Source organism: Oryzias latipes, chromosome 18 (assembly GCF_053564925.1).
Source record: "Oryzias latipes strain Hd-rR chromosome 18, Olatipes_Hd-rR_3.1".
Classification (NCBI taxonomy): Eukaryota; Metazoa; Chordata; class Actinopteri; order Beloniformes; family Adrianichthyidae; genus Oryzias; species Oryzias latipes.
In genome coordinates this window covers 16647808-16719204 of record NC_136254.1, presented here as the reverse complement: position 1 = coordinate 16719204, position 71397 = coordinate 16647808, and the positions used below count along the sequence as shown (strand labels likewise).

The following is a 71397-nucleotide window of genomic DNA, read 5'->3' as shown; positions in this document are numbered from 1 at the left end:
CCATCACAGCGGACAACACAAGTGATGGCAGCAAAAAATGATCAAGCCATCATTATAGTCCAACGTGTGGAAATACTTATAATTTTGCACAGATAATGTTCCATTTGTATTATTTTGATTTGGAAAAACAACAGTTGGCTGCACTTTAGGAAACTAAAATGTGAATGGATTTGCCATTAATTCTTGTTTACTTGTTTGTTTGTACACATTTTTAATTTACACTTGATTATCTTGTAAGAAATACAGAAATCTGGAAAACTTCACCAGCACTGTTCAGTATCCACTGTACAGTACTGCTCACTGTACTGTACTGTACAGTGGATACTCAGTACCCTCCGTTTAGTACCTGTTCAGTACTCAGTATCTCTGAGTCACACTGGTTGACTTTTTAACTAAAGATGTCCTGGATCCATTTTAGGACAGTAAATTGGATAAAAACAGATCGTACAAAATGAACCAATACCGAGTCTGAATCATATTGTCAACTACAAATTATGATATGAATCGAATTGTGGTTAAAATGAATCGTTACACCCCTATTAATTGTCCTTGTGGGCTATAAGTTGATCTAACATTAATTTTAAGCCTTCGCTGGGATCATTCACACATGCATGACTTGACCCTCTGCATCCCTGGGGTCACAGTGGGTTGCCCTCATTAGTAACAGGGGGTCTCGACCCAGTCCATCACCATTCGTGGTCTCCCCATTAAAGCCAGCACGACCACACATGGACCAATTTGCCACGCAGATTGCAACCTATAACCTCAGGAACTTCACTTCGTTCTTTGACTCTATTCACACCTCATTGGCTTGAGCTGCAGAAATCCAGTTAGTCAGTCAAAAGGGAGGAGCCACACACAGACACAAGAGATCATTTCCTAGTCCTGCTCTCAGCACAAACTCAGAACACCCACACACAAAAACACACACAGAAACTTGCAGATGTTCTCATCCAGTGCTCTTTTTCACATTGCCTGCAAACAGAGGGAGTTCTGCAGAGAGGAAGCAGACTGGTATTGCATGGAAGGAGGAGAGGAGGAGGGGGAGGTTGGGGTAAGGTTGGAGGCCGGTGGTGGGTGATGGGGGGTCTCTTCTTTTCAACGGATGTGAGAACAAAAGCTTAGCCAAACTGTCGGTCTCACAGCCCAGGGTGTTTACTGCTCTTGTATCTATCACCAACAAATCAAGGGCGGCCCCCTCTCCACCACTGCCACCACAGCTCAGCTCCCCCTGCTGCCCCTTTTTCTCTTGAGCTGCCCGCTTGGCTTTATTGGGAACAGCATATTAGGGAACCATCCATCTGGGTGTGATCACCAATTACGGAGCAAAACTGTCAGCATGCATTAAGGCCTGCAGGGAAGGCGGGCGTGTTGGGCGGCTTTTTTTCTGCGAGGAAAGAGGCAATAAAGGGGAAAGCCAAGTTCACTGAATCTAATTAAAATCAGATTGAAAAGTAAAATCGATCATATTCAGTTAGATCTCCTTGCAATCCTGCGGGCAAGTTTTAACTGTACTCTTTCAAACTGTCAAACTTTGGCTATTTTGACATTCCAATTAACTTTTAATGGTATTTAAGCTAAAAAATAAGCGTTTTCTCAAAGAAAAATATGGCAAATGCAATATCTTACAATAAAACCCAGAGATTAGTGGGACACTTCTTCCCTAGCCAGGTTTCACATAGAACAAAAGGCCAGTCATTAACTTTTTGCTCCACTGGAATGCTGCAAGAGCAAGCATACACCCCTCTCCCTCAACTCTCTCAACTCCCTCCTGTCCGTGCATCTACCCTCACTGATTTACCAGGGCCCTAATTTGTGAAGACCAGGTGTGCGCATGGGGGGGAAAGGGTAGGGGGAGTTGTGTGGGTGTCACACAAAGAGGATCTGCAAATAAAGGGGCATTTGTGCCAATGTCCATTTTGGTGTGTTTGTTATAAATTCCTACACTAAATTAATGTTTCCATAACTGAGAGTTTTGTAAGAGTTACTAGCAACACCACCAGCAAAAAGAATTTAAAAGCTTTTTTATGGCATTAGGGTTAGCATTTACAAGTTAAGACTGCTCATGAACACACAAAGAAACCCCAAATATTTTTGATGTACCGGCATATCACCTCCTAGGTCCTTTGTGTTAAATAAATAGCATTATTCAACAAGAACGTAATCATTAAGGAGGCATGTGAATTTACACTAAGGAAGTGTGTGTGACGCTGTGTATATGGGGGAGAGGGCAGGCCTTGATTGCTAAAGGCACTGCTTTAAAAAGCAACTGATAGAACCTATCCTATAATGATCTTAATGAATAATTCAAAAAAATACAAAAAAAAAGAATATTCTAGATTGCCAGATGATTAGTACTTTTTAAAATTTACAGTTGGGTGTGTTTTCACTTTAAAATGCACAGTCCTCATGTCATTTACGCTGGTTTAGTTCTATGTTTTGGAAGCTGTGTACATTAGTTTAACCTGCATTTGGATTGGTCAGTTTATCGACTTGTCTCTTCTGTGAGTGTAGGAAACGAGTAGCGTTTCCCCTGGCCTTCAGATGCTTTGATGTATTTTCTCTGGTTGTTTTGGGGATTTATCGTTGGTTTGTGGGGGGTTTGTCATGGGCTCTTCCCAGAACCCCATTTTTTCTGTTTTGAGTCGGCCTTAAGGTGGCCACTAGGACATTCAGGTTTGATGCGATTGTGTGGGAACTGTCAGCGCCTCGGTTCCTCCATTTTAAATTTTGCATCAGCAGCTTTTCCTCGTGATCCTTCTGGTTTTCGTTTGCGCTTAGCTGCCTATGCCATCTCTATAATTTGTTCCACCGGACGCTGTGCATGGCTGGGAGAGGCTGGTTCTGTTGATGCTCTCTCTGTTCTGCCTCTCCATTCCTCCCGGTGGCGTCTTTGGTTTAGGTGGGGTTTGAAGTGTTATGTGTCAGTTCCTTCGGCTGCCGTATCTGTCATGTTTTTGACGATTTTCCTCCGAACGCGAGATGTGGCTGGGGATGACTGTTATCACTGTTCTCACTGTCCTGCCTCTCTATGCCTCCCAGAGGCGTCTCTTGGCATTCAGCTGGCGCGAAGTGTTTATCGGTTTACCTTTCAGCTGTTGTGGCAGTCCTTATAATTTCGACTGTATTATCAGAGGCCCTGTACTGGACTTGGTGTAGGCTATGGGCTCCCCTCATTTTTGCGTGTTATTGATGATTTCTCGGTGGTCAATTTCCCTCTGTATCCTTTGGTCTTTTGCATCTCTGTGGCTAAAATTCCTTTTCGAATCTGGGTTTCCACGTTGTCTATGATGTATGGTCCTCCACCCGTCCGGATTTATTTTCTTCCACAGATCTGGACGGTCCATTGATTTATGCCGCTCCCCATTATGTAATATCTCGCTTTAGTGCAGCGTGTCGTTTATTCATTCTTAGGTTGAATGACTGATTCATCAATGTTTGGGCCACCTGAAATTTGCTGTGGCCTTGGTCCCACGGTCATCCATTCATCTTGTGTTCTGTTCCAGGTAGTTCGATCCTGGGCCCCAGGTTCCTGTTCTGGATATTCATGTCTTGTGTTTGGTTTCCTTCTCAATGCTTGGAGTGGTTTTGTTATAATGTTGACTGTCGTGTCTTCAGTCTCCCTCAGTTGTTCTTCTGAGGCTGCGCCCTCTGGTTTTGGGGAGAAAGATTTATGAAGAGTGGTTTGTGTATGTCCGGCTGCCAGGATCCACAGCTCTAATGGTTTTATGGGATCGTGTGGTTATTAGAGAATTCAGCCATGGAGATTATATTAAGGCTGTTTCAATAGTGAGATGATAGTCTTATGTGTCAATGGTTGACTTGGTTGGTGTTTAAATAACACCATGAGCAATTTTTACCCTGACCGTAGAAACTATATCACTTACGCTCTCAAGCTTAGTTCAAGAGTTAAATCTTGTGTCCACAAGCCAGTCTTCTATCTGCCCTGCTTAAGCAGATGACACTCGGCTAGATGTTTCTCCATTTAAAGGCTTGTTATACTCCGCCTCTAAATGCATAAGGTTCAGCCTAGCTAAAACACTATCAAAATCGTACGATTCATCGTGGATCTCAAGTTCTTCTTTTGCAGTATCCAGACGCCCTTGGCTAATAAAAATTTCAGTAGTCTGTGCTTTGTTGTCCACTTATTTGAGGACCACTAATATCAAATACAAGAATCAAATCCAGCCGAGCTGCAGTCCATTGCTACGTGGGATGTTGACCTTTCTCATGTACAAATCTCCTTGGTCATTGGTTACCCTTCCCATTGCCTGCTCCTCGATGATCTTCTGAAGGTGCGTCCCTCTGAAACTGTCAAAGGTTACTTCTCTTACCATTGGTGTATATAAAATTGGGTGTTAAGAGTTCGTGCCGGTCTATAATTCACTATCAATTCACTGTTGGAATTTGTGATTCTGGTGGTTTCTATGGTGCGATGAATCCACAATGGGACTTTTCCTTAACTCTCTACTAAATTTCACTTTTTCAGATTTGTTCTTTAAAAGCACTGTTATTCCATTTATCTCAAGCATTTTGAAACTGATTATTTTCTGGATTATTTATATATTCTTTGCCGAGACTAATACTGCTTTTTCTTTATCCATGCATCGCATCCGAAGCCTGCAAACCCCTGTATTATAGTATGAGATGGAGCTCGAATTTGGTTTCTTAAGCTTTTATGTATGTAGTATGCCAATGAAGCATAGTAATTATGGCCTTTGAGCTCGTTCTTAATATTTAGATGGAACTTTGACTAAATTAATGTTTCTTGAGCGCATATAATTGGTATGCCAAATGGAAGAAAACTTCATGGCCGTTAAGCTCGTAGTACTGTCGTTGGAAGCTTCGAAATAAGCGACCTGTCGCTATTTCAGGCAGGGACACTCGGCAGTGTTTTACAGGTTACTCCCCTAGGGCGGATCAGTCAATTAACGCACTTGCTCAGCGTCCTATTTAAGCCCAGGTGCGCAGTTGTTCATTCTCTTTCTTACCTTCAGCGCTCATTCTTCGCCCCTCCCTCCTCCCCGGCTTCCACCTGTGGGCTCTGTTAAGGGGGGTTTTGTTACCCCGAAAGTTTTATGGAAATTATCTCATGGAATTGAACAGAGCCTTATGCCAAATGAAAAAGATGTGAATGCCAACTTAAAGAATGTGAAATAAATATTTCTTACTGCAAGAGTTGTCTGACTGAAATGGGAACAAAACAAACTGATATGGAACAAACAATGGAACGTTAGTCTGTTAACTGTAGATTTCTTTTGTAAAAATGTAACAAATGTTAAAGTTCAATAAGTGACAATCAAACATGTTTGAAACATGTTTTTGAGGCAACACATTTTAAACATTACTCAAGAAATTTCTCAACTAATGAATTTAACTTAGATTTTTTAACATGTGGGAGAAGCCGGAGTACCTGGAAACCTACACAAACCTACACAAAGAAAATGAAGAAAAACAGATCTTACTTGAATGACAGCAAGGAAACATTCAGTTTTTGTATGTGTTTGCAGGGGATTTTTCTAAGCACTCCAGCTTTCTCCCACAGTCCAAAAATTTGCTTTATTAGTTAACTGATGACTCCTTATTGTCCCTAGGTGTGACTGTGAGTGTGTATGGTTGTGTGGCACTGCAACAGAATGCTGTCCTGTCCTGGCTGTACCCTGCCTTTGTAGCTGAGGCAGGCTCCGGCAACCCTGTGACCCCAAAAAGGATTCAGCAGGTTAAGAAGATAGATGGATGGACACTTTATATCAATTAAACTAGAAAAACTTGAATAAGACTAAATAAAACAAAGTTTAAATATTTCAACAGAAGTTCAGTCAAATGTTAAAGTAATTGAAAATAAAATACATTTTTAAATGAAAAAAAGTTTGTAAAAGTAGGAATTACATAAATACAAGTAGGTAAAATGTATTTTTTTAAGTATAAAAATGGGTTTAAATAGTTTTTACAAGAAGATATTTCATGAAAGGTAAAAACAATTCATCTGAAAGTTTTTCCAGAGATTAGGCCAGTTAATTCCATAATCACCCAGGAAGAGGGGATGGGGGGTTGTAATACTAACTAGACATCAACTTACATTTTAACCACGGCTTTTTGTTTTACGAGTAAACAGCCCTTGCTGTATCTAATGTACATATGTTTTTTGTTGGTTTATATTATGTTTTATTATTAGGTAGTGTTACCTCTGTTAAAGTCACAACATGTTCAAACTGTTAATTATACACAAATGTCTTCATTAAAGTTAATCATCCATTTTTTGGGTCTTACAGTACGGTTACAAGGATCTTTCAGAATGACATGACAAACCTGCAGTAGCAGGTCTCTTACCATTGCTAGAAGAAGGTTTTCATACAACCCTATTTAAGTCATGCCATGCCATGTCAAGCCATGCTTCTGCATTACTGTTCCTGAGGGGTAATGCCAGGGCCAAACCTCGTCATGTTTCCTGTCTCTGACATAGGTCACCGATCCGCCCTTCTATTCACTTTGTAAGCCTCTGGGGAGGATTGCCCCCCTTTATGTTTCCCATCCTTTGGGAGGGTCGCCGAGATTGCTCTGCTTCACCTTGGGAAGGGTCGCTGAGATTGCTCCCCTTCATGTTTCCTGTCACTGGGAAGGGTCGCTGAGATTGCTCCCCTTCATGTTTCCTATGCTTTGGGAGGGTCGCCGGGATTGCTGTGCTTCACATGGGAAGGGTCACTGGGATTGCTCCTCTTCATGTTTCCTATGCTTTGGGAGGTCGCTGCGAATGCTCCACTTCACCTTGAAAGGGTCACTGGGATTGGTCCACTTCATGTTTCCTGTCACTGGGAAGAATCTTCAAGACTGCTCCTCTTCTTCCTGCTCTGTTCCTGTGGAGAGGTTCACCATTGTATTCCCTATTGCTGTTTGGGTGCTTGAACCTGGATTGTTCTATGGTTTTCTTTTATTTCTGGCCCTCCCCCAGGTCTCCTCCAACCACCCTGTGTTGTGCTGTCAGATCATCTTTTCTACCATTTTAAAAATGTATATTGTGAGGATTGTGTTGGTTTTGCTTTGTTTTAGTAATGTTGGTTTGTAATATGTTCTGAAGTTTTGTACTGTCTCTCACAGTCACACCAGGTATCAGTTAGTAATTACCCACAGCTATCTTCATTACAGGTAATCGACTTCAAGGAATTTTACTCTCTATTTTTTCAGTACATCCTTTTTTGGTCACCTGCTTTGTGAACTTTTTTTTGCTTGTTTGTTTGTTCCCTTTTTGGAACCTACAGCACTGGCTTCAGACAATACCTCCCTAACATTTACTTAAATTGCCTAATTGACCTGCCAGTTTTGGGGCGTTGTGAATCCACCCTACTTCAATTTGACAAATGCAGACGAGCTAACTTATAGCATGCAGACAGAGTCAAAACTTTGTCCACAACTGCTGTATGAATGACTGAAAACACAAATTGTACATGGGCTCAGTCAAAACAAAGATCAGAAACAACATGAAATGCTTTAAAGTTCTGATTCACAGCAGCTACTTATTTGTTAAACTGTTAATATTTCAAACCTATTTTTTATGATTTTGGTTTTACCTTTGGTTTTATATTTGGGTGTGTGCAAGCTGGACGCCCGTGCATTTGACCGTGTGTTGCTTTTAAGCAGAAGCTGTGGATTTTTGTGCGCTGAAGTCTGTGCAGACACAGGCAGTTTCTGTGTGAAGTGTCACTTTGAATATGTGCCCTCATGGTGCATTTGAGTATGAATGTGTGAATCAGTCACTGTGTGAATGTGTGTGTGAGAAGATAATTGGAGGGTGAACTGGGGGTGGTGTGGTGACGGGGGGAACAGAGGCTACAAGTCGACCCAAAGTTGTTCTCCAGCTAGTTTGCCAGATTGAGTGAGTTGCTGAAAGCTTGGCAGCTTTTTTGGAGAATCACAGCAGGAGGTGGGAGGTGAAAGCTGAGGGAGTGAAGAGGAGGAGGTGAAGTAAAGGGTTGGGTTTGAGTTGCAAGAGGGGTGGGGGCAAGACTAATTGCTACTAATTGAACTGGATGTGCTGATCAGATTGGGGGCTGTGGAAGTAATCAGAGTTGTCACAGCAGATAACGCAGGGCTGTCCCAGAGTGTCCGCCTCATGTGACAGCCTGTAACATAGCCTGCGAGAGGGCACCGGCCCCCTTTGTCACCCCAACAAAAGAAGAGAGAAGCAAAGTTGCCTGGTACAGTGAACAGCAACAGGCCCTGAACAGCAGGAGGGAGTTAGGGAGGGGAGGTGAAGAAGGAGAAAAGAGGGACAGAAGAAGGAAGTAAAGAGTAAAAAAAAGGCGGAGTTGACTGATATAAAAGAATAAAGCAAATTAAGTTGAGATGCTCTTTTAAAATTAAAAGTAAGATGAAGAAGAATGCTGGAGAAATAAAGTCAAATTTAAATTCTAATTAATTTTTATTTCTGTAGCACCTTTCATGTAAAAAGAACAGCTCAAGGTGCTGTTCATAAAAACAAACAAGAACCCAAAAAACACCAATCCCCACACATGCAATGAAATAATAAAATAAGCCCCTCATAATAAAATACACAAAAACAAACACAAATAAAAGAGAAATTATTATAAAAAGCTAAAGAAGAGAGAACCCAGAAGGCACTTCTACCCCATTCCAAGTAACAAATATGGAATGGGGTAGAGGAGGGGGGGCTAAGATTGAGCTTTCTTTAAGTCAGTCTCATGGAGAATTTAGGTTCCATTTACAAACAGTAGTGCTAGTTTAATAGCACTACTTCCAATGGTCATGGTCTGTCTAAGCCTCAAAATGTTTGATTTACTGGTCAACATAGAAACCACTGTACTTTTCCTTAACCCAAGTTTAATGATGACAAATGCTAGAGCAGATAGGAGGTAAAAGGTGTGAAATCATTTGGTTCAAATCATATAACAATAATGGAAGAACAGAAGAATATATTGAACAAGATAGAATAGAAAAAAAACCTCCACCATCTTCGGAAAAGAAACAAATTCTATTCTATTTTATTCTTTATTTTATTAAGTTTGGTTTAATTTAACCCCCCAGCAGCATTAAAAGCTAATTGTACTATAACAAAGAAAACATTAAATATTGCTGCTACAATTGCATCAATACATTTACATTTGTTTTAAGTGTCTGATAAGAAAGTTATTACGATCGATATTTTATTAGATTATTTCTGCACAATGTTAAAGTTTACGTTAACCCTTGTGCTATCTTTTGGGGTCCAGATGACCCCACCCTTACATTGAAGTGTTATTCCTACCATGACAAAGGTGGATACATTTGGATAGGATTTCATGTAATCCATGGACACCAGTGAAGATCACAAATCATTGAAGAAAAAAGGTCTTGTGGGGTCCAGACTGGGGAAACATTCCTCAGAGAGTTTGGTCCATATTGACACAATATCATCATGCATTTGCTGCACAACCATGATGTAAATCTCTGTCTGGCTATTCTCCTATGACCTCTGGCATCAACAAGGTCATTCCGCCCACACAACTGCCACTCACTGGATTTTTTCTCTTTTTTGGACCATTCTCTGTAAACCTTAGAAGTGGTTGTGCACGAAAATCCTTAGATCAGCACTTTCTGAAATACTCAGACCAACTCGTCTGGCACCAACAACCATGCCATTCAAAGTCACTTAAATCACCTTTATTCCCCATTCTGACGCTCTGTTTGAACTGTAGCAGATCATCCTGACCCTTGCTATGTCCAAATTCCTTCACTACTCACTATATAGTCAACTATATAGTGCGTTTGCTATTTTTTAGTACTGCCCGAATCTACAATTTCAAAATCCAGTGCCCTGGAAATTTCCAAGAAGTCTCTGCGAAAAACCAGTATGCATCAATGCTCACTAAATTGGCGAATGCAGACCACAATGGATTACACACATTTTTTGCATTTAAATGTATTTTTTTTTAAAAAACAACATTTTAATCTTCAGAACACAGTGGATTAATAAATAGTCTGTGTAAATTGCTTGTATTAATAAGATTTTCACTTTGTGAAATATTTGCTGTTTATAAAGAAAAGTAGTTAGGATGGTGTCCAAATTGCTAAAATCCAGGTAATTAGATAGTTCTGCACTAATAAATGTATTGAGGATCTGCCATGTGACTGGGTGATTAGAAAATTGCATTTATGAGCATTTTGACAGATGTGCCTAAGAAATTGGCCAGTGAGCGTATATGTAGCGAATGTAAAATGTGTCGCTCTAAATGAAGAGAAGCCACAGAGTCAGTAAAATATCTGTATTGTTTTTATCTTAAATACATTTTCAGTCTCTTGCCTCACTGTTTTATGCCGCTGAACAGCTAGCTACAGGTGTGAATCAAAATTGTTGGTAGCCCTCTGTCACTGATGGAAAAACTTACAATGGTCACTCAAATACATTGAAGTAGAAAAAAGAAACAAATATATTTTAAAAGTCAAAGAGAAAAAGTGCCTTTTATTAAATTGTTGCTTAAAGACCCCCTCTGATCATCTTTTGAGTTTTTGTTAAAGCGTTCCCAGTGGTCTTTTAATTAGAATTGTGCAGTTTTGGCCTAAATCAAAAAACCTGTTTGGCCTAGGACAGAGTTTCTAGAGAGTGCCAGTAGTTCATTAGTAGTTCAGCTCTAAGTTGTTTTGGACTGCAGGGAGGTTGTGGCCCTCCTAGTGTATTTTCAAAGTAACAAATATGCAGCATGATTTGAGCATAATTTTCTTTACCTATGTCTGCCATCTTCAGAAAAACAACAAAAACAAGAACATGTTAAAAATACCCAACATTTTCATGAGATGGTCTTTAACAGAACAACACTGCAACAGGCCCGGACAAAAACGATATCACCTTTAGTGTTTTGTTGTAAAACTTTTTGAGGCAATCACTGTAATCAAATGATTTTTAGTGACTGTCCATGAGACTCCTGCACCTGTCTGCAGGTTTTATGCCCATTTTCTGGAGAGGAAGATGCAACTGCCTCAGTTTTAACAGCACCTTAGATTTAATTCAACTTTCATGGGTGTCATTACCCTGCGGAGAGACCTGGGACTGAGGCAATGTCTTTTTCACACTATCCATATATCCAATACCCAACACATTTCAATCTAGAATACCTTGATAGTCTTGAGATAGAATGTAGCTGAACAGATTTAAGACACATTGAGTCAAATGCACCAAAGCAGTCATAATACAGTTGCCTCCACTTTCTACATTAGGAACCATCTTCTTTTGCGTTTTTGTGGTGTCCGTGAACATAGAGCGGATGTGGCTTTTCAAAAAGCTTTTATTTTGAAGAAAATTTGGTTTTAGCTTTTGTTTTCATTTGTTTCTTACAGTGGTGTATTCGTTGGTTCATTCCCTTGAATCTTTTTTTTTTTTTTTTTTTTTATTCCCTTGAATCTTTGACTAAAACTGCAGTTTAGGTGTAATAAGATGTATACTAGTGTACATTGATCTCTGAGTTCACCCAATGTTTTCGGCGGTTGTGCTATCCATATTCGACATCAGTTCCTATGTCCAGATATGTCCAGAGGGGTTAAATGCAGTCCAGAGGATGTCAAAATTCTGAATACCATTTAGAACAAGATATTATCCTCTATAACCTTTAAATTTAACATGCTTGGTTATGGTTTTCTTTTAAATTTCTTAAAACAACCCTCTTTTTTTAATGTGTTTCACACAGATTACTGTAGCCTTCACAATAGACAGTCTGACTGATCACAAGTTAAAGATATCTGTGATGCTAATAAGAGGGCATGCTTTAGATTAACAAGTGTCTATGGTCATATTAATTTTAAAACTTTTAAGCATATCAAAAACTTTGTTCAGTCATTTGTTTTTTAAATGACTTAACCAAAAATTCAAAAGCAGTGTCTGGTTTTATAGCTTAATTTTTATTGATCTTTTTTAATTTTCCATTTTGTCAGTTTCAAATGATCATTGTTAGATTTTCTTCCACTAAAATACATTTTACAACAAAATTGTTGCGTTTGTGCTAACTGCAGCAGTTTCACTATAGTTTTTTTGGCTATCACTGATATTTCTTTAATTTCTATAAATAATTAAAGCAGCCGTGTTGTTGGTTTAGAGACTTTGAGGAAGAGATACAAGGCAGAGTTGCAAGCAGATGCTGAGGTTCTCATTGGGAGGGATGAACATGGACAGAATCAGGAATGAATCTATCACTGGAACAGCTTGCTTTAGATGTTTTGGAGATAAATGACGGGAAGCAGATTGAGATGATTTGGACACATTGAAAGGAGAGACAGTGAATATAGTGGTAAAAGGATGCTGAGGTTGGAGATACAAGGAAGAAGACCAAAGAGGAGGTTAATGGATGTAGTTAAGGAGGACATGCGATGGGTTGGAGTGTGAAGGAAGCAAATGATTTGCTATGGTGACACCTAAAGGATGCAGCAAAAAGATAAAGAAGATTACCAATTATTTTGTCCAAGTGTGTAAATGCCTGTAATTAACCCTGTCTTTAACACATGTTGCTAACAGTCTGGACAATTCTTTTATCTTAAGTCAGCAGCAGATTTGAGTTATTGTTTGGTCTGACATAGAATAAATTCACACGTCTCTGATTTGGTTTGGTCCATCCCAGATCCCTCTGAGCTAAAAGTCAATTATCCTGTTAGAGAATGTTCTGAGGAGTCTTCAAAGCAAACTTGTCGGAGGAATTGATGAGGCATTTACTAATGCTCACCATGTCGGCAAATTCTGTTCTTTGGGTCATCTGATGTAGTTATGAACTTCAAACAAAAAGATATGAAAATTACGTAAACTGATTGTTTCATGTTATAAAACATAAAGCTTTTTTACTCACACATTTTTGGAGAAGCTGCAACACCCTGTTCGAATTAATAATTTCATGACCTTACTTTTTTTTAAAACCTTTTTAAATCTGCTTTCGATAATTAATAATGTTGAATGAAAACAATAATTAGAGGCTTTTCCTGAAAAAACACATTTACAGTGAAAAGAACATAAAAAAATACAAAAAATATATAATGTAGGAAAGAATACTTAAAGCATGTGTTTATTGAAGTATTTTTTCTTTTCATGTTCCATTTCACTCATTTTAAGTTGATTGCATGGTAAAAGTGAACATAAAAAAAATCCCAAAATTATATTTTTGTTTGCCTTTTTGAGTGATGAGGTTTTACACATGACTAACCTTTATTAATGAATTGCAAACAAATTCTTGGTTAAATCTTGTTAAAATTATGTATTTTGTTACTAAAATTAAAGTTGAAATGTTAGTTCAGTGATTTTGATATTTAATTTTTCACAGAAACAGAGATGCGTGTTTCCAGACTTCTGCACTTCAACGGTTAAAGTCTCTGTGTTAAAATTTCTTAATCCTTTGTCGTAAGACTTCATTTAAAAGAGGACAGTGCAATTTAAAAAAAAAACATGATCAAACTATAAAAGCCAGAATTAGCCAAATGCTAGTTTTCCATCCCCTGATGTATAAAAGAGGCTGGCATGAAAGTTTGAATTTATGTAAGATTTTACTTCCTACAACTGAATAAAAAACACATTCTTATTTGATTATATATACTGTAATTTATAGCAAGATGGTTTTATTTCCATTTACATGGAATACACAAACTAAACTTAGAAGCAACCAGTATTTTAGCCGAAAGTGTTGAAAATGTTACCTTTTTTTACTTCATATTTGAAAAATAAGTTGAAAAGGGGATTTTTCTTTACCTAATGGAGGGCACAACTAAAAAGTTTCTTGAAGTCTGTTTTTGATTAAAGAACAAAAAGGGGAAAAAATTAGAGTGCCAATACGGAAGGCGTGGGAGAGTGTAAGATAGAAAGTGGCTGTGGGTCTTTCTTAAGCCTGCAGCAGTCCAATTAAGCAGGATTTCTCCTACTGCACCTCTCACACAGACGCATGCTCACACAAACAGCCTCGACAGCTGTGCAGGCGGTTGGTGCTGCCAAGGGAGGGGTTAAGTCTTGTCCACATGATGAAAGCAGACCAGAGTTTGTGTGTGTGTGTAAATTTGAGCATGTGTCAAAGTGTGTATACATGTATGTTTGTGTCACTGTGGATGTGAGCATTTGCAGCTCTGTCTTGTGGAGGGTGAGCTGTGCATGCAGAGGGTATTCTGGGGTACACAGATATGTGATTTTTTTAGCAAAATCCTGGCAAAGCCCACTGCAAAGGGTCAAGGCATTAACAGAATCAGTGCCTCTGCATGTCGGGACTAATGGAAGGGCCCCACCAGCTGCACAGAGAGGAGGGGTTAGGAGGGAAATTGTGAGGAAAGGTAAGTAAACTCATGTGATAGAATAAAATTTGGACAGGATAGGAAGTTTTGGGAGAGGTGGTGGGAGGAGAAACAGGATAAAAAGTTTGAGAACTTAAAGGGAGGAAGGAGCTGCAAAGACATGGGAACATTTTAAGAGGAAAGTGTCAGGGAGATTTGATAATAAATGCTTATGCGTACAAGTTAGAGGAAAACAAAATTAGCCAAAAAAAAGGATACTGAACCGTTTGAAAACAAACAAAAGGAAATGACAAGAAAGTAAATTATAAGGTAAGAATTAAAGAAGCTACACACACAAAACACATACTGTCTACAGAGAGGTTTGGGAAAACTGAACAGAGGGAGGAGTGAGTGTGATGGAAGGATGAAGAGATGGAGAGAAAAAGAGGGCGGGGGGCATAGGTGTGTTCATGGACGTTCGTAGAATCTGCTCTTTAAGAAGTAAAAGTGTATATCGTGATTGGCATTAAGTTGAGGAGAGTTGTAAAGTTGTGTTTTTTATTTTATGCGATTTATGAATTTACAAAGTTTTTAGTCTTAAAGAAAGTCTGTTTTGGTTAAGCTGTGAAGTAGGGGGGGTGGATCAAAATCATTGTATTAGAGGTAAAATAACTAAAGAAGTATTAAAGATTGGTAATTATTAAAATCACATATATTACACTTCACCTTGAACACACATTGAATTGACGCGGGACATAGGATTACCCGAAGTGCGCATACAAGAATCTTATTGTGGTAACCACACAAGACTTGCTCTAATCTTTACGCATACTCTTCCTGTGCCATTACAGGCATGGATAGGGATTGAGCCCAAGATTTTTGGTTTACGAGACCATCGCCAGTCCTCTTTGCTGCCATGCCATTCAACACATAAAACAAAAGAAATAGCTTTAGTGGCATTGCCTGTAACACAGTACTCAAGATCTGAGACTACCGCAAAATTTTCTTTACATAAACAGAGTGGGGGCCGTAGACTTTTACCAGAATTGTGTTGGGATGAAAATGGTTGCATGAAATAATGCTCCATGACAGAGTTAAACAATGTGCCTGGTTAACATTCTACCACTTTGTGCAGTTTGGCTAAGTGCTCAATGAATGTGTGGTTAGCATGAATAAAGACGCTAAATGGCTGAAGCTGGTGTTTACAGGGAGAGAAATCTATAATGTTTGCTAGATTCTTTTAGAGAACGGAAATGCAAAATTATTTGTTCTGCTGGGTTTCAGCATTCCCCAGTAACAATCAATAAGATATCAACAAACAGAGATCAGACTAGGCAAATAAAAGAGCTTGTTTTCAGTCGGTTGCAGGTGACAGACCAGTCTAAGGCCATATGGATTTTTGCTCTGTGTACTTTTCTTGCAGAAGGAAATCTTAGCTAGTAGAGGATGGTTCTGATGCATTGACCTCCGAGTTATGGGCCAAGTTCGCTGCCCATGTGCCACTCTGTTTGGAAAATAGTTATGAATCTGTAACAATCAGAGCCTTCTTCAAGGAATAGATTATATAGTTAGAATCCACTTTAATCAGCTATTAAACCATAATTATCGAATAAAAAATCTAAAATTTGATTGTAAAAAATGAACACAGTACAGCATTGGCAGCATCATTAAAATGTTGGTTAAAAAAAAGGAGAAATTGTTTTACTTTTATTTCAGGTTGTATGCCGTCTGTACATTTTTAGTTTTTATATTTTCTAAAAAAAGACGTAGATAGAGAGCTTCACAAACAAACCTTGTCAGAAAAAATGCAGAATGAATAGAATGTTCACATATTGGAGCAAAATAGCAAAAATGAAAAGTGAGCAGGTGAGCGCTCTTTTATTTTACTGTTGTTCCATAAATTTCAGCTTGTTTTAATTTTTTTGTTATTTTGTATTTACCATTCCCCCTTTGCTCATTTTTAATTGAGAATGAAGGTTAAAATATATATATATATATATATAAAAAGTGGAAAAACTCTTAAAAATTCACATCGTCACAAAAAAAATAAAAGCGTGGGTTCCTCAAATTTTTTGCCTCTGTGCTCAAAAAGCAATTGGTTTTCAGGGTTACAGAGTTATTAAAAACTCAGTCTAAAGGTGTTTTTAATTTTATTTTTTCTTTACCCTCTGAACTCCCTATTCATTATGGCTTGCATTCAAATCATTTAATCTTTTTGCATACAAGTCAAAAGTATAACACCTAAGATAAATTTGTGTGAGCCAATGTCTCCCATCTCCCCTGCCTATATTAATGTCATGCTCTCTCCATCAATAGCTTCATCTAAATTAGTTTACATTTTAATAAACTGAAAGTCAGGGTGTTTAACTGGATAATTTACTTAACTGTGAAACAAAACACATTTTTCTGCAGAATAAAAGGCTAAATACTTTATTGACATTTTAAAATAATTTTCAAAATTAAACATTAAACATTAAAACACAAAAAAACATTAAAAAACTGAATTGAGCACAAGTTTAAATCATGCAGAAAAATCTGAATTTATTCACTAAATGTTTCCTCTATTTGTTTCCAATCTCTTCTTTTATACTGGAAATGAGAGGTAATTTCCAAAGACTGTTTTAAAAAATGATAATCCAAATGACAGGAACAAATTAACTCTGACACGTGTCAAAGACAAAATGAACAAAAATGAAGCCGAGCTAACACACAGCAAGTTGTGAGACCACGTCATTGAATATTAAAATTGAATTTATTTTCATGCAAATGACTGCCGCTTGCCCCTTTTTGAAATAGTTCCCCTTAGACATCCATCTGCTGGCTGTGTTCAGTGTTCAGCAGCAGACAGTGTCACTGTGGGCCCAGTGTGAGCAGACATCCAGCTTCCTACTCTGTCATGATCCAGAGACGGTGACCGGCCGTCTGTGCCATTTTGTGCCAGTTTGACCAGACAGCTTTCTTCCTGACATCATCACTGCGAGACAGTGGTGTAGCTCAGGGACAATGTGGTCAAAAACAATGACGGTGATGCCACGTCTGGAACACACAGCACCCTCAGTGTTTTCAGTGGAGCTACTTCAAGACAATCACACACAGCTTCCTGTTCCAACGACGACCAGTAAAGAAGGAGAGATGCTCAACAAATAAGTTCTACAACACATAGCATACTTCTTTTGTAGTTTTGAGCTCAAGACACATGAAGAACCTGTTGAAGAAGAGAAGCAGAGCAACAAGTGGCTGTTCACAGAGTTAGAGCGACATCTACAGAGCTGAGAATGTAAAAGCAAGGAGGAACGCAACACAATGTAAGTGTGTTTTTGTGCTCAGCTTTTAGACTAGTGGTATAAAAAAACACGTGAAGATACACAAGTTGACAAATAAAAGAATTTACTTTGCGGCATATTTCTAAATCTAGAATTATGAAAAAGTACAGAAAACAAATAAAAAATAAGTTTAAGACAAGACAAATAAAACAAGTTTTCAGAAATGCTAAATACATGTAATAAAGTAATATAATAATATTACAATTACAAATATAAATTAAAACAAAACTGGTTACAAACGCTGCCTGTAAATTAAAACTCTCATATTTAAGGAAATAAAAAAGTAAAACTTGACAATAGAACTAAAATATTAAAGATTTGGACACACTGCTTATAAATCTAAATGTCTTCATGAATAAGTGTAATTTTAAATATAATCATTTAAACTATATCTTAATGTTTTTTCACATTTTAATTAACTAAAATTATGACTAAAAAAATCATTTTTATGTTTTTTCATTTACATGAAAAAATTTCACATTACAAGATTATTTCATAATTTCTGAGAACACAAACGTAGTAAGTAAGAATTTTTTTTAGAATTTAGTGGAAAATTATGTGTTAGTATGGTGTAAACTTTAAAAAGCTTATAAAAGCTTATAACAGTCAAAAGTTTGCATATTTATCAATGATAGAAAAAAACAGGCATAAAAGTAAATTAAGTATCAGTGCTTGATTATAATTTGAACAATATTCTACTAATGTAATATGAAATATTCTGCATATGTAACAATTAAAAGATTCAAGAGTCTGACATTAAGAGAGAACAGACTTGCTATACACCATCCCTGTCCTTAAAAAGTGGTGCTTTTGGTCAATGGTGGAAAGATCCTCCTTGTATTATGTTCTCTCATGTGCGTGTAGATCTGCTTGTGTTGCTGCACTCAGACCAATCACAAGCGTAAATGCCACACATATTCCATCAGACTTGGTCCTCATCTACTGATCTAAACTAACACAGAGACAAATCACTCTGAAGCCGAATGAATCATCAAATTCACATTTGAACCTCTTAAATATCTTTAAAGGGTTTTTAAAGGGAATTTAAAGTTGTATCTATATGGTTTATTACAAAGTGGTTGTCAAATATAAATACTTAATTATACACATGTGTAAAACGTTTTTAAATGCAGACTTAAAAAAAGCTGTGATGCTCAATTAGATTAAGCAAAGTGGCACCAGAGCAGCTTTTGTGACAGAAAAATGTGGATTTATGAGCCAAGAAAAATAAAAAGTTGGAGAGTTTCGTACTAAAGTGGATGAAGCAGCAGCTTTGTTTGTTTCCAGCGTACAGTGGAGTCAACAGGAGGCCAGCAGTGTCTGCAAGGCTCTTCTGTCACAACACATTCCATCTCGCTTCCCAAACACACTCCATCTTTCCTGCTTCCCCTTAATTCAAGCATCGTCCTCACTGTATTTCCAGAAACTGAACCTGTCACCATTGAGCTAAAAAAAAAAACACAACGCTCCCTCCCCTCCTGAGTTGTTTCTTTAAAATCTCTTATTCCCTTCCATTTTTTTGCTGTTCTGCCGAAAGGCTTGTTTTTTGGAAAGGTCACGGCCTCGCTGGCCTCTTGTTGACCCCAGGTTGACCTGAGATGGTTAGCTTCTCTGTCTGCTGCAACTGTGGTGCTGCTAAAAGCCAGGATAATCCAATCACACAGTCATTAGTGCTGAGTAGGCCAGAGCAGGAACAGGTGAGTGAGCTTTTGTGAGTGTTTATGTATGCTCCCTGTCTAGTAATCATTCTCTTGCCTGGATTTTGCTAATTTCCCACACTGTAAATGCACATAAACAGAGCCCTCCCTTTGCATAAAACAAAATTATATCAGTGGTGATAAAATCCAAATGATCTGCTCCCTTTCATGGCCGTATGAAGCAAAACCGAGCTGCAGGAAAATCCATCCTCTTGTCTTTTTAACACCTAGGCTCTTTAAAGGAATCGCACAAATGGGTGCAGATGACGGAGATGTTGCTAGGACAGAGACTTCAGGCTATCAGGCATGTTTGATGCAAAACTAATCACAGTGAATTATCAAGTAGGGAGGGATCTGTCATGAAAAAGTGCTTTTAATTAAACATTCAATGAAGATGCTCCTGTAAGTCTGAATCTTTTCTAATTGACTGTGTCACAGTTTGAAACTTGAAAGATTATATGTATATTTTTTGGCTTCAGTAGAACTCAGTTTTTGAGATTTGTCACTGATTTAAATTGTGTCCAAACAGGGTATATTCAAGTGTGAAAGCAACCTTGTAAAAAAGCTTTACTGAGATTTAAAGTAAACTTGCAAAAACCTACAGTAAATGTCAGGACTTTTTCTCCCTAAATCAAATCCAATCATGTTTTTTTTTGCCCTAAAGTTCAGTGGAAAAAGTGGAGGCACCAGTTATCCTTCACTACTGTGAAAGATAACTTACTGTTTTCCAGCTTGTACTTTTTAAAATTGTGTCAGTAGTTTATTTTTAAAACTGTCTTATGTTCTGTTTTCATATTTAGTGTAAAAACAAACAAAAGCATGTTGGCATGTGCTGTTAGAGGTTTTCATTTATGTATAATCCAATAAACATGTTTACACTGGCCAGATAATCTATAAATAAATCATAGGATTATGGCTACTGAAAAGGAAACCTGATGTGGGATGGCCACATTGACTCCCCTCTCCCCCAAAGAAACAAAAAAGTGAGAAAATTAAAATGAAATAAAATAAATAAAAAACAAATTAAAAAAAGACACACTCTTGTCACAAATAGAAAATAAATGTTTCATTAAAAAAGTAACTTCCTCAAATAATTTTCAACCCAGATTTTTAAACATAGAAGTTAATGGGAAGTTAACTCCTGAAGGCAGGAGTTTGTGGTCTGTAGAGAGGAACTGCAACATTTGACTGTTTCGCCCACACGTCACATTCAGGAAGGGAGGTGGTGGTTGATTTTGTCTCACGTGTGTCAGTTCACAAACCCAGCTCGGCCTTTAATGTTGATCATTTTGTTTTATCTCCCCGCCCTTAGTCACTTACGATTACACTTAAAACGAAAAACACGGTTTGACAATCAAACAACTGAAATCTCCTACATCGAAAGACATGGCTGTGATTGAGAGCTATATATAAATTGTTGTCTCGTCGACCTCTCATGTGTCAGGATGGCCGAGCGGTCTAAGGCGCTGCGTTCAGGTCGCAGTCTCCCCTGGAGGCGTGGGTTCGAATCCCACTTCTGACATTAATTTTTGGACGACATGGATCATTCCGTGGGATTCCGTGGGATCAAAGGGACCTTTATTTTTTATACATCTACTTATTGAACAATAAAACTTTATTCACAATAGCGTCCAAATAAATCGACGATGCTTTACTCAAAGTCTTCTAAGTTGACTATAACAGTGGCAAAACAGCAAATAATTGCAATCATTTCGAATATGTAATTTGTAAAATCTGTCACAATTTAATGGGTAAAAATAAAGAATGGCGAGGATGACCATGCCTGACAATATTTTTTTGCTCATTTTCTTCAGATAACGCATTTTGTTTTCTCAAGCTGAGATAAAGGAAAGCACTTTCTCGTATGGAGAGCAGTAGAAAAACATGGCTAACAAGTGATCTCCTTTTTTTCTGTTGCCTCCACTTAACTTAAAAGGATTTTTTGAGACCCTTGTGCTATATCCTATGACCCCACCCTTACATTGACGTGTTCTCCCTACCATGACAAAGGTGGATAAAGGTGGAAAGATTTCATGTAATCCATAGACACCAGTGAAGATCACAAATCATTGAAGAAAAAAGGTTCAGCGCACTGTCTAGTGGGTCTAGATGACCCAACTCCAAACGTTAAAGTGCCTAGGATAGCACAAGGGTTAAAAGCTCACCCTCACTACCCCTTCCAACCTTCTTCGTTTATTGGTTGTATATTGTCAAGTATTAATTTTTTTGTGGTCAAATTTTGAAGTGGAAGTCATTTTATTGGTTAAATGTTGGTGCTACATGGTTCTTATTCCCTGCAGATAATTTTTTATTTGGCGTTAGGTCACAGTCTTATCTGGAGGTTTGGGTTTGAATCTGATGTCTGACAAAATACTTTCCCTGTATAAAACTGAAAACGCGAGTTTTGGGGCCTTCAGGTATCAAATATAATAACAACATCACTTAGATCTTTTACCTCAATTTTAATAGCTGACCGTCAATATACCTAAGTTAGTCATGTACCTTCTTTCCTCTAAACTATATTTTGTGCACTTGTGATTTGTTTATTTTCTAAAAGAATTCCGCCCAGTTCTCTATAAAAGCTATTTTGATGAAAATACTTCTGATTAGAAATTCAAACTAACCTACCAAAGTTGGTTGGTAGGTTTTCTAGACATGCCTAAAAACTGGTGTGCCTAAGTGGCAAAAACATGGAGTTTTAATGCATTTTAACACAAGTTGTTCCTCATGTAGATAACAAAAGGAGAAGATAATAAAAGAAATCTACATATTCTTGTTTTAATTTCAGACTTAGAGTTTATAATTTTTAATAGATAAAATAGGTCAAAACAAATACTATCTTACAATTGTTCATCCTCTACCAAACACACAATGCAACTTTTTGTAAAAGCCTTAGATCACAATTTAGCCCTTTTATTTTAATTTTAAAACTCCCTCTGTGTTCTCTCTGTATACGTTTAGATTAAAAAAAAGGTTTTAGTTCATTGGCCAGCCTTTTCTTCTCAGTTTAGAAAATCCTTTTGATGGATAACACAACTATATCTGTATTCTGCAAACCCCAGAAATGCCCAGAAACGCATCAAAACACACTTTAGGTTGGTTTGTTGGCTTTCTTCCCCTAATAGATCAGGAAAAGTGTTAATTAAGTGGTATTTGCCCAAGGCCCTGTTAGAAATTATTTCAGTCATTTAGAGAGAAAAAAACATTAATTACTCAGACAAGTGGACAGAAAATGATAGTTTTATTTATTTATCCTGTTTTTAATATTATTATTATTATTATTATTATTATTCTTTTGAGGGGCCTCACTTGACTCTGCATTTCTAAGTAATTAAGCCTTTTGTGTCCTTTTATTTTCCTGTACCACAGAAAATATCTTTTCATATGTACATTTGTTATTATATTAGCAAATGTCAACAACTAAAGTCAATAAATTAAAACAAAAATATGTTCATTAACAAATTAAACATTTTAATTTGCACAAGTACCATAATTATACACATACGTATTTACATAAAAAAGCAGTTATACAATAAATTAATAACTGCATATTGGACAACACAAACCTATTAACATTTTTTTCTGATCAGATTTGTTCCACTTTTACATGTTTTTCTTCATTTATTTCACCATGATTGTCAAAATTTAAATTATTGAATTAAACAGTCCCAATAATTTGCTGAATATTGATAATTTTGTCTTTAGTGCTTCTGACATACCACCTATTAAATAAAAATAACCTCAGAAAAAATAAAAAACCTTAGTCCAGATTTACATTTCTAGTCATGATGATGATGATGAAGAATAATTAGGAGGAGACAAAACGGTGGGCGGTGGGAGGTTTTAGCACTCAGGCCAATCCAGTAAAGAGAGCAGCACACATGAGGAGAAAAGACTCTGTAACTCACAGCTGTCCTGAATCTCAGCTGCTCTTTATTATTCTTAAGCTGTGCAGGAAGTCCACATGTACAATGGAGATGATTGAAATCTGAATGTGGCCTCGTGATTATTTTAGATCGCCTTTATCTGTGGATAATACCACTCTCCTGAGGCAATCATTTGACCTTGTTTTCTCAACGATAATTGCATTATCTGTGACACAAATGTTAAACTGATGAAGTAAAATGTGAAGACTGTGGTCAAATGATTTGTTTTGTTAGAGCTTCTTTTACTCGTGTCACATCTACTGGCACAAAGACTTAAAAAAAATAATAATAATTTGCCTCTTTCTACCTCACTTGGAAAAATATATTAGGCCATAAGAAAAAGTAAACAAAAGACAAAAAGGACTCAGTGCAGGCTTTTAATGTTGATTATTAAACTATGACAGAGTCATAGTTTATAAAAGGCACTTTTTGGTCCCTCCACATCATTCCATTCATTTATTAATCCATTTTCCTAACCTGCGTCAATCCTTTTGGGGTCACAGGTTTGGTGACTATTCCATCAATTGTTGGGCAAAGGCAGGGTATAAGTCTGGACATTGAGAGGGAATTTAAAAAAAATCTTCATCCTCTTCTTTGCAAATATTTAATGGTGGTTTTGCTTGGTATCACTGTTTTGTTACACCATTTTGAAGAATCATCTGTAATTCTACAGTTAGATGTTTGGTCCACCTTCCTTAAATAGTTTAAGGATTGTACCCTTTGCTTTTGTTTGCTAGTTTTAGTTCATTGGCTCTTGTGTTTTCTTTTCAAATCACCCCCAGTCCCCCCCAGTCACAGCCGCTGACAGTATGTATGTGAGAACCCAACTGAGTGACTCCTCCCCTATTTTTCATCAGGAAGTACCTGCTGGCTCCAAGAATCCCATATTCCATAGACTTCTTTTGAGAAATAAACAGCTATTACTCAGTCAGAATAATTTTCATAATAACCACTCCTGCCAACATAATTATTGTACATAAAAATCACGTATACTTTTTTCATGATATGTTTTCTGTAGTGCAAGTTATTTAAGTTATAAACTGACCAATCGTATGCCTCAATAAAAGTATGTGGTCTCAACATTCAAAAAGTTTGATTGACAGATTCTCCTGAACCCGCTTTAAAGTGGAAGGGGTGTGGACTTCCAACAAGCTCACTCCTGATTGGTGAGAGAGGTTACCATTGAAATGTTGGCTGAGACCAACCCGAACCAATCACTGTTTCCTTTCCATTTTAACAAAATGCATCCAATTCTTTTGATCGAATGATGATTCTGTTTTAAGTGTTCACATTTTTAGTTATATTTAAGCAAAATATTAAAAAGTATAAACTGACAACAGTAAAATCTTTGCTAATAAATCATTCAACCCAACCATCTGGAATGCTGCCAAAGGGAAATCAAAGACAAAGAATAACGTGGGTACTACTTCACTCTCTACTACTGAAAATCTGCTTCTGGAAGGCAGATAAATAAATAAAACAGCCATAAAGGATCAGGAATTTGAAGCTCTTAAAATATTAACACTAGAGAAGTGTGTGTCATCAGCATCATCGCTGCCTCCTATCTTCGTCATCTACGGAATTGTCACCTGAAATATGGTTCCTGTGGCAAGTGGCTGATGTTTTATAGGTCGTGAACTTTAGCACAGATGCTAATAGAGGAGCGTAAGCAGTCTTTTGCTGTTCCACGGCTGCTTGAGTGACGCTGACCTTACAGCAGAGAGACAGCGCCTTCCCTGAGAGACTGCATCATGAAGGGGGAAGGGGTGGTAAAGTCTGCATCTTAATGTTTGTGATCCCACCGCGATCATCAATGGATCTATTGAAAAAGCGTTCCCAGTCGTCTTTTAATTATGATTGTGCATGATTTTATGCCAAAATCAAAAAACCTGTCTAATTTTATACGCCATAGTTTATGTAGAGTGGCAGGAGTTCATTAGAAGTTCCCCTCTGAGTTGTGGGCAGAACTGTCGCGGTGCATTAAGCCCACCCCAAGTTCCTATCATCCACCAGTTTACACTCTCTCCCGCTAGCTTACAGCCCTCACAACCCCAACCTAACCTTAGTAGTGCAACATAAATAGCGAGCAATTTTGGAGCTATCCAGTCACACAGTTTTGAGCCAGATGCCAGCCTGGATGAGGAAAATAAGGATCTACATGGATCTATTTGTCTACAAAAGGAGAATGGAGCAGCAGAAAACTTGTAAAGCTTGTAGCTTCTACGTCACTGCTACAAGCTTTTACCAACAGCACTTTTTTGTCTGCTACTGATTCACAACAATTTAAATAAATAAATACTCCGAAAAACAATTTTTAAGCTTAATTGTCTTTATATATATATATCCTCCACCATCAGAAAAATGCCACAAAAACATGTAAAAAACACCCCAAACACATTTTTTATTGGAATTTGTCTTTGAGGAAATGCACAAAGGAAAGTTTTCAAACCAGTCCTTTTAAAATGTTCTTGTGAGGAATGAGTCATTTCTTTTTGCACAATGAGGGAACAAGTTCCTTATTTTGTTACTTAACAGGTGGAAGGTTCAAGCTGAAACTCGCACTTTCCTTTTTCTTTATCAGCTGTCAGTTGCTCTGAGAGAAAGCTCTATTTAAGCAGGAATGTGAATTTTTTTTCAGTGAACATCTTGATATTTAAGGACTTTCAGAGCAGGATGATGTGGGTGCAGGATGAGAATAACACAGATGCTGGTAAGGCTTTGATCATGACATCAGATGCTTCATTTGGTTAAAGAAAACTGGAGATTTTCAAGAGAGAGATTTTACTGAGATTTTTCTTTTTATAAATATTCATTAGAGGTTCATCAAAGTTTTGCTTGGTTTGTAAATGCAAGGGGAAGGGTTTTTCATTTGTTTAGCACAATTTGAGGAGTACATTTTTAGACTGTTAGCATTGAAAGGGTTTTCCGATGCCACATTATTTAGACTTGAGTATTTTTTACTGTGTGGTAATTTATCTTTTTCAATTTCTGTTGAAGTATCATGTTTAGTTTTGAAAAGAGACAGTAGTACAAACTCAAATGAAACTATCAGAAAAGTATCTTGAAAATGTCTAAGTACCACTAATTTTCTTGCCATAAGAGTCTGATGAGAATAAAGATGATGTGATCTACCAAAATAATCTTTTTTTTTTATATTCTAGTTTCATTTTACATTCTTTTCTTTGTCAGTAGACATGAAAGACAATGGTAGTTTCAGGATTAGCAGAAGCTTTTGCAGATGTTTCTCCTGTGGCCAGACACTTGTGAGTCAGTTGCCAAGGAAACCCAGAACAGATCCTCTTGGGAATTTCACTTCCTTCATTTCTTTAGCTAAAAACCAACATGGACTTCCTCTTCTCATGCTGCCATCTGCCTTGTTTCCCTGCAGATGGAAATGATTTGCTCTCCCCTACAAGTTCCGATGGAGAGACTGACTTGTCCTCTGACGATGGGGGAGATATTGAGGTACTGCTTTAGCATGTGTTAGCAGTGATCATCTGTGATCAAACTGTACTTCCCCTGTTTTGTTTTCCCAAATAAGGAGAACTTTGACTGAACAGCTGAATCGGAATATTCATAGAAATGCATCATATGCCTGTTTTTAATAAAAAATATGACAAAAAATTAACTGCATTTGTTTGTTTTTATGGTGAATATTTTTTCACTGCTTTGATTGTTAGTGTAAGATCTTGGAAAAGCAGAGGAATGTGGCCTATCAGAAGCTGTCTGAGCTGGAAGAAGGTGAGAATTAATTTCCCTCAATCATGATTTTTACACTTTTGTCTGTACTTATGCTGATACTTGTGGTACAAAGCACAGTGAAAGCTAAAAGGAAAGCATTATAAGTACAGCAAAAAGCCCACAGACAAGAGAAAAGCTTCACGACATGTTAAAAATAGAGAAAACACACCACTTTCAGAGCCAAAAAAAACAAACAAAATAGTCAAACAATAAAAACCAGAGCAACCAAAAAACACTGTGTTTGGCTGTGAACTGTTCAATCAATTTTCAGCCATCTTTCATGTAAAGAAAAAAGAAACAGAATCTGAGTTCCAAGTTTGCAGAATATCTTCAATGACATGATGTTTTTAGAATAGTTAACATTTTTTTTGTTTCAGGTTCACAACAACTATAATATATGTCTAATGCTTAATGAATACACTGTCCCATTTGTATGTTCAAACAATGTCACACACAGTTTCCAACCAACTTCTGAAGGAGATTAATGTGCTGGAGATCCAGTTCCAGACTGAGCGCTGCTGCAGGGAGAATGCAGAGTCACTAGCTGTCAAAGTAAGTCATTCAGTTCCTTTTCTTTTTAATTTTCTTTCCGTTTTAAACATCATCTCCTGTGTGCCTACAGGTAAGCAATGAGAACAAAGTCTTGAAAAGGAGGAGCATGATGCCATTGATCAGTGAGCTGCCAGAAAACCTGTTTGATCTGAGTCTTGATGCAGATGATCACTTAATTTGTGGCGATGTGGTTGATCTCGGACATGAGGACAACAATGAAGAGAATCTGCTGCTGGAGAGTCAAGCCAAAATCACAGGTTAGCCTCTCACAACAGGAATTTCCTTCAATAACGAATCAAAATGAAACATATTTGATCTTCTTCTAAGCTGCAGATGTCAAAAAGCAATTCAGTCATGTCAAAAAGTTGTTTTATGAGTACAAGTGTTGCAGCAGAAACTAACATTAGTTGAATAAAACTGAGTATTTGTAGTGTTATTCCCATTAAACAGATAACTCCAACTCGAAATGAGCTGAATTGTTCCTGTGTTTTTCTAACTATTGTCAAATACATGAGAAAAAAAAGAGAAACATGTCTGCCTTAACATATATTACTACGACCTCCTCACTGATATGATTCAGCAGAACATTACATTTCTATTAAATAAATGGCACAGCTCAGAATGTCACACAACTGTTGAATGAATGCTGTTTCCCAATAAAGGGATAAAAATAATGTGACTTTTGAAGCGGCAATCTGTTTCAACTAAACTTACACCCCAAAACTGCTTAAAATCTCTCTTTGAAAACATCAAATGCCCTGGTTTGCAAAGATTTTTCATTCTTATATGAAGCTGCAGTAATTACTTACACAGAAAACTAAAACCAGGCAAAAAAATCATTTAATGAAGTAATAGATGCATTTAGAAATCAAGAAAAACAATGATGCAATGGTCAGATAACTTCAGTGACACGGGGTGAACCTCTGGATCTGTGTGCGTCAGCGTTACAGGCATCAGTGGATGGACTGCTGGCTGAGAAACTGCAACTCGAGCAGCAAGTTGAGGACTTGACCACAGAGCAGAACCACCTCAGAGAGCAGGTATTGACACCACACACATGTGCTGGGTCTTGTTTGCATGAATGAGCATTACTGCACATTCTGTACACTCACCAAAGGATCAGGGCTTTAACAGATCAAATGATAAAAGTACAATTTTGGAGTGCTGCTCAGGTGTGCTGAAGTGACATTGTAAAGCAATATGTCAGAATGTGTGTGTGGGTGGTGTGTGTGTGTGTGTGTGTGTGTGGGGGGGGTCATCTGCAGAAGATATGTGCTTTTGCAGCATAGATCACATATGATTCCTTTTGCCCTCAGCTTGCTTTGGAGATTGCAGAGAAGGAGGCCCTTTTGAGGAAGATTAACAAACAAAACAAGACCATAAATAAGATCAAACGAGGTAAATAAAAGTTTATTCTTTGACGCTGTTTTTCTTAAGATACCTCACTATAGCATACATCTATGTATTACTTTTTTCATTTGTTTTAAAGACCCACTCAGATGTCTGCTGTTTTTAAAATGTTTTTGTGTTTTTTTATGATGATGGAGGACAAGCATAGAAAAATGTACGTTTGAAATTGCATTTCTGAGTATTTCAGGAGCAGATGAAAAAACGTGTTTGATGGTGTGAATAGATGGATGATGGGAAGAGGCTTAATCTATGCCAACAGTCCCGTCCACAACTCGGAGACAATGAATTCCTGCCGCTCTGCAGAAACTATGTCCTACAAAAAAAACAGTTTTCTTCTTTTAATTTTGGCTGAAAAACAGCATAATCATAATAAAAAGACCACTGGGAACACTTTTAAAATATATCAAAAGATATTCAGAGTGGGACTTTAACAAGACCTTCCGTGTTAAAGTCCTTTCTTTAACAAGAAAAAAATATCTTTAAGATTCAGTTTTGCCTAATTTGTTGTGGTAAAAGTCAACAGAGAAACAGAAAAGGTTTTTCATTCTCAATATAATCTGTATTCCCAGTTTCCCAGATGGTCACTGAGGAGTTCACTGAAATGTCTCAGAAACTGGAGCTGGAGCAGGACCTCCGGCAACAGGCTGAAGTCGTTGCCCATCAGGTGTGTGTGTATTTTTTTTTAGCACCATAAAAGTAATTTTGTCACATATTCACACCTATAGATGCTGAGAGTGACAGTTTGTGCAATGGGAAGACACCAACTGAGGAGTGTTAGTACTGACCTTCAGGACGTCTCGTTGAGCAAACGAAAACACAACACATACACCCACACAAACACACAAAGACTCACACCAGCAGCAGAGACAGGAGAACAGCAGCCCAGGTTTCCATTCTCTTTTTAATTTTCACACTGACGGTCAGACTTCGGCTCCCTCAATGAGGCCAAGCATTCAAACTCAGGACAAAAGCACAAACACACACTTGTATACAAACAGGAAAAGTACCAATTCACTCCAGAATCCTTATACCCAAACACACTCACACACAGAAGCAGCATAGTTGCTGCTGTCCCAGCTGCTCCTTTAATGAAGGGCTTTCCTTTTCAAAACATCTCTCTTCCCTTCCCTTCCCTTCCCGTTTAGCCCCTCCCTTCACCATAATTAGTGCTCATCATTTCTGCTGCCGGAGAATAGTGGTCTTTAAGCACAACCTGTCTTTGCCTGACACCTTTATGTTTTGTTCAGCATATAGCAATTGTCGCCTTTGTGCGCAGTGTTCTCCATTTACCGGACAGGCACACAATGAGCAGCCTCGCAGGGGTCCTTACCTGTGAAAAGGACCCCCAACTCTGCACACAATTCAGCCCCTTTACTCTCAATTCATGGTAAAAGACCCCCCCCTGTGCTGAATGCCTCTTGTGTGCACCACTATTTGTCTGTTTTGGTGTGTTTTGAAAACAACAACCATTCACACCTCTTTTCTGTGATGCTTCGTGGTATAATGATGCAGATCCTCCAACAGGAAACAATTTGGAGCCTTTTCTGTGTGGTTTTGTCTCTTTTTTGCTGCTGTGTGCGGCTGATCTGTGTGTGCGTGTGTGACAGTGTGAATCAACTGTGCTAATTGCTTTGTGAAATTACTCTTCAGCTAAGGGGGGTCCAGAGATCACAGAGGTGTAATTTGCAGCATGAACCCTGTTGATGCATGGTGCTGGTCCAGACATCAGCAAAATCGGTTTGTCCTCGTAATAAAATCACAGAAGTGAAAACCATTTTCTCTCGCACTTCCTGTTTTCCCATCACGAGTTTGCTTCTAAAAGATTTTCACACGTCTGACCATAAGACTGTATATTCATCCACTTTGGACCAAATAGGTCACGTTCCTGCAGTATGAACAAACAGCTGGCAACAAATCACCCACAAATACATTCTGCTGTTTAAAATTGGTAGTAAAAAAAGTTTTTTTTAAATTAAAACCATTTTCTATTTTGTTTATAACATTTCTGCAACACTTACATCAACAACATAAAACAGTAACAGCAATTTCTTAAACAGTGTAACGCTCCTTTTTGTTTCTAGGAGTACCTAGAGGAGCATAACATAAAAGTAAAGTGTCTTGCCCTGACTTAAACTTAATTACAAAACACCAAAAGCTTATCTCCATATTAAATAGAACAAATTTAATTACAAATTTATAAATACCAAACAACAATAACTTAAAAAGGTAAAGCAAAAAGGCTTCAGGGTGAACCAAGGCCAAAACAGCAAACAAAACCCCACCTAACTGAAGTCTGAAATCTTACCTGTGAATGAAAGAAAAGGGAACTCAATGACAAATCAGTGACAGGTCGCTACAAACCTCCTTTCTCACAGGCTGGAGGTCCACATGGTGCTTTTAAGGGCTGCCTCCATCAGTTAGGGTCAAATGGAAGCCACGCCCTTTCTAGCACCACACCTGAAAATAATCAGACAGGCAAACACACAATGATCCGCAAAAACAACTAAGTCCCACTCTGATACAGAAATACAACACACAAAACACAGAATAAAAAGAAAGACCAAAACAAAATACGGCCATGGCCGTAACATACAGTCATACGTAGGTTTTTGCTGTGGTTATGTATGTATCTAATATGCCTCTCTAATATGTTAAATCAAATTATTGTTTGAGAGACTTTGAGGACATTGTTAATGCAGGTTCATGTTTTTGCCAACCAATATAACACAAAAGGCAAACAAAAAATGTAGCACACCTACACAAAAAAAGGGATACTACAATAGAACCATTCCAAAAATAACAGCTTGAAAAGTAAATTTGAGTATTAAACTTGACTACTTCATCAGTAAAATATTTTTTTTTAAAAAGACCCAAAATTGAATTTTGAATATTTAATAAAAATTAAACAATTAAATAATCAAATGGTGGAAAATTATCCAGACCATCTAACAAGATTGAAATTCTTTAGAAGTTGTTAATCTTTTATGATGCATATGATCTTGGATCTTGGATGCTGAATGCATTTGTGCATTGAAAGTTCTGAATTTCACTGACTGATCATCAGAGAGAACATGTTACCATATCAAAAAGCTTGGTTTGCTGAGCAGAACTTTTGAAAAGATAATTCAAAACTTATAACAAAAGACATAAGAATAAAAAGCTTAAAAAAGACAAAAGAGTCAGCAAAAACCTTGCTCAAAAAAAAAATTTGACGCTAATAATCAATACCAACCCATGCAAAATTTCACAAACTTTTTAAAGACCCACTACAATAAAAATTGTGTTTTTAACATGGACTGGTGGCATTTTTCTTATGTTTGAAGACATATACAAAGAAAATTAAGATCAAAGTTGCATTTTTGAGTATTTCTTTATTCAAATCTTGGTGAATCAGGAGCAGATGAAAAATACCTTTAGAAAAAGCTTGTATTTGTCACATGGAAGCTACAATCCGCAGACTACAAACTCCCTGCTCCACTCTATTCTTTTGCATCCAGTTGCGGATAAATATTTACGTCTTTGTTTTCCTTTTCTGAGGTGGCTTCTTGCTCAAGACTGGACGTCTGGGAAGCTCCAATATTGCCAGCCATTTCTATTGCACTGGTAGTATTAGGATGGGTTGTAAGGCGCTGTAAGCTACAGGGAAAGTGTGTAAACAGATGGAAGATGAGAAGAGAAGGCAGGCTTACTCCGTGCCGACAGTCTATCACACATCTCAGAGGCAAATTTTTAATGAACTACTGCCGCTCTGCAGAATCTCTATAGACACAGGTATTTAATTTTTTTTTTTTTACTAAAAAACGCAATCATGTTAATTAAAATATCACTGGAAACAGTTTCGAATAGCTCCAAGATGATCAAAGTGGGACTTCATTATTTAAAATCTGGTAGAGACCAATCAATTATTCCAATTGTGTTTATTTATCTGACATCCTACATGTACAAAAATCTCCCAATTTCCCAGTAAATCAAATCTTGACGTTTTCCTTTAATCACAAAATTAAAACAACAATGGTTTGTCTCACAGAGAGTTCTCTTGTTTGCAGTGTTGGTGTTTGCCAGAAATATAGGTGATTAAGCAACACCTCCAAGTGATTGTTCAAAGTTGAAAACATTAGATGTAAATCATGACAACCTCATGGTGTGAGAAAATCTACAACCTGCAATCCAGTCAGCTTAGTTTTCGTGTCCAGTAGTGTTCCATCATGCCTACGTCTTATCTGTTTCATTTGAAAGAGAAAAAAAAATCTGTTGATAAATGCTAGAGGGATTTGGTTTGTGTTGTTTCATTAGATGTTGGTGGAGAAGACAGAGTACCATGGGCAAAACATGGTGGAGATGGATGGCAAAGACAGTGGCATTCAGCTTCAACTGCAGGAAGCACTGGAGCAGATTTCCCACATCAACACAACTATGTCTGATATACATCGCTACTATCAAAGCCAGGTGTGTAAGACACGGCATCATTTCTGATCTGTCAATCTTCTTCATCCTGCCTCAGTTCCTATTTTTTGTCAGGGTAAAGAAAGGATGGATGCTATGGAGGAGAGCAGGATCCTCTCTGAGCTGAGAAATAAGCTGGAGATGAGTGAAAGGGAGAAGAAAACTCTGGAAACTCAACTGTTTGAAGCGAACAAATGTGTAGCACAGCTGCAAACAGAAGGTAGGAACAAATGACATAAATACTTTAAAAGGTTATCTGAAGAATGTGGCTGAAAAGCAGTCGCTAATGACTGAATCTCACCAGGATGCTTAACCCTTGTGTGGTGTTCATATTGTTGTTACTCAGCCAGTGTTCGTGGGTCTGGTGGACCCGTTGCATGTTGTGGTTTTTAATGCCTCACAATCAAACACTTTGATGTTAAAATACTTGACAGATGTTTACCTCATCCTATTACAAGCAGTATATTTGGTTAATATTTGCCCTTTACCTTTGTTAGATCACATTCACAACTCATTATTCAAAACGTGATAAAGAAAATCAATTAAAATCAAGATATGAGTGGAAACAAATTTTCAAGTGAAGCAGGGGTTTTCAAAACTACTGACTTTTATTTATTTGAACACAGAAACTGAACCCATTCAGGTGCACAACACAAGCTGAACACATAGAGTAAACCTATTAGTCAAGACAACACATCAGCCCCATTGAACACATGGCCTTCTAGCCACTAGCCTATACAACACATGGTCCTGGCTGCTGACGGCCTGGTCCTGTGGCTGGGTGCTGATGGCTTCGTTTTGGATCTGGCTGATGCTCAATATAAATAGTAAATGGCGTATACTTATATAGCGCCTTTCTTCCTACAAGGACAAAGCGCTGTACAGTCACTCACACATTCACACACTGGTGGCGGCTCCGCTGCCAAACACAGGCGCCCGCCTACCACCAGAGGCAAGGTGGGGTTCAGTGTCTTGCCCAAAGACACTTCGACTCATGGGCGTGCAAGGCGGGAATTGAACCTGGAATCTTACGATCATGGGTTGACCGCCCTACCGCTGCACCACGGCCGCCCCAATCTAATCAACTTCTTCAGAGTCACTGTCAGACTCTGAATTTTCAGAAATGTGATCCTCTAATTCTGAAAATTCTGAATCGTCTCCCTCTACATCATCATCAAAAAAGACAATTCAGGAAAATCAATTCCAGGGCCCTCTGCGCAGAAAGTCTTTTGGCCATTTTGATCAGTTGTGATAAGAAACCACACTGGCAAAGCTATATTTATAGTGTCCCGCCTCCAATTTGTAGCAGATAAAGAGTGAGACATGAAAGATTCCCGCAAGAAAGTCAAATGGTCAAATGTGCGGGAGAACGAGAGCAAACAGAGTTGATGCTTGAATTATTCTAACAATTTTGCAACCATGTGCGGGAACCGCAGGTGCAGAAACAGAACTCACATTTACAGTGAATCTTTCTGTCTCTGCCACTCTCTCTCTCTCTTTCTCACTGGTTACACACACACACACACACACACACACACACACACACACACACACACGCACACACACACACACACACACACACACACACACACACACACCCACACACACACACAGCAGGCCCACACAGGTGGAGGACAGAGTGTAGGTACATAAAACATCAATTTCCACACTTCTATTAGCCCTGGGTCCAGTGGACCCGAACATCTTATATGTAATAGAAATGTGTTGGGGGGGTATACAGTGTGTGGTTATTGAAAATGTATTCTGATATATGTTCTTCACAGAAAATGAGCCAAGGCCAGTGAGTCTGAGTTTAAAAAATTAATTAATTGTATCATTTTTCTTTTGATAAAAAATGAAAACGGGTCCCACAGACCCGAACACCACACAAGGGTTAAATCTAACAAGAAAAACTTGTTTGTTGTATATTTAAAATATGGAAACCTCACCTGTGTTTAAACCCAGAAACTGAAACGTAAAAAAGATAATTAAAGGTTGTGTCCAAATTCCTTCACTACTCACTAATTAGTGCATTATGTAAGGCATTTGTCATCTTGTCAGGATGTCTACATCTACAATTTTAAAATCCAGTGCCCTGGAAATTTCCCAGAAGTCTCTGTGAAAAACTAGTGTGCATCGATGCTCACAAAATTGGTGAATATAAAGCACAATGCAATCCTTTTATAAACGTTTTTACATTTTTTTTATAAATCATCCAAGTTTTTATCATCAGAATACAGTATCTCCTATAATAGTTTTCATAAAATATTCATGTTTATAAGGTTTTTAGATCAGGAAATGGCTGATGTCATATTTTCTAAAAAAAGTTGTGTGCATGTGTCAAAGTTGTTTTTAAAATCCAGTGCACAAGATAGTCCCACACTATATAGTATTTTAGAGTTGTAACGGAATTCCTACTCAGCCAAACCCTTTCGTCAAGGATGAGGCTTCTCTTCTCAGCTGCCTGCTTGTAAATATAAAGCTGATTTTCTTTCTTTCAACCTATTTTTTACTCTGTTGTAGAAAATTCTTCTTTATTGTTAGATGATAGTGATACTCATAAGTCTGTTTTTGCAAGTCTTTGCATTTAAGTTCAAGTCAAGTCTCTAGTCGTTGACAAATTCAAGTTAAGTCTCAAGTTGCAAAACTGCCTTTTTTATTGGCACAAATCTTCAATAAACGCCAGTTGGTGTTTTCTGCATTCCACATGCAAAAGTATTTAAAAGGAAAACTTTTAGCTTTAGACTTTACAGTGTTATCCTGGAGCTAATAAAAAAAAGAATCCCAAGCAAATGTATATTGTTCACAAGACCCAAACCTCAAGTTTCTAGTCCTTATGGTCAACTTTCAAGTCAACTCTCAAGTGTCTGAATCTTGCGCTAAAGTGCAGTTTAAGTCCAAGTCTCAAATCCGGGTTCCCATTTTTGGTAATCTGACTGTGTTTCCCTTCGAAGATTAGCACAATGTAACTGCATAACATCGCATAGGTAGTTCTGCCAACTCTAAAAAATGCAATGTGAGAGCAAACTAAACCAAGTAAAAATTCAAAAATTACTATACTGGTGCTGTACATCCTAGCTTTACATTTTAAAGCCTGCATTAATGCATATAATATTGTTATGAAACATGCATATAATCAATATTATGCATGTTAAAAATACTTGTCTGTATATGCAAGGTCCCTGCTAAAACCCTTTGCATTACACAATTTTTGCTTTAGATCCAGATCAAAAGTTGTGGTCTGAGTCTCCTACTGAACTCACTACACTTTTGATTGTGTGGCACCTTCCAACTCCACCAAAATCAATACATTTGCTGATGATATTGTTGAGGTGGGCGTGATCTCCAGCAACAATAAGATCCCCTACCAACAAGACATCAATCACAAACCCAGAAAGTTGGTTCCAACTGATCAACCCTCTCCTTAACATCAACAAAACCAAGGCATTAATGGTGGAATTTTGTACAAATCAGAAGTGATCATACCAACCAATTACTGTCAATGGGACTGCTGTGGAGAGAATGGACAGTTTCTGGTATTTATCTGTTCACATCACACAGAATTTAACTTGGTCCTGCCACAATAACACTTTGGTGACAATATCCCAACTTCGAGATGCTTCAGGGAGTTTAGACTTTCCTTTCAAGTGCTAAAAACCTTTCCACCTGCATCACAGAGAGCATCCTCATGGACGGCATTACTTCCTAGTACGGGAACAGAATCATGCAAAACAGACAGACCTGTCAGAGTGGTGCATTCAGACCCCTGCTACGCAAACAATGGACTTCTTTCTCTGTTGCATTCAGGAGAACAAGGAGGAGCTTCTTTCTTTAGGCCATTCGAAGTTTAAACAAAAAACCCTAATTTGGAAACTAGACCTTTCCCATTTTTCTCTTTACTTTTTTGCACATTTATAACATTTCACTTTACTACAAATGGATACATTTTTACCAGTTTACAAATTCTATGTTAATCTCATATTCTCTACCATTCTATTTATTTTTTTTGTATCAATTTTTACAATCCATCCCATTTTTTTGTGTTTTTTGTTGAAACTTTTATACTTTTAATTTTTAATCTTCATCAAGCCAATGAGTTACACAAAGCATTTCCAAGCAAATTGTGTTGTGTATGTATAATGACAAATGACATTTGGATTTAAATAGAAAAAAGAAATTAGAAATTTAAAATAGACTTGAAATTTAATTTAAACTGTCCCATTGTACTAAGTTCTACTTCTATTTGAGGAAGGGAATAGTAAATTTGAATAAAGAAATGAAGTTTGAGTAATTTAAATTTAAATAGAAATGATTTAAATGAAATTTATTTGAATTTGAAATGATTTGGAATTTGAACATGAATATCAATATTAATTTGAATGGTCCCATTGTACAAAGTTCTAGTACTATTTTTGGAACAGAATAGTGAATTTAAATAAGAATCAAATTTAAATTTGACTTTGAATTTAAACTGTCCCTGTCTACAAAGTTCTACTTCTATTTGAGGAATAGAAAAGTGAATTTGAATGTGAATTTAATTATAATTTAATTTGAATTTAAACTGTCCCATTCTACGACATTCTGCCTCAGTTTAAGAAAGAGAGAAGTTATATAATTAGGAATTGAATTTGAATCCAATTTAAATTTGAATATGAATTTTAATTTTAATTGTCTCACTGACATATTACATAAATTGAAGTGAAAAACTTGGTGTATGTCTTGTGTTTTTACAGTGAATCAGATTCAAGAAACTCAAAGCTTTGGGGCTATGACAAAAGAACTCAGTGCGCCACCGCCTCCACCTTTGCCACCGCCTCCACCTCCGCCACCGCCTCCACCTCCGCCTCCGCCTCTGTCCACACCTGCCATTAAGTAAGTCCAAAAAACAAAGTTTTTCATTTAACAAAGGATGTGAATGGGAAATTTAAAGGGTTATTAGAAGAACACTTCATAAGTAAACTATGCTAGTACAGTGCTGAAACACAATTCTTTGACTTTTCTGTCCAGCTTCCAAGATTTTCTGAGGAGTAGGAGGAAAGATGGAGTTAGCAAAACTGAACAAAACAGTAAGTTTTACTTCAGCAATAATTATTTAACACTCCTACACCACCTTTACTGAACAGATGCATACTCATGAAAGGCACATATGGTTTTATATAATTTTAAAATTACATAAAAGTTGCATCGTCTTTTGTTATAATTTACTGCATATTTATTCTGCAACATGTCCTTGTCATAAACTTGTTTCATATCAAAGATATCTTGAATTTTGTACTTGGAAAAAAATTTAAGTTGTTGGTGCTGCTGTTAATGCTGAGTATATTTATGTTCCTTGTCATATAAGATTCAACACCCTTGTTGAACATGAAGGCAAAGGCAGTGGATGAAATGATGGAAAGAATAAAGAAGGGCATTGTCCTTAGACCCGTTATGAAAATACAGGTAAAAAAACAGAACTCTCCATTGTCAGTTTAAATACAAGTATGGAAAACTGCTTGATAATTATATTTAACATCTTGCAGGAAGAAGACACCTGCTGGAAGGTTTGTTAACTTCTTGAATCTTCAAGTGTTTCTTTAAAAAAAAAATTGGAACAATTTAAATGTTGTTATTTTATTTTGAAGGACCAGAAAAGTCAAAACCGAAAATCCGCCATCCTAGAGTTGAAAGGAATGTTGGTAATGTATACCGTGTTCATTGTATATAAAACTGAAAACTTTTACATGCTGTATCTTTATCCATATTTGGTGACTCACTAACCAGGACAATATGAAACGTCGAGATTCTTCGAAAAGAGGAACCAGCCGGAGAGTGGAAAACTCAGAACTCCTGCTGGTCCTCCAAAGGAGGAGAAGGGTCATGGCAGGGAATTCGGAGCAATCGTCTACGTTACAGGGTAAACTGACTTTTGTGCTGTCTTCTCTGTTTGTTTGTAATTAGCTCAACTAAAATTTAAAGTTATCAAATTGAAGCGGAGTTACTTTAGTTTACAAATAGTTTTGTCAGTTGAATTGCTGGTATTAAAGTCCAACTCCAATCATCTATTTTGAAAGATTTTCCAGTGGCCTTTTATTAGGATGATGCTGTTTTTAACCACAAAAAAAAAAAACAACAAAAAACTGTGTTGTTTTCTAGGACATATTTTATGCAGAACAGCAATAGTTCATCATCAGAAATTCACCTCTGAGTTGTGGGGAACTCTTGGTGCAGAACAGGCAAGCACTCACTTCCCATCACTTTTTTCATCATCTGTTTTCTTGCTCTCCAGCTCGCTTACAACCCCTCAGACCCCCAAAATTACATTATCAGTGCAACAAAAAGAAAGCAATATCAGAGCTATCCAGCCGTACTGTTTTGAACCAGATGCCAGGTCAGACGAGGAAAACAAAGACGTACCGGTACATGGATCTAGTTGTCTGCAAGTGGATGCATCATACTGGAATGAACCAGGGACCTTTTGGCTTGCTGATTTTAGCTTCAACATTACAAGCTGTTTCCAACAGCATATTTAGTCTGCTCCTGATTCCCAATGATCCCAAGAAATACAAAGAAATGCCATTTTGAGCTTAATGCACTTGACAAACGTCCTCCATCATCACAAAAATGCACAAGAACTTGTTAAAAACACAAAAAACATGATTTTATCAAAGTTGGTCTTTAAACAACTACTTCACAAGTAATAATAATAAAATGCCAGGACTAGTTTTTTGATTTAAAAAAAGTCTATACATATTTTATGACAACACACAATCCAATTTTAGCGTCAAAGCTTTGTCAACATCAAAAAGAAACTAGTAAAGAAAAGAAGATATTCACACAAAAAACTCCAAAACATGAACTTCGATGAGTGGCATCAACCACACTAGTTGGCAAAAATATGAATCCACTGACATGTCATGAATTTTTTCTAGGAAAAACATATATGGGAACAAATAACATGGCTGTCAGTTATAGTGCTTCATGATGTAAAAAACACTTACAACGGATCAAATGTATTATTCTAATTTCCGTAGGAATCAGTTTGGTTGGAAAAAACTAATCTTGCAGACAGCTAAAGAAGATTACAGGACCATTGGGAAAACAGCAATCAATCAAACAATTATTTCCAGCAATATTTTGTGATTACAACTATCAAATCAAATCAAACTTAATTTAGAGCACTTTTGATAACCGGGGGTAACCCAAAGTGCTTGATGCTGAACTATGAATAACTGGTCAAACAGTTATTCAAAAAAGTCAACAGTTTTGTTCTTTTTTTACCAACTGTCTTTGATCCATTTACATTGCAATTCAAAATTATAAATGTGCTCTGCTAAGAAGAAAGAATAATTTCATTTTAAAAGTGCAGGTCTGGTTGATGAGATTGTCTTATAAATTTCCAAACTTGTGGCTAATCAAGTTACCATTCATGCCAAGAGTTTGGCTCCATTTATGTTAGCTAAAAGGGTCAATGAATGAACAAAATACTAATGGTCTGCTGTTTAAACATTTTTGCCAACCAAAAAGTGTGCATTTGGAGTACCATATTTTTCCACACAATAAGGTGCACCAAAAAGTGGTCCATTTTCAAATGTATGTCACACAGTGGGGCAAAAAATTATTTAGTCAGCCACCAATTGTGCAAGTTCTCTCACTTAAAAAGATGAGAGAGGCCTGTAATTTTCATCATAGGTATACCTCAACTATGAAAGACAAAACTGAAAAACGAAATCCAGAAAATCACATTGTATGATTTTTAAAGAATTTATTAGTAAATTATGGTGGAAAATTAGTATTTATTCAGTAAAAAAAGTTCAACTCAATACAGTACATTGCAGTACTTCCAGCAACAACAGGTTCAGGAAATTATACGTCAAATGAATGTTGTGATTGTAAAAGCTATTAAATCTGCTTTGTTATTGGATTTGTGCCTGAAGATTTGTTGATCTCCTAAACAGATCCCCATCCAGGAAAGACATGCATCCCAGCAGCAGGTGATGGTCCCTGGGCATCTGAGTTCAGCAATGCCCCAGTGCTTCGGAGGCTGAAACAGAACAGGGAGAAGAGAGACTCTCGCATCCGGGAATCAGCATTGATCATCAACCATAAGACCTGAAAGCAGTCAGAGGAAAACATCTCCAATGTGGCAACTGATTGAAAATCCCACATAGACCTCTGATAAAAATCTGTTTTGCATGTCAGTTCTTTGTCCAATCATTTAAACCAAACAGATGTTACAAACAAACCTGGAAATCAAATAAAATAGACTTTATCGTGTCATGTGAACCAAGTTTGCAGAGGGCCTATGCTTGTTGCGTGTAAGAAAATGGAGCTCTTTCAGCCGTATTTAATGTCCGGCATCATTTCTGGGATTCTAGCTTTCAGGAGAGATAAGTGCTCGTTATACTTTTTTTATTCCATAGAAAATAGATGAAATATAGGCAGAAAAAAAGCCCCACATTTGTGAATACTTTCGCCCACTTCTTCCCCCCTGTGCTTTTCTGTGAAAGCCGAGCTCTGCAGCAGAATGGGGGCTGCCTCGTGTTCAGGCACATTAAAACTGCCGCACCCGAAGCACAGAGGTGTTGCTGAGATAAGAGCCTGAGGTGATCTGATAGCTCCCTCCTGAAAGTTTTTAAATGCAGCAGGTCGCCTTTTGTTTTCTCACCTCCACACAGTTGCTGTGCACAGGAGTGTGCGCATGAATGAGCGTGCACACCTTTACAGCACACCGTCCATCTATCTGCCTATCAACCTTTGTTAAAAGCATTTGAAAAGTGGATGGATATACTCTCAACTTTCAATCTGACACCATTTTAGTGTCTTCACACTGTTTCACATTATATATTTACTTCATTTAGCGCTTTACCTGAAGCTGTGTCCTTTTTTTCTCTCTTTCCAGCATACATTTTTTATTGTTTTGCTCCTGATTCTCAGAGGTGACAGCTTTTTCATATAAAGTGCGCAAACGTGTGTGCTTGTGTAAATAATATTTGTGTCAATGTGCGGATAAGAGAGAAATAAAGAACAAAACAATCAAGAAGCGTGACTGTATAATTCCAAAACAAATAAAGAACTAGGAAAATGTCATTTTTTAAAAACCTGAAATCGATTTTTCACATTATTAAAAGATTATTAAAAATATACATAAGACAGAAAAAAGTAGAAATACATTAACTTGCCACTTTATTGCGCACACATATCCAACTGCTTGTTAACGCAAAGTTTTAATCATTCAATCACATGACAGCAACTCAATGCACTTGGACGTTTAGACATGGTCAAGACAATCTGATGTAGTTCAAACCGAGCATCAGAATGGGCAAAAATGGTGATTTAAGTGACTTTGAACGTGGCATGGTTGTTGGCACCAGACAGGCTGGTCAGAGACTGCTGAACTACTGGGATTTTCACACACAACCATCTCTAGGGTTTACAGAGAACGGTCTGGAATAGAAAAAATATCCAGTGAGCGGCAGTTCTGTGGGTGAAAATGCCTTGTTGAAGCCAGAGGTCAGAGGAGAATGACCAGACTAGTTTCAGCTGAATGAAAGGTCTGCAGAGGCAGACGGGCTACAGCATCAGAAAACCACACTGGGGGCAACTCCTGTCAGATATGAACGGGAAACTTAGGCTACAATTCACTCATGCTCACCATGGTAGGGTCAGAATTTGGCATCAACAACATGAAAGCATGGATCCATCCTGCCTTGTTTTAACGGTTTAGGCTGATGTTGGTGGTGTGATGGTGTGGGGGATATTTTCTTGGCACATTTTGGGCCCCTTAGTGCCAATTAAGCCTCATGACAACTCCTCAACCTAAGTATTGTTGCTGACCATGTCAATATCTTTATGACCACAGTGTACCATTTTTGGATGGCCCCTTCCAGCAGGACAACATATCCTGTCATAAAGCTGGAATCATCTCAGACTGGTTTCTTGAACATGACAATGGGTTCACTGGACTTAAATGACTTCGACAGTCACCATCTCAACCCAATAGATCACCTTTGGGATGTGGTGGAACGGGAGATTCACATCATGGATGTTCAGGTGACAACTGCGTGATGCTATCATGTTAATATGGACCAAATTCTCTGAGGGATGTTTCCAGTACCTTGTTGAATCTAAGGATTAAGGCAGTTCTGAAGGCAAAAAGGGGTCTAAACCCAGTACCAGCAAGGTGGACCTGATATAGTGGTTGGTGAGTGTATTTAATATGTATGGAAGAAAAACATGATCCTCTTGTCATTAGCATATTTTATTCATTCATTCATCTTCTAAACCCGTTTTGTCCCTTTCGGGGTCACAGGGTTGCTGGAGCCTATCCCAGCCACTCATGGGCGAAGGCAGGGGACATCCTGTACAGGTTGTCGGTTTGTCCCAGGGCCACAAATCACACACCCATCCACACTCACATTCACCTTTAGGGACAATTTAGAGTAACCAATTAAACTATAAAGCATGTTTTTGGACGGTGGGAGGAAGCTGGAGTCCCCAGAGAAAAACCTCACATGCACGGGGAGGACATGCAAACTCCACACACCAAGGTCCCCCATTGGTGTTTTGTTTCAGATCCCCCAGCCGGTTCAAGTCCCAGCTGTGAGGCAAGAGCGCCAACCACTGCGCCACCTATCTGCATATTTTAATGCCAATTTAAATTAATACATTTTATAATAAAACTACATTAAAACTGTGATCCCAAAGTTTTTAAAACACAACACTTTTGGTCTTGAATCTATTCTGTGCCTGAAAAGTAATGCTTGATCCAATCTTTACTAGGCCACTGATGCTGCTCACGTTGACTTGTTCCTGCTGTCTGAGCAGCGATTTATTGAGCTCCTGTCCAAGAGTTGCTCCTCCATAGAGGCACGCAAGGAGAAAAAGGAGCAAGAGGAGCTGTGGGAACTGTCAGACCGTGAATGGCTTTTTGATTTAAGATTTCTCCCAGGCCATGCTGGCATGAACTAGAGAACAAAGACAAAGAAGAGTTTGACATCAGCGATCAAATCCAAAGTGGGCCTGAACCACTCCTACGCTATTTTTTTTTTTTAAAGGCAATTTGAAGTTACTAAAGATGATCATTGGAGAGACTGTAAAACTCGCTTCTTAACAATTTTCTTTTGGTTGACTTTAAGCTGACCTTTCAGCATCTGACAGATATCAATACAGTAAACTGAACTCACCTGACTCACTGAGACAGTCCATGGCTGTGTTGTCAAAGATGTCTCAGTGTGTCAAAGCCAACAATCTCATTTTGGTGAGTTTGTTCTGAAGAAAACCACACAACATTGTGGTTTTGCAGGGGGAATTTCATCGTACTCTTTGCTAAACAAAATAGTCTATTGTACATTTGGAATTCTTGTTTTATGTTCAATATGCTGATAAAAAAGAACACCGATGTTACCATTCCAATTGATTGGATTAAATCTGGTCATGTTGAATTAGACGAAGTAGGGTCATCTGACATTTGAACATGAGTTTATTTTATTTTTGTCTTATCTACGCTATAAATTCAAGATTTAAAAAGATTCAAGATTCAAAATCAACTTTAATTTTCTCTTTAGGGAAATTCAGTTGTAGTAGCAGCACCATAAAATAAAATGAAATAAATACAAAATTTACAGGGAAGAAAAATGTACAAGCAAAACTCTGAAAACTATCAAAAATCTTATATACAGGACATGTACATGGCTAACAGATGAATTGTAGAGTCTGATGGCTGATGGCAGGAATGACTTCCTGTACCATTCCTTTGCACAGCTGGGGCGTATAAGTCTGCTGCTGGAGCTGCTTCTCAGTTTGTCCACCATGTTGTAGAGAGGATGGGGGGATTGTCCATGATGGTCCCCAGTTCAGCCAGTAATCCATCTCCCACCACCTCCTCCAGATTGGCAAGCTTGAAGCCAATAACAGACCATGCTTTTTTTAATGAGTTTATCCAGTCTGTTGGCATCCTTTGCTTTGATGCCAGCATCCCAGCACACTACAGCAAAGAAGATGGTGCTTGCCATGACAGACTGGTAAAACATGTGGAGCATCCTACTGCAAATATTTAAGGATCTGAATCTCCTCAGGAAGTAAAGTCTACTCATGCCTTTCTTGTTGACCGCCTCAGTGTATGTGGACCACTCAAGTTTTTTGTCCAGATGGACTCCCAGGAACTTGTAGTACAAGACAATTTCTACATTCGTCCCACCGATACAGACTGGGGAGGGCGGGGACTTTCTCCTACTGAAGTCTATCACCATCTCCTTTGTCTTGGCCACGTTCAGCTGCAGGTAATTTTCCCCAGACCACCTGATAAAACACTAAACGAGGCTCCTGTACTCTTCTTCACGTCTAATTTCCACACACCCGACTACAGCTGTGTCATCCGAGTACTTCTGAAGGTGACATAGCTCAGAGTGGTACTGGAAGTCAGCTGTGTAGGTGGTGAATAGGAAGGGAGACAGCACGGTTCCTTGAGGGGCACCAGTGTTGCTCATCAGGGTGTCAGACTCACAGCTCTGCAGTCTCACAAACTGTGGTCGACCTGTCAGGTAGTCCTCAATCCACGAGACCAAGGGGGCATCCACCTGCATCTTCTCTAACTTCTCCCTAATCAGTCTTGGCTGGATGGTGTTGCAGGATGAAGAGAAGTCAAAGAACATGATCCTCCCTGTGGTGCTTGGTCTTGCCAGGGAGGAATACGCCCTCTGCAGTAGGTAAATCATTGCCTCATCAACTACAATCTTGGGCTGGTATGCAAACTGCAGTGGGTCTTGGAAGGGGCTCACCAGAGGTCTGAGGTATGACAGCACCAGCCGTTCCATGACCTGTATAATATGGGAGGTCAGTGCTATAGGCCTGTAATCACTGGGAGTCACAGGATGGTTCTTCTTTGGCACCGGGACGAGGCAGGAAGTTTTCCATAGCACTGAAATCTTCTTGAGGTGAAAGCTCAGGTTGTACAGGTGCTGTAATACACCACATAGCTGGCTGGAGCAGTTCTGAAGTACCCGAGGACTGGTTGAGCCTCTCCAGCTCTCTTCTTACCTGAATAACACATAATTTAGGAGATTATGCCTTCTTGACATCAGACCATAGACTGTATGAGGACCGAGTGAGTTTGATGGCTTATATAGGTTACCTCCAGCTCCAATGACACGAAGTCAATTCATTTTCTTTTTTCTTCTTTCTTCCATTTTCTTGTGACACAGATACTGACATGTTGGAGCCAGATGAGTCTGTTAGCAGTAATTGTTCGGACACATGTCAATCAAATGTGTGATGTGGGGGCCAGCTGTGTTTTTCAAGCTAAATTTGTAAGAACTACAAAAGCAAAAAAAGAACAAACAGGCTGGGTACTAACCTAATCTGCTAATGAAAACTATAAGATGAGCTGCACTTAAAAGCTGAAAAGCCACAATGTGTCCGTGTCATAGACATGATCCGTTTTGTTTATGTGCTCATCACGATATCGCCAGTCTGGTTTGTTATTCCAACTTACTTTATCCACAATCATTACAGAGCAAAACATTGGGGAAGGATTAAGTATTGATCAAAATTAAGTATTTTTGTTTGTGGTGATGCACAAAATGAGTTATAGTCAGTTTCTCAAAAAATGGCATCCGCCTGTTCTGAGCTTTTAGTCCTGTCTTGACATTGATGCATGTGAAACTGCAGACCGTCAATAAAGTACGCAAAAACCCCACAGATAAACATGATCAATTTCTCAGTAAATCACCATAACTATCTCAAAAACATCACAAGAACTTATTAATGTTAAAAGAAGATATTAACTATCAGTCCTCTTTCTATTAGATTCTCTCTCTAATCGTAAAGATTAGAATGATAACAAAATTAGATCAAAGTCCTTAAAAAAAAATCTAAAAAAATACGTATCAAAAACTATTACAATTATCTCGAAAAACAGAAAAAATATATTAAAAAATTAGACAGATATCTCAAAAAAAACAATTAAATTGCATTAAAAATAATTGTAACATATTCTTGAAAAACAGACTGCATGCCAAAGTTGACCACACCTACAATATAAGCGTCTAACAGGTCACCCACGAACTTCGCTGCTGTGCCCAGAGTTGTCATCAGGGCTGACTCATAAACAAAAATAAACAGTTCATCCTGGGGGGTATTCCAGAAAGCAGGTTATGCTAGTTACCACGGGAAGTTTGAGGCTAGGGGGGAAGGGGATAACCTTAGCTTTCGGTCCCAAAAATGGAGGTATGTTTCTGGGTATGTCAAGTTGCCATAGCAACTCATGCTCTGAACATAACCTGGTCTAGAGCAGGTTTAGTTGAAGGTTAGTTTGTTTACAGAGGTGAAGCAGCATGGCGTTTCCATTTGAAGATGATTTAGTGGATGAAGAAGCTCAGATAATAGTTTTTCCACCGTGAGAGGGTGATAAGACCCTGTATGGATGTTATAAATATAAATTTTTTACTTTGATCTAACTTAATTATTTGCTTCAGTTAAATCTTTTTTTTAGTTAAGTCAGTTTAAAAATAAAAAATAGTTATCACACAGTTATTTTACTTTCATTCAAATTAATTCAATTAAGTAGGTGTAACTTTGGTGTTGCTGTTAGATCAGCACCGAAAGGAATTGTTGGATAACATTCCCTTTGCCTGTCTGGACGGATTTGGGATTAAGTGTGGGTTTTTGACCAAAGGTGTTTAGTTGTAGCTGTTTTACTGTGTTTTGCCGAGTTATTTTACCCAGTTATGTTCAATTCTTTCAGCACCATGAGTGAGAGTGAGGAAGAGGATGATGGGTTTATTTAGCACCACTACAACACAATTTAAAAGTTTGAGAAATGGCTAATGATGACATGCTACATGTTTTGTAATCATTTTGTTTCAATCATTTTATTGTCATAAAAATGAGTATATCTGCAGGCTCAAACTTAGACATATGAGAGTTCAAGAAGTGCAATAAATTAAGATGGAAAAAAATTGAATTGAAATTGAGTAATATGACATTCAGTTAGATAAATATGTAAATTTGAGTTGTACAAAAATATTGAGTTGGGTAGACGTAAGGAATTAGGTTGAACATTTTTTAATTCAATTACTTGTTGCCAATTGAAGTAATTCATTCAAGTTGGATAAGTTACATATATATATATATGCATCACAATGAAAATAGAAATTAGATAGAAACTCATGTGTTTACTTTGTCCATTATTTTTCTCCAAGCAGAAACTCTTTTTTGCTGATGCAGCAGTATTACTTTTTTGATGGACGTATAATCTTCATATGCCGTCATTAAAATCTCAGACTCTGTCTCATTGAAGTATAGCGCTCTCTTTTTTGCGTTTCCATGGTGACTCCGGAAATCGGCGATCCATTGAGAATGTCTTTATGTAATTGCTGTGCAAGCGCATTGACCCAGGGTTACCAAGTTGAGCGTAATTAAGCTAACTCATATCCGATCTCTTGGAACCCACATTCCCAGAGTAAGTAAGACTTTAGCCAGAGTTCAGGGTTAAAGTCAGGGTAGTTTAAACATGCTTTCTGGAATACCCCCCTGGTCCATGACACGGACACATTGTGGCTTTTCAACTTTTATTTACAGTTCATCTTATAGTTTTCATGAGCAGATTAGATTAGTGCCCAACCTCGTGGTAGGTCTTTGCTTTTAGTTCTTAAAAATATTACAAGAACACCCAATTTTTTTTAATACACAAAAAAATTAGAATGAAGATGGCCTGTTTTTTTTATTGAATGCAATATGTTTCCATAGAATGGTTATTGTGATAAATAAAATGACTGAGTAATAGCTGTTTATTTCTCAATAGAACTTTATGGTATTTTGGCTTCTTGTAGCCGGCAGGTACTTCCAGTTAAGAACAAGAGGTGGGAGGGCTCACTCAGTCCAGTTTTCATATACAGTCAGTGCACAGTCCTTAAAATACCATACTGAAGATATTTGCTGATTGTATGTAGTAATGTGACGCAATTTACTTTGAAAAAAAACCTAGCAGATTGCAGATTGAAGGCAACAACAGTTACATCACTGTAAAGTTCTCCCAATCCATTTTTTCTTTGTCTTAAATATCTTAAGAGAAAAGATTAAAACTTGCTCTCAGAAGATGGAGTGCATAGTGCTTGCGTCTCCTGAATTTGGACTCTATTTTCTTCAAAATGCAAAGATTGGAGAGATTATGTCTAAAATAAAAGATTTAATTATTATATTTAGGGTTCTTTAAGTATCCCTATTTAGTTATTTGCTGTCCAACCTGTGGATGTGTTCTCTTTTCTCTGGGAAAAAACAACATTTTATGTCACTGTTTTGTTTAGAAATTTCCACTCAGTGTGATGTTGCATTTCTTAGAGCAACTAACTCTTACATGGACTTTAAATTTGTGCAAATTCTTCAAGCTAAGTGTGATTTTAAGCAGGATTGATCAGATTAGGGGGTATTTGCGTATTAAAATACGGTAGAAGAAAACAAACATGTTACATTCTTTTATTATTTCTCCTATCCACTACATCCCTTCTGAAGGGATTTGAATGATAAAAATTCTAAATTGTTTTTTTTTGTCCTCCGACCAGAGGCGGCGCTCTCCAAAACCAACACCATCCTTTTTTCAAGCGGATAGAAGGAACTTTGATCACAGCTTGTTAGCAGCCGGCTAGCAGTTTTTTTGTGAAATATTTTCTTGTGTTTTCTGTGTTGGGGCATATGAAGAGAGATGTGGTTTATTTATTTGCTCAGTTGGCTTTCGTTGGTGATTCAAATATCCTTCGTCACTCTTGCAATTGGTAAGTAGATGACTACAACAACCGGGTGTTTTCGGAATCATTGTTATTTGCTAGCTTGTTATGCTAACGAATTACTCAGCAACGAAAAACTTTAAGAAGCTGTTTATTAAAATAGTCTTTCAGTGGTTTTGCCTTTTATTTTGCAACACAAAGGTGATTAATTTTTTATATGTTAAACATAACAGTACTAACGTAAATGAAGTTGTATAGATGATATATATTTGTTGTGAATGAACTAGAGGGGATTTTTGTGAAGGCCAGTGATACCTAACGTAAAGCATGTTACGTTGAAAATAAATGTTAAATAATTTATTAAAATAATGTTATTGGTGAAGTGTAACCAATATGATTTAATCTCTAAGTTAACAAGCGTGCAAACGCTTATCAATCTCAAAGCTAATGTTCTGCAAAATGTATACTATTTAAGATGAAGTGGAAATTTAAACTCAACGTAATTTAAAACAAATTCCCCATGTAAACAAATGCAACGTTTGTCAAAAAGAATGTGAGGACCATTTTTATGCTATGAATTTGAGAGAAGGCATTAGATGTAGTTCAGTCAAATCCCATCAAGTCAAACTCACGTTGGTCCACGTCACGTTAGTCATCTGTCTACGTCACATCCTCTGCAGTTGACAGAGGCAAAGGCCACATCCCTTTATGTCTTCACTTTACACCTAGATAAAACGAAACGAAGACCTGAATCTTTGTCGTTCTAAAAAGAACATTAAAAAAATCTAGGTTTAATAAAGGGGTAAATATACACAAATGACAAATTTAACTTATTTAGTGATATTTGATTGAACTTTAAAAATTTACTTTAGGGAGGATTCACAAACTGTCAAACAAAGGAACTCTGCTTTAGATTCTCTTTAAACATTTTGACACTTTATTTGTAATTATTTATCTTAAATAATGTGTTAACCCTTAGCAAACAGTAGTATACTTAGTTGTTGTTGTTTTTTTAAGTTTACAATATATTAAGTGTATGTACAAAATAACCTGCCTCACTTTAAGCATATACTTTTTGCTGATGGAAATTGAACGTGTGTTATAGGTCACCGTTTGTTTCCATTTTTGTTTTCTCTGCCTGCTGGCTTAACACCTTTATTTCTTTCTTAGCTGCTGGCCTGTACTACTTGGCCGAACTCATAGAAGAATATACAGTAGCCACTAGCCGAATAATAAAGTACATGATTCTGGTGAGTAAAAGTATAAAAAATAGTTCACATCAAAGCACACAAACTATGTTAAAATATGGACTTTTTGTTGGTTTGCAACAAACTTCAGACTCACTTAGTGTGAATGTGTCCAGTTTTCCACAGGAGTACTGGCAGGTCTCTATGTTTTTGAAGGTTTCCCCATAATAATGGTGGGAGTTGGCCTCTTCACAAATCTGGTGTATTTTGGGCTCCTTCAGACGTTCCCCTACATAATGCTGAGCTCTCCAAATTTTATCCTTTCATGTGGTATGATGCTAATCTTTAAAAACATTTGAGCCAGTTGTATTTTTAGCTTAGCTTAAATGTTTTCTTTTTTCATTTGTTTTTACACTGCAGTGTTGGTGGTGGTGAATCATTATATGGCCTTCCAGTACTTTGCACAGGAGTATTATCCATTTTCTGAGGTAACTTTATTATATGTTTTATTTTTGTAGCTACGAGTTGAAGAAATTGCTTCTCATAAATTGTGTTTCTTGCATCATCATTTTCCTTTTGTCCCTAATTGACCTCAGGTGCTGGCATACTTCACTATTTGCCTGTGGGTGATCCCCTTTGCCTTCTTTGTGTCACTGTCAGCAGGAGAAAATGTACTTCCATCCACCATACAACAAGGAGGTGAGAAAAGGCAGACATTTTCTTTTCCTTCTCCATAAAAAACAATGTGATTGTTAGACTAAGTGCTGCTATATTTAAAAAAAAATCATAAAGGATGTCCATATCTGGTAGTGCCATGTGATCATATCACATTGCACAGTCATGCAGCCCATCCAGCTCAGTTGATAGTCAGACTTTGCTTTGACAGTTGTGACTGCAAAGAATTCAGGGATTGTTTCCCTCTCCTTTTGACCTCTATTATTTTAAATTTGTTAATTCAAGTAAGCTTTTCAAAGAAAACGCCTGTTTTTAGATAGTTTCCTCCAAAATAATTATTTCCTTTAAAAAAAAAAAAGAGAACATAGACAGTCTGAAAGTCAGGCTTTTACAGTTGTTGCTTCTTCTCATAATCACTTCCGAGTGAATAGACAGAAGTTTCCCCCAAAACTTCTAACCAAGTACCATTGGTCTTAATTATCTTTTAATTAGCTAAAATAAAAATAAAAAACCTGTCTTGTTTTCCGGGTCATAGTTTCTGTAGAGCGGCAGTAGTTCATGAGAAATTCACCTCTGAGTTGTGGGTGGAACTGTTTGTGCAGAACAACCCTGCCCCCACTTTCCATCACCTACCTGTTTACACTCTCTTCCACAAGCTTAACGGCACTCACACCAGCCTAACATTACCAACAAAAATGGCGAGCAATATTGGAGCCACCCAACCGTACAGTTTTGAGCCACATGGAGCAGAGACGGAGCTTGTGCCCCCTCCCTTCCCCCCACTAGCTCCCCACAGCATAATATGTCAAAAATAAGCTCTTTTTTAAATGTTACTTCTTACTTTCTATTGATTATGATTTAAATAAAGAAATACTTAGAAATACAATTTTAAGCTTAGATTTCTTTATATATGTCATCCATTGTGAGAAAAATGACACAAGAACATGTTAAAAACACAATTTTAATCGTAGTAGGTTTTAAAGTATTAGTGAAAGCTGAATGGAAATCAACTCTGTCGATGTTTAAATGCAGTGTTCCTACTTTATTCTCTCTGGAAAGCATAATTAATAACATTTCCCTTCTTTACTCTTCCTTCTTTTAGATGATGTGGTGTCCAATTATTTTACCAAGGGCAAACGGGGCAAGAGGTCTGGAATCCTTCTTGTATTCTCTTTCCTCAAGGAGGCAGTGCTACCCAGTCGACAGAAGATGTTCTGAGGAGTGTGGACTTGGGGTGCAGCCCCAGGGGCTGGGGGTGCATCAGTGTGTTTGCATGGGTTAGAGATCACGGGGAAGCATAAAGGACTGTGGAAATTGTGTTCAGGACTAAAACAAAGAAAAATGGGGAGGAGAAGCAAACTAAAAAGACGGACCAATGAGCAGAGCTGCTGGACGAGCTGTTGAGTTTACACAGGCCACGTTCGTCTTTGTACTGACTGCCAACCACACCTACTGCAGACGTCTTTGAGGGATCTTGTCAGTAGCGCAAAGCTTTTGTATTGTCACATTACATTTTTTTTAGGCTTTAGTATTCTTTAATGTCTGAGCAGGATTTGAAATTAACCAACAGGGTCAAATGTTGGCTTTGGCATAAATTTGAGTCGTTTGTATGTTCGTGTCCTAAGTTTAATCAGAATACCTGTTCAACAGTAACGTGAAAGCCAGATGAGGAAACAAATTCAACTGTCAAATCGTGACTAAACTCTGCAGAGTTTAAAATATGATGCAAAACGTTTTTTAAAAATGGCAGATGTGGTGTTTGAATAAATTTAAAGCTCTGTGGCTCGACACCTGTACATTTTTAGCCTGAAATGTTGAATTGCTAGGAATCGTAAGTTTTTTTTATTTATAGAATGTGAACATAAATCCTACATATCACTTTTTTTTATCTCTGTAACTCCTAAAGTGAAGTGCAAGGATCTTTACTTTGGGCCATTTTGATTTGGCCAAAAAACCAATTTACTACATGGGTTTTGTTTGCATCAGCTTTAAAATGCAACATTAATCACCAGCAATGAAAAGTATTGTGTTTAGTCTATTTATTAGTATTTGTTGTCATTAAAACAAATATTTTTTTCCTTGATCAATCAGTTAGATTAACACCAGACATTTCTGTAGCTCAAATCATCAAATTTTCTTTTTTAATCTTGCTGGTGTTGGGGAACTAAAGCTGTTCATGAAAGATCCAAAAATGATCTGCAGACATTTTTTTACCAATCACAAAATGCGATTATTATAGGCTGGCATGCACACAACTGTGAAATAAAAAGATTTTGTTCAATTAAATTGTTTATATTTTTACTCAATTGTATAGCCTTCAAGAAAAAAAAACAACATTTTTTTAGCTTTTTTTTTTGTTGGTAATTTAACAAGTTACTCGCTTGCTGACCTTTACCCTGTCAAGACTGTTTTTGTCTGTGAGACCATCAGTGTTGAAGTTATTTTGCTATTCTAGTCCCATGTGGTTTGGTCATAGATGGGAAGCACCAGGTCTGCACTGGTGTGCACTTTGACCCCCACTGAGGTGTGAAGTGCTTTGCCAAGTTAAGGAGAACCATGCCTCACACACACACATGTACACATGCACACTTCTCCTGCTGACAAGCCACAGCTCGCAGTTTGCAGTTGCATGCTGTTGACAAGCCCTCACCTGGATCCCAATTCATTTCCCTGGGGTAGATCAGTGAAAGTGCAGAGATACATCCGTGACAGGTGACCCAGTTCACCGAGGTTTTCTCACCTTTCACTCACCTCTGTATTCGCCCTGTTTCTGTTGGCACAGCATCTGGAGTGCAGAGCTTCTTTATTTGTCACTTGGGTCGGGGATTGACACAAATTATTTAAAGACCTGCACTGACAAAAATTGCGTTTTTGATGTTTATGCATGTTTTTGAAGCATTTTTCTTAAGATGGATGCATGAGGAGAAAATTAAGTTTAAAATTGCATTTCTGAGTATTTCTTTATTAAAATCGTGTGGAGCATACGAAAGATGTAAGTTGAGAAAGAGTCTATTTGTGACATAGAATATACACTGGGTGGGCGACAAGCTCCCTGGCTCTTTTCCATTCTGAGGTATCCATTTGTGGACAAATAGATCCATGTCTTTAAAATGACTAGTCTCAATATGTGGACAACTTTACTTCTAATTCAGAAATTCTAATTCAGTTAATTGATGTATGATTTCTGGAGAAGCAGCTCATCCTTTGAATTCCATAAGTTTGAAGGTGCTACTCTGGACAAAACAGAAAAAAGCCCAAAATAATTTTTTGTTTGGTTGTTTGGTTGTAATGGAAACTAATTAATCTGAGTTGTTTGGCCTCCCATTATGAGCATAAACATGGGAAAAGCCAATAAATCAACGCAGTATGCCACGGTAAATGATCCACTTGTGTATAGGATTTACAACAGAGGGTAATATTTTCAATTTAAATCCACAGCTGCGTGCATTCCCGTAAAATTAAAGCATTTTTTGAAACACAATATAAAATTGTAGTTACTGAGCTGCAATCATAACTCTAGCTACGTTCACACCGTCCTCGGCATCATGCGTTCAAGTGGCCACTTACAATGAAAAGTCTTTGTAAAAGCACAAACTTGCATTTCAGGCTTCTGTGTTTAGATCTCTTGCATTCACATGTAGGTACACAGGTTTTTACCACTGTTTTTTGGCTCTATTTACAAAATGTGGCTATTGAGCAACAATTGACAGTTCAAACATGGCAGGTTGAACTTTGACCGAAGAGGGACATGGATTTGGTAGTGACGTATTGAGCAAGTGGTAAAGCTCACCAAACTCAGAGCGTAGTTGGTTATTACGGTAAACCAAGACATGGTGACAAGCCTAATGATGTCTGTTTTTTTTTTTTTTTATAAAGGCGTTTGGTTTTTTTCAAGAACACTCTCCTGACATGATTGTAATCCAAATCCACCATACCAATTAACCAAACTGTTTCTGCTTTGTTGTGTTATCAATTCGCAAGATTTGGCCCACTTTGACATTTCGTAAACTGAGGAAAAGAAGCCCCTACCTGCTCGTCCAGTGTGAACACCATGGGCTTAACGCGTTTTCCTGAACACACATCAAATGCTTGGTGTGTCCGTAGCTTTAGAGTTTAGAGCTTTGGAGTGATCTCAACAGCTACTTTATTTCTTTATTGAGCCTATCTATGCACACATTTTTTTGGCATTGTTAAAATATGGCAATCACAAAAGCTTTATTAGTAACATATAGCTTGTTTAAACTAAAGATGTAAGACATGCAGCTTTGCTGTTGTCTTGTTACACTTAATTTCAGTAATTCAAAATGTATTTGTTTCACTAGCAGGTGTGTGTAGGGTACTACATACTGTGGAAGGAAACAAAAAGTATTAGTCCATCCCTGATTCTGCCCCACTTAATAAAACAAGAGGTCTGTAACATTCATCACTGAAACACAAAGAATCCAGCAAGTCCCATTGATTTATTTTTAAAGATTTTAATTTGCTCTGAAATTCTCTTATATAAATTCCACTTGCTGTGTTTGGAGAGAGAAGAACGCTGCTGGTGGTGGTGGTGGGGGGGGGGGGGGTGAACATCATGATCTTTATTAAGTAAAAGAAAAATGCATGAACCGTGAATGGTGACATTTTAGGCAAAAAAAAAACTTTCATCAGTGAGAGCTTTTTTGATGAAACATTGCTGGATCTTCCAGCAGGACAATGATGTCTTGGAGACAAATGAGTGACAGTAAAAAAAGAAAAAAGTATTTCAAGGTTCTGGACTAGTCTAGCCAGTCTTTGGACCTCAGATTGTGTTGCCCAGTAACAGCCCCAAAACAACAAAGCTCTTAAGAAGATCTGCATTGAAGAATGGACCAAAAGCAGCTATTGTGCAAACCTGGTGAAGATCTACAGCAAAGCTTTGAACTTTTGTTACAAAGCAAATCCTTCTTTTCTGCGCCTTTATACAAATGATTTTAAAAAACATACATTTTGATTTCCTGGAATCTTTTTTAATTCCTTCAGGACTACTTACAGTCTCTTTGAATGCCAAATACGTTTTTGCCATATTTTATATTTAAGTTTTCTTACTCAATTTTTTAAGGGGATGGTAAAAAAAACAACATTGTTTTATATTTGCTTTAGTAAATCTTAAGTTCAACAATTTCACTCTAATCTTTGGGGTGTAGATATTTTTAAATAATTTATGAGAACACATTTAAAACTGTATCTAGTAAAATGTGGTGTCTTTCTATTAAAAGTGTAAAACTGTGGAACACTTTTACAGGACAGGACAACTCAAGAGATGTACCTCAATTTCATACTTTATTTAAACACACTCAAAAAAATGATCATTGATTAACATGAGAATTACAATTCAACGTTTTTTTATTTTGGTTGTAAACAACTTTGTTTAAAAAAATGGTGTTCCTTGTCAAAGTTTTTCTCAAATAATTATTCAAGAGCGGACAGAAAAATAATTAGGGTAGGCACACTAGGCTTTGACTTTAGCTAAGACCTTTTTGGTGAAAATGCTCTATTTTTGTGGTTATAAATGAATATGAAATGCATTAATGACTTTATGATAGACTAATGAATGCAAATAGTTTCATTTAAATGAATCAGTCTATATAGTTGACATAGTAAAGTTTCTCTATAAAACCTTGTCTTTTCTAAAACACTTCGAGGAAACACGAGTTAGTTTAAGTTTATTTCCTGTCGGCCAAAATTCGCCATGTCTTTTTGAAGCCTCACATACTGACGGGTGAGCTCAGAGACCTGGCAGCAGCACTTAAACCAGATGCGTAACCACTTATGTCCGCTTCTGTCTCCGCTGCGGCCGCCCCCGATGCTGGATCTCATCAATTTTCTGCGGCACAAAGCATTCTGGTCCGAAAATCCTTGAGCGGAAGGCCCTGGGGAACAACACCCTCTCAACAACATCCAAAGGAAGTTTAGGGATGGGGTGAGGCTCGCTGTCCCATTTAGTGGTATAGAAAAGCTGCCTGGTATTTCTGTGAAAAAACAAGGTGACACTGTGTCTCAGATCTGGCTCTGCAGATGGTTTCTCTGGCTGCACGCCCATGAAAATGCTCCAGGGACTGGAAGATCCACATGTTGGTGTTTTAGGGGGGGCAGTGTTGTCTTCCTGAGGGTCTCTTTTCTGCTGCAGTCTCCCATAAGATTTTGGTTTTGAACGGCTCTGGTCTGAGAACAGGCATCTGGTGTGGTACTTGCTTGGATGCATCCTAGAAGTGACATTTTTCAGGCCTTTCTTGTTTGCCCATTCTGCTGTCTTCTCATTGACAAGCCCCTACCAGAGTAAAAGAAGGAACTGTGAGAGTTGTCAGAATTGAGAACCTCCACAGGTTTTCAGTTTGCAGTTTTCTTTGCAATTGCTTTAAATGTTTCAGTTCATATATACATTTATGATATTTGCAAATCATTGACCAATTTGCAAATATCATAAATGGAGGGCTTTCACAAGACAGATGCTTTTCATTTAGCCTAAAAAGTTACATCTACATCAATAAAATTCACCTTTTTATTGAATGTATCCCTTTTGGCCTGTGTTACAAGATCTCTGTATAAAGCTTGAGCCAGCTTTCTCTCCTCCATTTCTGTCTTCTTATTTTCCTGCCACAAGCAATTTTTCAGATACCTGCACCCAAAAGATACATGCTGTTAAAATATGCCCTTTAGATGGAAGCCGTTTGACTGAACTGGGATTTTGGGGGGTTACTTCCCTCAGTGGGGTACCTGGCCATTTTTCTGTGGCTCCAGATACGGGCCAAATCCAAAGGTGTATATCCTCTGTTGTCTTTTGCGGAAACATCTGCTCCAGCGTTCACAAGGACCTCTGCGCAGTCCAGGAGGCCTGTGGAGGCAGCCAGGTGGAGCGGGGTCTGCCCTCTGTCAGTGATGCTGGTTTAAAAATGAAAATAAAAGGAGACCAAAACTTGATTACCTAAAAAGAAAAATGTTGGGCTAAATAAAGTTTGGTAAAATTGTTACCGTATTTTATTATAACAAGATTATATTTAAGTTAGCTGAACAAGTAGAAAAAATGTGGAAAAAAAAGGTTCCTTTCCTTAAGGGAGGTCCTTACGCATTGACATCAGCATCATGCTCCAGCAGGTATCTGAGGCAGGCGGAGTTGTTGGGGAAACCTTGCAGAAACAGAGCCATGTGAATTGGCTGGTGACCCTGTAGATCAGTGTTGTTGATGTTCCATTGCTTGGAGTTCACCAAGAGTCCAACAGAAGCCAGGTCTCCATGAAAGCAGGCTCTATGGAGAGCTGGCAAAACCTGAGAGAAAGTAGAGGTTAACCTTTTTTATTTTTACCTTTGAACAAACAGAAAAAAAACACATGTTTGCAGACAAAGGCAGGTGTTCGGTTTAAAGTCCCACTCCAATCATTTTTGGAGCTATTTTAAAAGCTTTCCTAGTGTTCTTTTTTTATTAGAATTATATCATATTTGGCCAAAATCAAAAAACCTGTGTCGTTTTCTAGGACATAGTTTCTACAGAGCGGCAGGAGTTCATTGTTTACCTCTGTGTTCTGGGCTTGACTGTTCCGCTTCCAGATGCTGAGAGCCCTCTGTTTACACTCTCTCCTGGTAGCTTACAGCCTCTCACACCCCCAACCCAACATTACCGGTGCAACAAAAATGGTGATCAGTATAGGAGCTATCCAGCTGTTCATGGATCTAGTCGTCTACAAGTGGATGCATCATAATGGAGAAAAAACTGCATTTTTTTGTCTGTTCCTGATTCAAGAAAATTTAAATAAAAAGAAAAGATTTCAGAAAGGTAATTTTAAGCTTAAGTTTCTTAATATATGTCCTCCACCATCAGAAAAATGCCACAAGAACACTTTGAAAACACCAAAAACACCATTTTCATCAGACTGGGTCTTTGATGGGCCCACAAATATCAATGTCCTCATAATGATCAAGAAAAAAATCACTAACTTTTCAGTTTTTCATTAAAAATTCATTGCATTTACATTATTTTTGTATGATAAGGTGGAGTCTTTTGGAAAAAAATATGTTTAAAGTTACAAATGTTTAATGTCAAAATATTTCTATAGTAAACCAAAAAGTTTCATTCTTTTAAAGCTGCACTACAAACAAATAATTAACAAATCTATAACAAGTTTTCAGTAAATGTGAAAAAATGCAAATGCTGGCCTTGGATCCCAAATTGCTTAGTCTGCTCCTGAGCGTCATGATTGGTCTCTTAGGAAAGCAGCACTAAACCAACTACGGTAAATACTTTTTATTTATTAAATCGGTAATAGAAAATCCCTCAACCGCACCTGACTGTTCTCCAGCTCCGCTGAGCTCCGAGCAGCAGCAGCAGGCCTCATCTGCGTGGACGTGGACTTAACTTTGCGGGACAGTCTCCTGCAGTGCAAAACAAATCACCACGAAGTGCGGAGTCAGTGAGCAATCCGTTTCCAAACAAAACACGCGTGGAAATTAAACCTCAGAGTTCGGAACAAGCTGTTCAACAAATGCTAGCAATTACAGTCTAAATTTGAGAGTCATGGGTACAAAAGCTACTAAATGTATTAAACATTTAACCTGCATGTTCCACGTCTTCGTTTACCAGCTGTGGCGGCGGATTCCATTGTTGCTATGGAAACAAAGTAACAGACACGAGCCGTGTTTCCTTGGAGTCAGTCGTAGAAAAAAAAATAAAGTTAACGAACTTTTACATCAGATAAATAAAGCAAGATAGAAACATGGCACCTGGATTTCTACACTTTTGCTGCCAATTTGTTGGTTAAAATTCATTTTCAATTCATTTTTGTGTTTTAATCTGTTTTTGTTAAGACATATATAGTGTAGCGACTAACGTTTTTGGGACTCTGTTAATGTGTTCTGGGTTACATCGTTGCTCCAGTGTGATTGGATGAGCGGGAGAATGGGCGGAGGAGCAGACAATAAAGGAGGGGTCGTGGGTGCACGAGGGGGTTGGGGAGGATGGATGCTTTGATGGAAAGTTCTGATTATCGTTGTGCTGTATTTGGCGTGGTTACGGCCGACAGTAACTGTTCCTAAGTCATTAAAAAGCCTCACGGTTAGAAACGGTCGCCTCCGCTTCATTATTGCGTCAGTGGGACGCTACAATATCAATATGGCAAAATGCTCAAATAAATAAATAAATGGCCTCTAATGTTTGTTTTTAAATAATCATTATTGCATTTTTTTACAAGTAACCAACAAACTGTATGTCAAATATTGGATACTTTTTTTTAGTCATAATGTTTGCTTTCACCGTTTCTTTTGGGCACATATGCTAATATACAACTTCTGCATCCTCTGTCATTAACTATCCGTATTAAGACACCAACTATTTTTAAAACAAACAAATAAACAAAACTAAAGACAAAATGTAAACCGTAAACAAACTAGTCAATTGGTTAATAGGCGTCTGCAACCTTCAACAATAAAAGAGTCATTTAAGCCGATTTCTCTCAGACCAAACCCAATAGGAACTGAAGTCCTATTCACCCTTTAGAATAACATTACACTGCTTTGTATTTTTGTTATTATTACCTTAAATAGATAGATAGATAGATATAAACTTTATTAATCTCCCAAAGGAGAAATTCAGGTGTCCGGTAGCAAAACACACAACCACACACAACAAACAACAGTAAAAAGACAGTTCACAAAATAATATCAGTTCATATCAGGCAAGTTCATTAAACAGCCTGATAGCTGTAGGGACAAATGAGTTCTTAAAGCGCTCTGTCCTGCAGTGAAATGCACAAATACAAATGAATCATGTTTTTTTTGTCATGAATAAAAACAGTAATATAAAGAGAAAGTATATTTTCTACAGACAAAATTGGTTTTCAATTTTGACAAAGGGACAAAGCCTATTAGGTCCTGTTAAAATTTGACACCCTATAACTCAGGATCACCCCACTGCTGCATATGTACCGGTATGCAAAATTGAAACAAGTCCAAAACTTCAATTTCTATTCTCATACATAAGGTCAGCTTTGAGAGGGTATCATCTTTTAACCTTCTTACTACCACTGTTACCCAGAAACAAACCTTGGCTATAAATTCATAAACCTGAATAGAAATTAAAGCAATGCCAAATAAGTAAAACTTACCTTTTAAATTACTATAATTTTATTATGCTTTAGCCAGAGAGCGACAGTGGGGAGGTAGAAAATTTGGGCTTTGGAACCTGAGGTTGCAGACCATTGACACAGCGTTTCATTTGGGGCTGTTATTCATCTCCCCCTTCAGTTTGTAAACAATCTATTCAAATATATGCATTAGCCCCTATGAATTAATGTCTGTGTATTGACTTGCAACAGATAAATGCAGATGAGATGCCGCAGGCACAGCAGAAATGGATACGTCCCCCACCAATGGCTGTCTCTTTGCATGCTGGATTCCTTGTGTGTCCATATTGACAGCACATTAGGACTGCCCGCCCGCACTTGGGCTTTGCAAAGCAGATCAATGTTGCCATTGCTGTGGCGGCCTCAAATTGTCCGTCTGTTCCGCCACACGTGAAGCTGATGTGCATTGAACAGTTATTTTCTCCAGTGAGCCGAGAGGTCGATGATCTCGCCAGGCAGCAGGACTCCCTGATCACAGCTGTATTGACAATCTGACCCCTGACTGAACTGGATGTGATGGACTGTACTCTCTGATGAGCATCGTTACAGAAAAATTCTGTTATATATTAATTCCCAGTAGTTATAATATTGGTCTGGGCTTAAAGTAAAAACAAATACATAGGATTTTTTTATGATTTCGTTAACAACCTAAGGCAAAGAAACATTATATTCTTACCTAATGATTTTTTCAGTACCCTCATTTTTCATTCATGTTGAAATATTTTACTCTGGAAGTACTACAAAGATATGATGAGACAGAAAGTTCACAAGGAGTTGCATGAGGTGAATAGACTAAATTCTAAAAACTTAAGTTTCAAAACAATCAGGCTATTTACATTGATACTTTTTGTGTCTCAAAGTCTTTATAGTGTAACTTTTACTCTTACAACTCAAAAAAATGTTTCTCCGCAATATGTTTCAGTAAAGCTTCTGGATTACAGGGCCAAAGTATTCAAGTAATAGTATTTTTCTCCAAAAACTAAAAAGCTGTGAAACTAAAGATGTAGTCGAGGGATTGATTAGTAAGATCAGTAATTTTTTTGTAAAGTGTATTCAAAGTTATAAATTTTAGGAAAAAATCTGTAGAAAGGTTTAGTGTTAAAGCAACAAACGTCTAATTTGAAGCTGATACAGATGCAGTAAAACATTTATTTTAAACTCAAAACACATTCCCAAGTCATCACTCACATCAATTTCACAGATGATTCTTCTAAGTTTGATGCAGAACTTCAAGTTCATCTTTTGCTGACTAATTCTTTTTTTCAAAGCTTTCAGGCACATTTGAAGTGTTAGTAAACTTAATGTTTCATGACACAGTCGGCATGCATCACTTCAGTTTTTTCCATTTTTTGCTCTTAAGGCCTTTAATCAATGTCTTTACTGCCCTTAATTGGCATAAAACTCATATTTGATTTAGTTCTTTGGTTTGTGACCTCAGCTTTTACTCTCTGAGTCCAGTTTGAGGTCAAGGATGGGTCACAAACCCATGGCTTCCTGCCATGAGCTGCAGTCCCTGCAGGGCCTTTGCTTTTGTAACTACACAGCCCCACTGCTGATGACGCGAGTGTGCAGAGAGGGTGAGAACAAGTGAGTGCCGTGCAAGAGCGTGTGCGAATATGTGTAAAGTTTATGGGTGTGCACACAAGTGCGTCTTGCTTAATAATACAGTAAGGGAGCAGCACAGCCTTTTTCTGACCTGAGCAGCCTCTTCTGACCTCGGTCACATCCCCTGAGGTTTGTGTGGACTCTTTGCTGTAAAGCTCTTTCGTGTTTGACTTTCAGCACAACCCCCTGGACAAAGATCCCCTGCTTGACCTCCTTCTTAAGACAGCAAACACAGTTTATTGTCCATGTACTGTCAAACACAGTCCAAATGGGCATGTTTGTATCTCAAAGGCCTGTAAATCTAAAAGGCGTAAAATTTGCTAAATTCTGTTTGTGTAAAACTTCAACTTTTCTTTCCTGTAAACATTTCTGCATCTATGGCATTATGCGAGTGTTTGTGTTGAGGATGTGTACATTAGCATCAAGCTTTTCATTTGGAGCAATGCCGATTAGCAACAGACTAATCAGAGTTTAAACCTGCTTAGGGCGAGGATGGACATAAGATCATATCCCAGCAGCCTCATGGCAGGCTCTCTCATTGGTCCACTAAGTCATCCACTCATGCACCATCTGTTTTTATTGGCTTTGAAACACAATCTACTGCTCTGCAAGTGGCACCTGACCGATTTGATATGAAGCCAAACTACAGAGAGATGTGCTTTAAAGTCCCCCTATAATATTTTTTAAGATAAAAACATTCCCAGTGGTGTTTTAATTATGATTATGAAGTTTTAACCAAGATCCCACGACCTTAATGTCTTAAAAAGCCATATTTCATGTTTATCTGAAGCCTCCGTTTCCAAAATCTACATGGGCATGGCCATTGGTGCTGAGCTGAGTAGCCCCGCCCTTGATCCCCCTTTATCTAAGATGCGTCTTGCATGAGTGAAGAGCTTGACACAAAGTGGGGGGCACAGACGACACCGACTGACAGTCTCTATTCTCAAAAGTTTATCTTTAGCGATAAAGAAACGGTGAAAAGTGACATGTTTTGGTTCCAAATCAACACTTTTTAAACAATGTGTAGAATGACAAAACAAATGTGTGTACCAGACCCTGACGTTTAATAAAATTTAACACAAAAAAGAACTTTGATAAACCAATGAAAAATGCTTTGAATTACATTATAATTGAATCGGTTAGTTCAAAAGGGACCCGAGTCCAAGCGTTTTTTTTTTTCCAGGAAATGATTTTAATTGCATAGCTTAAAGGGAGGCTACACCAAATTTAAATACTTAACCCAGATTTAGCACCAGTTCATAGCTTACAAATGCAATAATATGAAGCACCTCACTTTTATAATTTCAGATGACTAGCAAACTAAAGTCTCTGGACTTGGGCCCTTCTTGAATTAAACAGGGGTGCTGCCATATTGGATAACTAGTGCTGCCATCTATGGGATAAAGCCAAACCCATGCAAGAGAGGCCCAAGTCCAGGAATTTTGCACTTAACCCTTGTGCTATACTAGGCACTTTAACATTGGGAGTGGGGTCATCTAGACCCACTAGACAGAGCGCTGAACCTTTTTTCTTCAATGATTTGTGATCTTCACTGGTGTCCATGGATTACATGAAATCCTCTTCACCTTTATCCACCTTTGTCATGGTACGGAGAACACATCAATGTAAGGGTGGGGTCATCTAAGATAGCACAAGAGTTAATGCATTTTAAATCTCAAGCATAGTCATTACATTACAACGGACTTGGGACTTTTTTGCACATAATCAGATAATTTTTCCCTTGAAGACCATAAAACATATAATATGGCAATAGGGCAAAGGCTGGTACATCCTGGACAGACTGTTGCAGGGCTCATGGAGTAAGAATGATCACTCTGCCAGATAAGGAGCCAACCTGCTATGGCCTCTTCTATGGTTAATGTGGGAAAGCAAGCCTTCAAACTCGGTCAGAGCGAGAACAGAAATGCGGAGAACACGTGCCTGACAGCTAATACGAGTTTAAATTTAAGTTTAATTTTAAATACATGCGGCCAACAACAACATCTATCCTTAGATACATATAAAATGCATCCGGGGAATGCATCAATGTACCACCTTCTCTTCTCCCACACCTGGGCTTGTGCACGCTGGACGGGGCAAATCAAGGAGCTTGCGCAATACGCATGCACTTCTGGGCTGTTGTGACATCACAAAAGCTCATTATTTCAAACCGAGCATCTTTGAGAAAGTTTGACTGACAGCGATTTAAAAGGAGAAATACTCAAAAATGCAAAAATGAAATTATTTCTTATTACATTTATTCTCTTTCATAAGAAAAATGCCACATGTACATGTCGAAAATTCAAAAACCACGATTTTCATCGGAGGGGGACTTTAAAGCGTGCAGACAGTTGTTGCAATCGTGCAATCATAGTGGAATTGCAACCAAGCATAAGTTGCGTCTCAGCCAGGTGTTTATTTAAGCCGTAAATTAAGTGCTGTTGTTTTCATGCAGTGCTTTCAAGATATAACTAATTTAGTGTAAAGGGATAGAGCATATCCTGTTTGTCATTTTTGAACATGGATATGCATTTTGTTCTTGCATTAATGAGACAAATTCTTTTCAGGTCAGGTTTTTTAAATGAATAAACTGGAATAACTTATGTCTGAGTGAGATTATTAAAGAGAAAACAAAGTCAGAACCAAACAGGAAAGAGATTAAAAAAAAGGGAATAGGGAAGATTAACAGTATTGAAAATTAAAGAACAAAACCATGCCCTGAATGTGTCTCCATATTTCATAAACCACCTCACAAGGACCTCGTGTCCCTGAATCCTGTGGACCAAGCTTCTGTAAGTGCGCTGATGTCCTCACTTTTCTCTTTCTCAGTCCCACCTCTGCCGACTTCCTCCTCTACTTCATTCATCTCCTTCCTCTTCCTGCCCTGATCCTACTCTCTGCCTCTAACTCCTCCTTCTCTCGCCTTTCCTCTTTACCTCCTCCTCCTCTTCGTTCTGCGTCTCATGCTCGGCCAGGCGGCAGCGCGCTAATGCACCATGGCACATTCTGCAGCTTCGAGTCACAATGCGACTAGGCTTTACGCAGTGACCGAACGGCGACCTCCCTCAGCATCTCTGCACACTGGCGCTCTGCTGTACTGCGGCCTGTTTAGGGTAAGGATGGAAGAGGCAAGCGCAGTGCTTGAAGAGGAGAGGATTCTGGGATCTGCCACTCACAGGTGTCAGATCAAAGAAGAGAAAAATAAATAATTTGCAACAGAGTGCACTGAGATCCCCATTTCAATGTGCTAAAGACTAATTTATTTTTCTGCAGAATGTGACCTGTTGGAGGTAAGTGTCAACGTGTACAGCTGCAGGACTTTCAGCACGCAAAGGAAAAGGCACTTCCTTGGAAGATCATTAAAGTCTGGATCATGGTCATATGTTACTCAAAATAAAACTGCATCTCTTATCTTCCAACCAGCTAAAGAGCCTCTGAACATCTAGATAAATATTTTTTTTTTCTTTTTTGTTTTTGAAGGTCTTTTTCCAGACTTGAGAAGATTTGGCCAATAATAGAGTTTAATTTGACCTCTTCCCACCTTGGGGGAGGGCCTGCTCTTTTGTCCCTGAGGTTCCAACAGACAACCTGCCATCACACCTTCCCTTGATCGTGAGTTTTTTTCCCATATCCTGGGGACACCTTGTCCTCAGTCCTCACAGCTTAAAAGAAACATCTAGAGGGAGGAAGAGAGAGATGAAAAGACTTTGATAGTGAGAGAAGGATAAAAGAGGCCTCAAAGGTCACTGTAAGTTTGGTTGTAAAACAAGGAGAACAGGGGAAGCAGAAAGAATGTACAGTGATGTGAAGTTATTTCTCCCATCCTGATAAGTTTGTTTATTGTCAGTTTTTTATTCTTAACCCTTGTGCTATCTTAGATGACCTCCACCCTTGCATTGACGTGTTCTCCCTACCATGACAAAGGTGAATAAAGGTGGAAAGACTTCATGTAATCCATGGACACCAGTGGGGTTCACAAATCATTGAAGAAAAAAGGTTCAGCGCACTGTCTAGTGGGTCTAGACAATATAAGTATAAGTAACTCCCAATATTAAAGTGCCTAGGATAGCACAAGGGTTACAGGGTAATCACCCTACAAACTGTGTTGCCTTATGATGCTTTCACACTAGACTTGTTGGTCCACAAAAGAGTTTGTTTCCTCAGGTAGTTTACTTCGAGAGGTGTGAGAACTCATGTATATGGGGTGAATCAAACAAGAGAACTCTGGTTTGCCTGAAAACAGGTGTATTAATATGCTTGCAAGAAAGCCCTGGTGCAGTTTAGTAATAATCCATTCACCGAAAAAATGTAGAAATTGTTTTTTGTGCATTATGCAAACATATAAAAAATATCAAAGCAAAAATTCAAAGAAGTACAAATCACACAAAAAATGTATAATGCCATTGGTCACAACTGCCCTTAAGGGTGGATACAGACTGTCTGTGGGCGAAAAATGGGCAAACCTGCCATGGTACAGAGGTGGCCCGCACAAAATCACTCGATAGCCCATGGAGCAAACATGTTCATGCACATTTTCTATGGGCTTGCTGTGGGTGACAGGTCATAATTAATAAGGGGAGCACATGTAAGGGTGCATAAACTGGGTAATTCTCAACCAAACAAAAATTTCGAACAGCTCAAAACCAAATTCACATAAGGATCAGTGGCCTAAAACCATCGACAAACAACTGCATACATCAAAAAATGACAAATCCAAGACACTTATGAATGACCTAAATCATGCATGCATGAACAATGATTCTGCCACATCGCATGGATTGGCGTCACCGGGGCCCCACTCTGGAGCCAGGCCTGGGGTAAGAGCTGGTTACGGGAGCTCCTCCTACGGGCCCCGGTTGGGCCAAGCCCAATGGAAACACGTGGGATTACTATCCCATGGGCTCACTACCTGTAGGAGAGCTCAAAAGAGGCTGTGGAATGTGATCTGGGTGCCACGCCGACCCAAACTCCGCTCATGACTCCTCTCTGGGAAGGAAGGAGCCTGAGCTTGTGCAAGAGGTTGAGAGGTACCGGCTGGATCTAGTTGGACTCTACGAACAGCCAGGGCTCTGAAACTCAGTCCCTCAAGAAGGGTTGGATGCTCTCCCATTCTGGAGTTGCTCATGGTGAGAGGCAGTATGCTGCTGTGGGCTTACTCGTGAGCCCTCAGCTCAGCTGCTAAGTGTTGGAGTTCACCCCAGTGGACAAGTGGGCCATTTTTCTCCGCCTTCGGATGGGGGACAGGTCTCTGACTGTGGCTTTGGTTTACAGGTTGGACAGCAATGTGGAGTGCCCCAATGAGAGACTCCACTGTCCTCCTGGGGGACTTTGGCCACATGGGCAATGACAGTGGCACCTGGAGGGGCGTGATTGGTAGGAATGGCCTCCCTGATCTAAACCCGAGCAGTGTTTTGTTGTTGGACTTTGTGCTCATCATAGTTTGTCCATAACAAACACCATGTTTGAGCACAAGGGTGTCCATCAATACACGTGGCATCAGGACACCCTCGGCAGAAGACTGCTGATAGACTTTGTAGTCGTTTTAGGTGACCTATGGCCTTGGTTCTTGAATACTTGGGTAAAGAGAGGGGCAGAGCTGTCCACTGATCACCACCTGGTGGTGAGTTGAATTTGCTGGCGGGGATTGAGGCCGGAAAGACTTGAGGGTCTGCTGGGAACTTCTGGCTGAGCCCTACGTCAGTGAAGTATTTAACTCCCACATCAGGAAGAGCTTCAAACAGGTACAGAGGGAGGCTGGGGACATTGAGACCTAGTAGACCATGTTTTCCACCTCTATTGTCTCTGCTGCTGTTTGGAGCTGTGGTTGCGAGGTCTCTGGTGCCTGTCATGGCTGCAACCCCGGAACCCAGTGGAGGACACCGGAAGTAAGGGATGCCATCAAGCTGAAGCAGTTCTACTAAGCCTGGCTGGCTTATGGGACTCCAGAGGCAGCCAACAGGTTCCGGCAATCTAAGCGAGCTGCTGCATGGACTGTTGCAGAATAGAAATTTGGCCATATAGAAGGAATATCGGTTGACCTTGCAGAGATTCTGGCAAATTGTCCATTTCCTCAGGAGGGGAAAGCAGTTTTCTGCAAGCACTGTTTTCATTGCAGGTGGAAAGCTGACTTGACTTAGACTGGGGACATTGGAGGGAATACTTCAAGGATCTCCCCAATCCTGCTGACAAGCCTTCTCTTGAAGAAGCAGAGGCGGAGGACTTTGGGGTTGGGCTGTCCATCACCCAAGCCGAAGTCACTGAGGTAGTCAATGAGCTCCTCAGTGGCAAGGCACCGAAGTGGACGAAATCCGCCCTGAGTACCTCAAGTCTCTTGATGCTCTGGGAGTGTCTTGGCTGACACATCTCTGTAGCATTCTGTGGCAGTCGGGAGAAGTACCACTGGACTGGCAGACAGGGGTGGTGATTACCCTTTTCAAGAAGGGGGACTGGAGGGTGTTTTCCGACCACCGGGCAATCACACTCTCCTGCTTCCCTGGGAATGTCTGTGCCAGGGTACTGGAGAAAATAGTCTGTCCAATTGTAGAACATTAAATCCATGAACAACAGTGCGGTTTCTATCTTTGTCATGGAACAGTGGACCAGCTCTACATCCTTTTTAAGATGCTGGAGGGTTGTGGGAGCTCGCTCATCATGTTCATATGTGTATTGTGGATTTACAGAAGAGGTTTGTCTGGTCCCCCGTGATGTCCTATGGAGGGTGCTTTGGGAGTATGGGGCCCAGGTAGCCGAGGGCTGTCTGGTCTCTGTATGACAGGAGCAAGAGCTTGGTTTATAGCCGCCAGTAAGTTGGACCTGTTCCCGGTTCACGTTGGACTCCGGCGGAGCTGCCCTTTATCACCGTTTCTGTTCATAGTCTTTATGGACAGGGGCTGGAGGGAGACTGGTTTGGGGACCACCGGATTTCCTTTTTGCTCTTTGCAGAGGATGTTGTCCCGTTTGCTTCATCGAGCCAGGACCTCTAGCATGCATTGGGGCGGTAATTACAATGAAAATGTTTTACATCATTATCACATAAAAATCCATATTTGGAAACAAGAAATGTATGCAACATCAATTATTATATGTATGTTGAGTTTAGACGTATGTTGAGAAAGGTAGTTTGCCATCTCTCGGGGGATGGAGTGTCCCTGCCCCAGGTGGAGGAGTTTAAATACCTTGAGGTCTTGTTCACAAGTGTGGGAAGACCGGAGCGTGAGATTGACAGGCGGATCGGAGCGGCGTCCGTAGTTAAGCGGTCGCTGTATCGGTCCGTCGTGGTGAAGAGACAGCTGAGCCAAAAAGCAAAGCTCTCAATTAACCGGTCGATCTTCATTCCAACACTCACCTATGGTCATGAGCTATGGGTCATGACCGAAAGAACGAGGTCCCAAATAAAAGCGGCTGAAATGAGCTTCCTCCGCAGGGTGGCTGGGCCCTCCCTTAGAGAAAGGGTGAGAAGCTCGGTCACCCGCGGAGAGCTCGGAGTAGAACCGCTTCTCTTCCACATCAAAAGGAGCCAGTTGACGTTGCTCGGGCATCTAGTCCGGAAGCCTCCTGGACGCCTCCCTGGAGAGGTGTCCCACTGGGGAAGACCCAGGACACGCTGAAGAGACTACGTCTCTCGGCTGGCCTGGGAACGCCTCGGGGTCCCCCCCAGTGGAGCTGGAGGAAGTGGCTGGGGCGAGGGAAGTCTGGGCATCTCTGCTTAGACTGCTGCCCCCGCAACACGGTCCCGGAAAAGCGGAGGAAGATGGATGGATGGATGGATGTTGAGTTTAGTGTGAATAA

General features: G+C 38.5%; 3 protein-coding genes and 1 non-coding gene across 7 annotated transcripts; 3 read left to right on the top strand and 1 right to left on the bottom strand.

Moving 5' to 3' along the window:
- The first annotated feature begins 13911 nt into the window (after positions 1-13911).
- shtn2 (shootin 2) lies at positions 13912-42328 on the top strand. 4 transcript variants are annotated; one of them, XM_078935899.1, is made up of 17 exons: positions 13912-14277; positions 26552-26628; positions 26844-26904; positions 27362-27456; positions 27527-27713; positions 28399-28496; positions 28773-28854; positions 29436-29530; positions 33160-33312; positions 33385-33529; positions 38043-38181; positions 38317-38375; positions 38654-38751; positions 38832-38852; positions 38934-38987; positions 39073-39205; positions 39445-39941. In XM_078935899.1, exons 1-17 carry the CDS (start codon positions 14037-14039, stop codon positions 39819-39821), a joined length of 2115 nt encoding a protein of 704 aa, XP_078792025.1. In that variant the 5' UTR covers positions 13912-14036; the 3' UTR covers positions 39822-39941. The 4 variants fall into 4 exon arrangements, with proteins under 4 accessions (XP_078792025.1, XP_078792026.1, XP_078792027.1 ...); XM_078935900.1 differs by lacking the exon at positions 39445-39941 and adding an exon at positions 41247-42328 and having other exon boundaries at positions 14010-14277; XM_078935901.1 differs by lacking the exon at positions 13912-14277 and adding an exon at positions 14419-14547 and having other exon boundaries at positions 39445-39939.
- On the top strand, positions 20677-20759 carry trnal-cag (transfer RNA leucine (anticodon CAG)). Its single transcript has one exon. It is a non-coding gene; the product is annotated as a tRNA-Leu (tRNA).
- A 7538-nt stretch (positions 42329-49866) lies between the features above and the next one.
- tex261 (testis expressed 261) lies at positions 49867-54157 on the top strand. The gene is made up of 6 exons (XM_004079851.5): positions 49867-50057; positions 51180-51259; positions 51373-51526; positions 51617-51684; positions 51793-51895; positions 52974-54157. Exons 1-6 carry the CDS (start codon positions 49988-49990, stop codon positions 53087-53089), a joined length of 591 nt encoding a protein of 196 aa, XP_004079899.1. The 5' UTR covers positions 49867-49987; the 3' UTR covers positions 53090-54157.
- Positions 54158-57156: 2999 nt separating this feature from the next.
- ankrd53 (ankyrin repeat domain 53) lies at positions 57157-60626 on the bottom strand. Its single transcript, XM_004079852.5, has 7 exons — positions 60608-60626; positions 60440-60491; positions 60172-60259; positions 58959-59158; positions 58610-58774; positions 58391-58511; positions 57157-58163 (listed from the first exon to the last, which is right to left on the bottom strand). The coding sequence occupies exons 2-7, from the start codon at positions 60484-60486 to the stop codon at positions 57663-57665; spliced, it is 1122 nt and encodes a 373-aa protein (XP_004079900.1). The 5' UTR covers positions 60487-60491; positions 60608-60626; the 3' UTR covers positions 57157-57662.
- Between the last annotated feature and the right edge of the window lie 10771 nt (positions 60627-71397).

What these genes read in the sequence shown, in the direction of transcription:
- shtn2 (XM_078935899.1), top strand. Translation starts at nt 14,037, where the DNA reads ATGTATGTTTGTGTCACTGTGGATGTGAGCATTTGCAGCTCTGTCTTG. An exon ending in GAGTCAAGCCAAAATCACAG is followed by an intron (nt 27,714 to 28,398) that starts GTTAGCCTCTCA and finishes TGTGTGCGTCAG; the next exon opens with CGTTACAGGCATCAGTGGAT. An exon ending in AGAACCACCTCAGAGAGCAG is followed by an intron (nt 28,497 to 28,772) that starts GTATTGACACCA and finishes TTTTGCCCTCAG; the next exon opens with CTTGCTTTGGAGATTGCAGA.
- tex261 (XM_004079851.5), top strand. Translation starts at nt 49,988, where the DNA reads ATGTGGTTTATTTATTTGCTCAGTTGGCTTTCGTTGGTGATTCAAATA. An exon ending in TAATAAAGTACATGATTCTG is followed by an intron (nt 51,260 to 51,372) that starts GTGAGTAAAAGT and finishes GAATGTGTCCAG; the next exon opens with TTTTCCACAGGAGTACTGGC. An exon ending in ATCCACCATACAACAAGGAG is followed by an intron (nt 51,896 to 52,973) that starts GTGAGAAAAGGC and finishes TCCTTCTTTTAG; the next exon opens with ATGATGTGGTGTCCAATTAT.
- ankrd53 (XM_004079852.5), bottom strand. Translation starts at nt 60,486, where the DNA reads ATGGAATCCGCCGCCACAGCTGGTAAACGAAGACGTGGAACATGCAG. An exon ending in CGGAGCTGGAGAACAGTCAG is followed by an intron (nt 59,159 to 60,171) that starts GTGCGGTTGAGG and finishes ACTTTCTCTCAG; the next exon opens with GTTTTGCCAGCTCTCCATAG. An exon ending in CATGATGCTGATGTCAATGC is followed by an intron (nt 58,775 to 58,958) that starts GTAAGGACCTCC and finishes TTTTTAAACCAG; the next exon opens with CATCACTGACAGAGGGCAGA.